Source organism: Macrotis lagotis, chromosome 7, assembly GCF_037893015.1.
Source record: "Macrotis lagotis isolate mMagLag1 chromosome 7, bilby.v1.9.chrom.fasta, whole genome shotgun sequence".
NCBI classification, from domain to species: domain Eukaryota; kingdom Metazoa; phylum Chordata; class Mammalia; order Peramelemorphia; family Peramelidae; genus Macrotis; species Macrotis lagotis.
The window spans coordinates 126,446,109-126,518,197 of record NC_133664.1 but is presented as its reverse complement, the minus strand read 5'-3'; positions in this window follow the sequence as shown (position 1 = coordinate 126,518,197).

Here is a 72,089-nt window from a genome sequence, read left to right as displayed (position 1 = left end):
AAAAGGGGGATAGGAAAGAGACTGGAGGAGGGAGGGGAGGGAATGGGGTAAATCTTGTTACACTAAGAGGTACAAAAAAACCTATGGTAATAGGGGGAAGAAGGGAGCAGATGAGAAACACCTGAATCTTCTTCTCATCAGGCTTGGCTTAAAGTCAACCTACACATACGCAGTTAACCTATAAAACATGTAATCTTTCAAGTATTAAAAGGGGAAAATGGGAGGGGGGACAGAGAAAGGGAAGGGGAGTGGGGGGGGAAGGGGGGAATAACAAAAGAAAGGGAAGGGTAAAGGGAAAAAGGGAAAGGGGAAAGAAAGGGGAGGGTGTGATATAGGAGGGCAAACTCACTGAAGCGGGTGGTATTCAGAAACAAAATACTGGGGAATATGGAGAAAGGGGAGAGAAAGGGGGGGAAAATACAAACAGAGGGAAGATAGCATGGAGGGCAATAAAGAATTAGTGAATGTGAATGGGGATGAACTCTCCCTTAAAACATAAGTGAATAGCATAGTGGATTAAAAACCAGAATCCTACAATAGGCTGCTTACAAGAAACTCATTTGAAGCAGAGAGATACATATAGAGTAAAGGTAAAAGGTTGGAGCAAAATATATTTTGCTTCAGCTGAAGTAAAAAAGCAGGGGTAGCAATCCTTATCTCAGACAAAGCAGCAGCAAAAATAGATAGTGTTAAAAGAGATAAGGAAGGAAACTTTATCCTCCTAAAATGTACCATAGACAATAAAGTCATTTCAATATTGAATATATATGCACCCAGTGCGACAGCACCCAAATTCTTAGAGGAGAAGCTGAAAGAACTACAGGAAGACACAGACAGTAAAACACTACTAGTGGGAGACCTCAACCTTCCTCTATCAGATCTAGATAAATTGAATCATAAAATAAACAAGAAAGAAGTTAAGGAGGAAAATAGATTGTTAAAAAAATTAGATATGGTAGACTTATGGAGGAAACTGAATGGGGATAGAAAGAAATATAACTTTTTTCTCTGCAGTACATGGAACTTTTACAAAAATTGACCATGTACTAGGACATAAAAACCTAATGATCAACTGCAGAAAGGCAGAAATAGTGAATACATCCTTCTCAGATCACAATGCAGTAAACGTCATATCCAATATTGGGTCAAGGAGATATAGACCCAGAACAAATATGAAACTGAAACAAATATAAAACAAATATAAAACAAACAGAAACAAATATAAAAAACGAGTGGACCAAAAAACAAAATGTAGAAAGAATTAACCCATTTTATCCTAGATAATGATAATAATGAAACAACATACCAAAACCTATGGGATTCATTCAAAGTGATTCTCAGGGGATATATTATAGCTCTAAATGCTTACCTGAATAAATTGGAGAAAGAGGAAATCAATGAACTAAGCATGTAACTAAAAAAATTAGAGAATGAACAAATCAAAAATCCCCAAATAATACTAAATTAGAAATTCTAAAAATTAAAGGAGAAAATTAATAAAATTGAAACCAAAAAAACTATTGATATAATAAATAAAACCAAAAGTTCATATTATGAAGAAAACAATAAAATTGATAAACCTCTGGTCAATTTGATTGAAAAAAGCAAGAAGAAAACCAAATTTATAGTATTATAAATGAAAAAGGTGAACTCACCACCAATGAGGAGGAAATTAAACTAATAATTCGAAATTATTTTGCCCAACTCTATGTGAAAAAAATTGATAATCTAAGTGAAATGGATGAATATTTACAAAAATATAAGTTGCCCAGGTTAAATGAAGAAGAGATTCAATACCTAAACAACCCTATCTCAGAAAAAGATATTCAACAAGCCATTATTGAACTCCCTAAAGAAAATCTCCAGGGCCTGATGGATTCACAAGTGAATTCTACCAGACATTTAAGGAACAATTGGTTCCAATTCTATATAAACTGTTTGGAAAAATAGGGAAAGATGGAACTCTGCCTAACTCTTTCTATGAAACCAATAGGTTGCTGTTACCTAAATCCAGAAGAGTTACAACAGAGGAAGAAAATTATAGACCTATTTGCCTGATGAATATAGATGGAAAAATCCTAAATAATATCTTAGCAAAACGATTACAACAAGTTATCACTAGGGTAATACATTATGATCAAGTAGGATTTATTCCAGGAATGCAGGGTTGGTTCAATATTAGTAAAACTGTTAGTATACTCAATTATATCAACAACAAACCCATCAGAAATCATATGATCATATCAAAAGATGCTGAAAAAGCTTTTGAGAAAATACAGCATCCATTCCTATTAAAAACACTAGAGAGTGTAGGAATAAATGGGCTGTTCCTTAAATAATTAGCTGTATCTATCTGAAACCATCAACAAGCATTATATTCAATGGGGAGAGGCTAGAGGCATTCCCAATAAGATCAGGGGTCAAACAAGTGTGCCCATTATCACCACTACTATTCAATATTGTATTAGAAATGCTAGCATCAGCAATTAGAGAAGAAAAAGAAATTGAAGGAATTAGAATTGGGAAGGAAGAGACAAAACTCTTACTCTTTGCAGATGACATGATGGTCTACCTAGAGAATCCTGAGATATCATCCAAAAAGCTACTGGAAACAATTAGCAATTTTAGCAGTGTTGCAGGTTATAAAATAAACCCTCATAAATACTCAACTTTTCTTTATATGTCTAGCAAGATATAGCAGGAAGAGCTAGAAAGAGAAATCCCATTCAAAGTAACCTCAGACAGTGTAAAATACTTGGGAGTCTGTTTGCCAAGAAAGACTCAGAATCTTTTTGAAAAAAATTATAAAACACTTCTCACACAAATTCAATCAGATTTAAATAACTGGGCAAATATCAACTTCTCATGGATAGGTAGAGCTAATATAAAAAAAATGACAATTCTACCAAAACTAAGCTATCTGTTTAGTGCCCTACCCATCAAAATTCCAAAAAATTATTTTAATGAGTTAGAAATAATTGTAAATAAATTCATATGGAGAAAAAAAGTCAAGAATTGTCAGAAGCTTAATGAAAAAAAGTGTAAAAGAAGGTGGCTTAGCCCTACCTGATCTAAAATTATATTATAACGCATCAGTCACCAAAACTGTTTAGTATTGGCAAAGAAATAGAGTGGTGGACCAGTGGAATAGACTAGGTGTAAAAACAGGAGATGATTACAGTAATCTGCTGTTTGATAAACCCAAAGAGTCTGGCCATTGGCATAAAAACTCCCTCTTTGATAAAAACTGCTGGGAAATTGGAAGTTAGTATGGAAGAAACTTAGATTAGACCAACACCTCACACCCTTTACCAAGATAAGATCCAAATGGTTACAGGACTTAGACATAAAAAACAATACTATAAGCAAATTAGAAGATCAAGGACTAGTCTACCTGTCATATCTACGGAAAGGGGAGCAGTTTATGACTAAGGAAGAGTTGGAGAACATCACCAAAAACCAATTAGCTGATTTCGATTACATTAAATTAAAAAGCTTTTGCACAGATAAAACCAATCTAACCAAGATCAAAAGAAATGTAGTAAATTGGGAAACAATCTTTACAACTAGTGATTCTGACAAAGTACTCATTTTTAAATATACCGATAACTGAGTCATATTTTTAAAACAAAAAGCCATTTCCCCATTGGCAAATGGTCAAAGGATATGCAAAGGCAGTTTACAGATGAGGAGATCAAAGCAATACATAGCCATATGAAAATATGCTCTAAATCATTAATTATTAGAGAAATGCAAATTTAAGCTTCTCTGAGGTACCACCTCTCACCTCTCAGATTGGCCAATATGACCAGGAAGGATAATGATCATTGTTGAAAGGGTTGTGGGAAATCTGGGATAATATTACACTCTTGGTGGAGCTGTGAACTCATCCAACCCTTCTGGAGAGCTACGGAATTGCAACAAAATTGTGCATACCCTTTGACCCAGCAATATCACTACTGGGTCTCTACCCTGAAGAGATGATGAAAAAGGGCAAAAATATTACTTGTACAAAAATATTTATAGCCATCCTGTTTGTGGTGGCAAAGAATTGGAAATCAAGTAAATGTCCTTCAATTGGGGAATGGCTTAGCAAACTGTGGTATATGTATGTCATGGAACACTATTATTCTATTAGAAACAGGAGGGATGGGATTTCAGGGAAGCCTGGAGGGATTTGCATGAACTGATGCTGAGTGAGATGAGCAGAACCAGAAAAACACTGTACACTCTAACAGCAACATGGGAGTGATGTTCAACCTTGAAGGACTAGCTCATTCCATCAGTGCAACAACCAGGAACAATTTTGGGCTGTCTGCAAAGGAGAGTGCCAGCTGTATCCAGACAAGGAGCTGTGGAGTTTGAACAAAGTTCAAGGACTATTCCCTTTAATTTAGAAAAACAGATATCTTATTGTCTGATCTTGTCACCTCTTATACTTCTCTTCTCTTCTTTAAGGATATGATTTCTTTCTCATCACACCCCATTTGGATCAAGGTACAACATGGAAAAAACGTAAAGACTGATAGAGTGCTTTCTGTGGGGGGGGGGAGCAAGATGGGGGGAAAATTGTAAAACTCAAATAATACCTTTAATAAAAATTAATTTAAAAAAACTACTCTGAATCTCATTCCTTGGCATTTTAGTATCTTCTTTCCAAGATTATTATCTGGCAAACTACTTTGGGCTAAGTCACTAATGATTAGTCAGGAGTTAATGTGTTAAACTGCATATTTTTGTTTTTAGTGTTGGGACTATAGGAAGCTTACCTGAAGATATTAATATACCTATCAGTGGACAACTTCTGCTACTTTCACAGTGACTAGCTGAATTGAAATTTGGACCTAAGTTTCTTTGCCTACAAATTTTTGGGGCTTTTAACAGTGCCATACTGCCTTTGAGCTATTTTCAGAAAAACTTGCATGTCTCTCTTCCCTCCATCTTTCTCTACCTTATACTGCACTTATATTCACATACTCATAAAATTGAGGGGAGGTATGTTTTAATCTTTGTATACCAAACACACTGCCTTACACAGAGTAACCACTTAGCAAATATTTTTCAATTGAATCCAATTGAATATAACTGCCAAAACTAGAGTGAGGAAAGTCTATATTATTTGCAAATGTTATCTGTTTGTTGAATATATCTTTAAAATAGTATTTTAATATCCATTTTATGAATTATGGTGCTGGAAAATGTCATTCCACTGAAATGACCTCATTGAATAATCAAAGAGAACTTGGTGGTAGTGGAAATTTGAAATAAAAAATGAGACTATTCCTGATCCTGGGAGAGAACTGCCATGAAGGAAGGAATTATGGTCTCTAAAATGGAAACTGAATAAGTATTCGCATTTCTAAGCCTTAACATTAGTCTAGTGCAATATTTGAAAGAGCAGAACCTTATCAAGAAGTAAATAGGATAACTTGCTTTTAGGAAATCTAGAAATAGGTAGAATGGAGTAAGACTTTCAGGAACAGGAATCATTGAGACATTTAGGAAAGATAAATTAAGCTCAGTACAAAGGCAATCTGGGATGCTTTGGAACCCAGGAAAGCAATATTTGGCTTTAAAATAAAGATAGGTTTTCTCAATGATGAGAAAAGTTTTTCTTCATCTTAAGATAAAACTTGCAATCAGTTGCTGAAAGCTCTTAATCAATAGCAACCTGAATTTAGTTTGGTTAAGAAATTTTATAAAAATTGACAAGTATTATGATTTCTGGGCTAGTAGAGTAGTTGGAGACTTATATACCCCTTAAATAGAATAGTTTGGTGAAACTGTACCAGCTGAAATGGTGGGAGTGAAAATTTTTAAAAAAGTAAGTAGAAGATTATATAAATGAACAAGCCTTCTAGTAACAGGTTGAAAAAAATATATTAGAATGAGTTGACCAAGAATCAAAAAGTGTACCTAGAGATAGAATTGATTAATGACATTTGTTATTCATTTTTGAAGAGGATCATGACGTCAGGAGGGTGATATCATGACTTGCAAGTGAATTGGATTTAATTTAATCATGGAAGGCCTATGTGACATCAAAATTCATATGCTCCAAAATTTGTCAGTTTACAGATGATAAAATGGAGTCTCAGATAGGTTGTGACTTGCAAAAGATTTCACAGGTAGCAAGTGATTGGCCTAATATTTGAATCCAGTTGTTATAACTTTGAATCCAGTGATTTTTCTCTCATCCCCACACACTGCACCCTGCCTCTTTCTAAAACATCTCAAAGCCTTGTAAGTGTGGTAAATAAGTCAAAGGCTGAGGAAATGATCAAACAAAAGAAAAATGAGAACCTGATCATAGAAAATCACTTTGTTCAATGGAAGATTCAGAAGATGACAAAATTGAATTATTAAAATGGGCTCAAGATATGAATGAGCTCAAAAAAGACTTTGAAAAGAAATTGAGGGAAGTTGAGGAAAAATTGGAAGTTGAAATGAGAGCAATGCAGATAAATAATGAAAACCAAATCTGCAGCTTGATGAAAGAAATACAAAAAATACTGAAGAAAATAATATGTTAAAAACCAGTTTAGGCCAAATGGGAAAAGCAACACATAAGGCAAATAATGAGGAGAAGGATGCCTTAAAAAGCAGAATTGGCCAGCTGGAAAAGGAGATAAAAAAGCTCTCTGAAGAAAATAACTCCTTCAAATGCAGAATGGAACTAAAGGGAGCTGATGACTTTGCCAGAAATCAGGAAGAAATAAAACTATTCCACCCCCCCCCCCAATTAGAAGAAAATGTGAAATATCTCAATGGAAAAACAAAACTGACCTTGAAAACATATCTAGGAGAGATAATTGAAAAATTATTGAGGGGCAGCTAGTGGCACAGTGGATACAGCACCAAACCTGGCATCTGGAAGTTCTGATCCAGACACTTAATAATTAACTGGCTGTGTGACCTCGGGCAAGTCACTTAACTCCATTGCCCTGAAAAAACTAAAAAAAATATTGGGCTACCTGAAATTCACAACCAGGAAAAGAACTTAGACTTTATTTTTCAAGAAATAATACAGCAAAATTAGCCTGAGATCCTAGAAGCAGAGAGTAAAATAGAAATTGAGGGAAAAAGCTGGTCACCTCCTGAAAGAGATCCCAAATGAAAAACTTCCAGGAATATTATAGCCAAACTTCCAAACTCCCAAGTCAAAGAGAAAATACTAAAAACTGCCAGAAACAATTCAACTACTGTAACTCTATAGTCTAGATTACACAGGATTTGGCAGCATCTACATTAAGGGCTTGTAGGGCTTGGAATATGATATTCCAGAAGGCAAAAGATCTTGGTTTACATTCGAGAATCAACTGCCTAGAAAAATTGAACATCCTCTTTCAGGGGAAAAGATGGAGTATTTTTAGGTTTTTTTTACAATCAACTTCCACTTAACCAATTGGGTTAAGTGGCTTGCCCAAGGCCACATAGCTAGATAATTATTAAGTGTCTGAGGCCAGATTTAAACTCAGGTACTCCTGACTCCAGGGCTGGTGCACTATTCACTGTGCCACCTAACCATCCCAAAGATGGACTTTCAATGAAATAAGGGACTTTCAAACTTTCCTATTGAAACAATCAGAACTGAGCAGAAAGTTTGATCTCCAAGTACAGGACTCAGGTGAACCATAGAGGGAGTGGACAAAAGAGAATTATGAGGAACTTAATGTTGTTGAACTGCTTGTATTTATGCATGTAAAGAAGATAGTGATAACTCATATAAACTTCCTCATTCATAAGAGCAGTTAGAAGGAGCATATATAGACAAGGCACAAGAGGGACTTGAATATAATATAATATAGTAAAAATATGGAGTCAATGGTTGAAAAAGAAAAGTACTGAGAGGAAGAGATAGGAGAGGAAGAAGGGGCTAAGATATTTCACATAGGAGTGAAGAAGAAGCTTTTACAATGCAGTGGAATGGGGGAAGGTGAGGGGGAATGAGTGAGACTTCACTCTCATCAGAAATGGCTCAGAAAGGAAATAACATACACAATTAATAGGGTATAGAAATCTACCTTACCCTAGAGAAAAATGAGAGGAAAGAAATGGGATAAGGGGGACTGTGGGGAGGGAAGGAGGAATAGGTGATAGATGAGAGGGAAGATCCTGGGAGAGGGTACTCAGATACACCACACTTTTGAACAGGGACAGGGTGAAAAGAGAGAGAGAGAGAGAGAGAGAGAGAGAGAGAGAGAGAGAGAGAGAGAGAGAGAGAGAGAATAGAATAAATGAGAGTGGGGAGAAATAGAGTGGAGAGAAATACAGCTAGTAACAGCAACTGTGGGAAAAATACTGAAGCAACTTCTTTGAGGGACTTATGATAAAGAAGGCAACTCATCCCAGAGACAGAGTTATTGGAATCTAAACACAGACTGAACTACATTTTTTTCTCTCTCACTATTCTTGAGGTTTCTCATCTTTTTTTGGGGGGAAGAGGGTTTATGTTTACTCTCACAACAAGATAATTGTAATAATATAGAACAAAAATATATACAAAAATGTACAGCCAGATTCATATCTTTTTATTGTTTTCCTTGGGTTAATTATAATATTAATTGTATTATGTTCTATCAATGATGTCTTCAAATTTTTTGCTTTTTTAACAATTATAAATTCTCTTCTCTTTAGCACATGGTTAATTTTTGACCATATAGTCAATGCCAGGTTCTAATTTAACATCAGATTTAGAAGTATAAAGGGGAATCATTTATACATATAAATAAAAAACATCATACTGCACATTAATCAATCTGAAGATTAGATCAAATTAGCAAAATTGAATCAAAGTTAAAGAATATAACAGAAAATGTAAATTCAAGGTACTGGTGTTAATTTAAAGGGACATATCATTGTCATATTTAGTATAACATAGAAGATAAGAAAAACAACTTTCACAAGGTATATTTTCTTGAAAAGAAAATTGGGACAAATGCACAACAATCTGGAGCTCAACTATGTCTCACAATAGTGGAAGAACCAAACTAAGACAAGAAAATATTCAGAAAATTAATTGTTCCATCTTCTCATTTCCCTAGAAGTGAACTGAAGATTTATTTTCTACTGCTGAATAATTGCTTTGGAATCATTTAGATATAGTTGTCATTAAGAAGTTTCTTTGTCTTAAAGATAATAATATAAAACAATAACAGTTCTATTAGATCACTATATAACTCTAATCTCCAAAAACTTCCCAAATTCAAATTATTAAACTACTTAATTTTCAGGTTAAGGAAACTGTGGCTCAGAATATTAAGTAACTTGCTCAAGATCACATAGGAAGTAAATAGCAGAGCTGTGGTTTAATCTCTGGTTTTCTGACTCCAAAACCAGTGACCTTTCTAATACATCTCACAGTCTCATTTTGAGCTATCCAGATAATCTTTAGTTAATGTAAATTGACCAGTTAAAAATGACTGCCTGAAACTTAATGTACCTCGTTGGTGATATCAGGGAATCTTTTCCCCCCCAAAAAATCTTGAATGATTGGTTAACCTAGATGGCAGAGGAGGAAAACATAAGAATACTTAGGTAGTTCTACTGTGAAGAAAAGTCTTATTTTGAATAATTATACAGTCTGAGATTTTTAGTTTGCTCTGTTTAGAAAGAATTCCAGTATTATATCTCGGATTATCTTAGCCTTTCTCTTTTTATATTCATTTCATCTAACATGGTTAATGGTTTGTGGCTTAAATCTATAAAAGAGAATGTGGATTTGCCGAATTATATGAAATCCTGTAAAGGACAAGTGACTGAAAGACTGCAGAAAACTTAAATCTTTGCTGATCCATTTGTGTGTGCTGTGAAAGCAAGTTATTTAAGAAATGAATTGTATACTCTTTGAGGGGAGTTAATAAGAATTATACAGGACTATATAAAGTAGTCTGCTAACCTCTCTCCTCCTGATTAACTGGAAAAGATTGATTCAAAATCTACATTAGCAAGAAAAAAGTAATTTCTGCATTACCCCCAGGCAGTTACACCTTGGTGAGAAATAGTCTCAAATTCTGTCTCCCCATTATGCACCCTTATTTTCAAAATTGTTAGTCCACTTTATAATCAATCATGGCCATTCAAGAAACATAAGTTAGAAATGCAGTTCATTTATTGTGTACTATTTTCATACCTGCAAATGTGTGAAACTAAAATTTTCAAATAGTTAAATTCAGTCTTATTAAGAGTGTGGGAGACACAGATATATTTTGGATAAGCTACAAAGTGCTGTGACAGCAAATGAGAATAGAAATTGTTCTACAAATTCTGTCCTAAAAATGATACTAAAAATGATGTTTTTTTAATGAGATCAACCTTTTCCTTCTCTGAAAATTTAAAACTGGCCAAGACTGCAGTCTCTAAGCACTTTGGAGAATGGAGATTAGAGAATGAAGGAATTTCCTTCTTATAAGTAACTGATGTATACTCCAATTTTGTTTTAAGAGGGGGGGAAAAAAAGGAAACAGGATTTTTAACTTAAAACAGCATGAAAAGTTCTGCAAAACTGATATCAGCTCAACTGATTCTCTAGGAGATTCAATAAAGTGTTTCAAAGGAAAATCTCCTAAGTATTTTAGGAATCTGTGCCCTGGAATTTCCACCCCAATATCACCTCAAGAAACTGATCTACCAATTAACAAAAAATCCAAAATAACTTCAAACTTTTGGACTTTAATGATTAGTCTTGGGAAAACTGGAAAGAATTATTCATGATGTAAGCAAAAATATTGAACCAAGAGGCAATTCTGAAGGAAGTTTTCTTAACAATTGCTTCCTTTGGAGGTTTTTCCATATTACATTTTCTTTTATTTGCACTGTTGGTCTAATTTTCTACTGACATATCCATTATCTTTTATAGTTGCTTCAAAATGGCAAAGAATTAGCTGCATATGATTTCTGTCATTTCTCCTCTTGGACTTGCCACCAGTTATCCCTGATTGCTTCATTTTAATAGCCCAAATAATGCAATTAGGCAGCTTTAATACAGCATTGGTGTCAGATGAGTGTGACCAATGAGAAAGGCAATGGTAATAGGATTCCAAAAATGTTATTTAGCATAAATGAAAAATGAGTTTCTTCAGAAAATAATCACTAGGATTCTCTTGGGTTTTTGAAAGCCATTTTAGGTCAGAGAATAAGAATTAAGATATTTCATTTACTGAAGATAGTACTATATCCTGAAGAGTGTCATATCCTAACCTTTCAAGGGTCTTAGATTTTCATTGACCCAAATCACAATGCTTTACTTATCTAAGATAATGGTTTTCCCAACTTTCTAAACTTAAAAATGCCATCATCTGGTGGTCAATCCTCTAGTTATTCTCAAGTTTAGTTAGAATTTTCATCAAAGAAATAAAAATGTCCTGAACTGAAAGTATTGATATTTCTTGAACCCATCTATACAGTGTTATAAATTCAAGAAAAGGGGGTGCTGTGTGTGTGTGATAGGATGTTACAAAATTTCCAGTAGCCAACAAAAACATTGCATTGCAGTTAGTGTTCCTATCTTTTTTAGCTTTACATAGTGGTACCCAGTGAGAACAGGGGAGCTACCAAGAGCATCTGAAGTTAATGATTGAGTTTTTAAAGCAAATAATCACCATTTCTGTAGCAAATTAATCAATTTATTAAGTGCCTTTTATTGTCCAGTTACTGTGCTAAAATCTGGGTATACAAAGACAAATCTACAAATGACCTCCACCCCCAAAGAGCTATTTAGTATGTCTGGGGAGATACCATGTCCATTTAGGATTAATTGCAAGTGAAGTGAAAATATAAAGTAATTCAAAGAGAGAAGCCTGGGGAATCAGATCAGGTTCTATATGGCATATGATATCTGGGCTGAATTTTACAGGAAACTAGAAATTCTAGTAGAATATAAGGGAGAATATATCAGGCATGGGGAACAGGAAATAGAAGACAATATATAAAGGGCAAGAAGGATGGTGGAATTGGGTTGTAAAGCACATAAAGGAAAGCAATGAATAATATTGCTAGAAAGGTAGATCAGTATTATGTTTTCAGAAACTTCCAAATACCAAACACAATATTTTTTATTAGAACCTGGAACTCATATAGGTCCACTGAAGACTATTAAGCAGGGGAGTGACATGTTCAGACCTGTGTTTTAGGAAATATACATTGATAACTGTTTGAGGGATAGATTGGAACAAATTAGATGAATTCTCTTTAAAAAGAGATACTTGAATAGAAAGAACTAGATACTTGTAGTTTGCCACCAAAGCACCAAAACAATTGATTACTTTTGACAGTTTCATGGAAGAAAAATAAAACAAACAATAAAAGAAAAACTAAACACATAGAACATGCTTTATTAAAAGGTAACAGATATTTATTTCTTTCCTTCCAACACTGTGGGCATAAAGTCTCTTTCTAGGGAAATATTTTCCTTGAACAAACCAACTGATTGATTTGGGAATAAAAGTTTCAGAAATTATTATAATCATCATTTATTATTATTTGAACTGATTTTTAGTGAAGCATTTTGTTGCAAAGAATAGAGATTTCATTTCAATCAATGAATAAACCTTTTTAATAGCCAATTATGTGCCTTGGAATTCACTACTCACTTGCTACACTTCTATTTGGACCATCATTTTTACCACTCACTCCTTGTAATTTAAATTCACTGCTGTATTCAGTTTTTGCCCAATTTTACTAGAGTCCATTGTCCATGCTTTTCCTGACCTGTTATATGATGTAGTGCTTATCAAATATCATTTCCACCTCCTCTTCCTCACCTAGATTCTGTCCCCAAATTCTCTTCCATCCATCCTTCCTTCCTTCCTTCCTTCCTTCCTTCCTTCCTTCCTTCCTTCCTTCCTTTCTTCCTTCCTTTCTCTTCTCTTCTCTTCTCTTCTCTTCTCTTCTCTTCTCTTCTCTTCTCTTCTCTTCTCTTCTCTTCTCTTCTCTTCTCTCTCTTCTCTCTCTCTTTTCTTTCATCTTCTTTCTTCTTGTTCTTGTTCTTGTTTTTACTTCTTCTTTTTTTACAGATCAGTTTTAATTTATATTTCTAGGGCCTAGGTCTCCTCACAATTTCCTAACCTATTCCACAATGTTCCAATTTTTTTTCCTTTCTTCCTCTATTAAAATGTAAGAGCTGTTTGCTTGACTCTTCCATCCTTTCTACCTCCATTCCTCCTCTTCTTCCTTCCTTCCTAGCTTTTTCTCCACTTTTCTTTGCTTCCTTCTGTCCTTTTGGACTGCTTTTTCCATTTGACCCAAACTTGTTTTTAAAATGTTCATCCTTTATCTAATTGCTGACTTGGCTTCATTATTTTATTTTTATTCTACCTCCTTTAACTTGATTTTCAAAATCTTTTTTGAACTCTTCCATAGCCTGAGACCAATTCATAACTTTTTTGGAGGCTTTGGATTCAGAAATTTTGACTTTATTATCTTTTGAGTGTGCATTTTGATCCTCCTTTGGACCAAAATAGTTGACTATGGTTGGATTATTTTTTCTTCTGTGGTTTGCTCATTTCCTCAACTCATGACTTTATTTTAGCTCTTTGTAAAAGTGGGACTCTGCTTCTGTGGTGGAGAATGCTCTGGCACAAGCTTTTGAGGGTCTTTGCAGCTGTTTTCCGGGGCAACCCCAGAGACCTCAGTTCCTTCAATTCTTATGAGAGTCTCTGATTGCTCTCTCAACCTGTGCTTTGGTCTGTGGATGACACAAAGATGTCTTTCTGCCCTGGAATCAAGAGGAGAGTCCTGGTTCTAAATGCAGGTACTGAGTTCTGTTATGCTTATGCTCCTTTTTCTGATACTGGGGACCCAGACTGTGACCTACATCTAAGTATGATCAAAACAGCAGGGTCCTTCCTCAAAGATAGTAAAGAAACCTCTGAGATCTCTTCCTCCTTCTCCTCCCCTTTACTATTCATAGGCTGAACCTTCTGGAAGCACTGTGACCCTTCTGGGTTGCTCCAAATGCTTGCTCCTGTTTCCCTGGGATCAAGTGTGTGCTGAGGTCTGTGCTCGATGGGACTCCAGTATCAGTCTGGTGTGGCAGAGTTTTCCAACTATCCTTCCCAATTATCTTTGGCAATTCTTGGACTAAAGGTCTAGATACTGCCACAGACTCTAGTCATTGCTCTGGTATAACTTGAGCTGTGCTGTGAACCCTTTCTAACCCTGATGTAACAGATCTTTGTCATGAATCTTTCAAGTAGTCCTGGGCTAGAAAATTGCTTCACTCAGTCTTTTTGTGGATTCTACTACTCTAGAATTTGGTTAGAATCATTATTTAAAGTATTTGGAGTGGTTTTGGGGAGAATTTGTGGGATTTCCTGCTTTTACTGGACCATCTGGGCTCCATCCCTTTTCTTTCTTTCTTTCTTTCTTTCTTTCTTTCTTTCTTTCTTTCTTTCTTTCTTTCTTTCTTTCTTTCTTTCTTTCTTTCTTTCTTTCCTCTTTGTTTCTTTGTTTCTTTGTTTCTTTGTTTCTTCCTTCCCCTCCTTCCTTCCCTCTTTCTTTCTTTCTTTCTTTCTTTCTTTCTTTTTTTCTTTCTTTCTTTCTTTCTTTCTTTCTTTCTTTCTTTCTTCCTCCTCTTCTTCTTCTTCGTCCTACTCTTCCTTATACATATGTGTGTGTGTGTGTGTGTGTCTGTGGTGTGTGTGTGTGTGTGTGTGTACCTAGTCCCTGGGAGCATTGTCCTTCTCCCCATTCTAACATTGAAGATTCTGAGGAAAGGATTTTTTCCTTTTTCTTTTTATACCCCTAAAACCTAGAACAGTGCCTTACTCACAGTCAATTACTAATGCTTTTTGTAATTGCTGTTATGTTGGTTTCCACAAAACACCATGAAGATGAGTGAAAACTATGTATTGTCATAATAACTTTGAATCACTCATTTAGCAATATAGTTGTCCTAAGTACTAACTGCATGACATCAGTTTTTAAGGTTGAAGCTGATCACTTATCTTTTCCTGTGACTTACCAAATATTCAACAAGCTACCCACAAGGAATTAGAGATCCTTGAAAACCACAGGAGAGGAGAAAATACAAGATTAATTAGATTCCCTTAAGCTGTAGAGTCTAATGGTTTAATTATTTGGAGAAAGAAACCCTTCAGTTTTTCAAAATGAATATAATGAAATATTTGGCACATATAGGGAAAAAGCTACATAATCTTTTCCTCACATGCATTAAAAGAAAGAAATAAACAAACAACAACAAAGAAATTCTTGCTAATTAAAATTCAGAAAATTATCTAAGAGAATGTTACAAGAATATCTATATAAGTAATAAGGCAAGAGAAATTTGCTGAAAAGTAAAACCCCAGAACAAAAATGAATTAAATATTTATTAAGTGTTATGTGCTAGCATTTCTCTAAATTCTTTCAAGCAACAACTAAAGTCTCACCTTCTTCAAGAAACCTCTCTAGGGGCGGCTAGGTGGCATAGTGGATAAAGCACCGGCCTTGGAGTCAGAAGTGCCTGGGTTCAAATCCGGTCTCAGACACTTAATAATTACCTAGCTGTGTGGCCTTGGGCAAGCCACTTAACCCCGTTTGCCTTGCAAAAAAAGCCTTAAAAAAAGAAGCCTCTCTAGCTCCTCTTTATTCCTGTCACCTTTCTGAGATCATCTTACCTATATTTTATTTTTACATAATTATTATTTTTATGGTCTTTTCCATTAGACTGTGAAAAAAGACTATAGACTTTCCCATTAGACTGTTCTTTGAGAGAGGAAAAAAAACCTTTTTCTTATTATAAAATCCTTTTTTTTGTAGCATGATACCTAGCCCCCAGTAGGCATATAATAAATGTTTTTAAATCATACTAGAATAATTTTGTATGCATATATATGTATAAAATCTTTCTATATAGTGCTGCTAGAACATAAAAAAATAAAAAGGAATGAAAAATGTTTTAATTTTTAAAAATTGTATAATATTTTATATTAGCTTTTGTTTCCCTGGAATTATTTTTACATGAAATTCTTTAGTGAAAATATCCTTCCCCCTTTCCCATGTAATGTGTCATCAGATCAATTAGATGGCATGATACATAGAGTCCTGGAGTCAGAGTCACAGAGACTAAGTTCAATTCTTGTCTTAGACATTTACTAGCTTTATAACAGACAGATCACTTAACCTTTTTCTCACCTGCAAAATAGAGATATTAATATGCTCTATCTCCTAGGTTACTGCAACGATCGAATGAGATAACATGGAAAAAGTGCTTCACAAACCTCAATGTAAGACATTTTAGATAACCTTTTAGGAGTGTTCCACCTTTGCCTTCCAATAGATTGCATCAATATTTCAACCAATCAAGATTGTGGTTGCCTTTCTATAGATCCCACAACATTGACTTTTCTCATCTTTTCTTAACTTTGTCAATTTGGTGGATGTAAAGGTAGATGTTAAAGTTGTTTTTTGCATTTCTTTTATTATTAATGAATAAAAGAAATCCTTTATATCCTTTAATAAAAGCAATTCTTTTTCTCATTAGTGAGTAAAACCAACTTTTTAGTAATTTACAATTTAAAAAATATTACTATCTTTTTGGGAATAGTTTTTTTGAGGTTCCTATAGATCTTGAATATCAAATTTTTATTGGGAATATCTGAGGCATATTATTTTGCATTTAACAACTTACCATCTCAGTTGCATTGACTTATTATTGCAAAAAAAATTTGAATTTTACATGACTGAAATTATGTATTTTATTTTTTGTGATCACTTTTATCCTTTGGTTAAAAGCTACTTATCAGTAGCTCTAAGGGGCATCTGATCTGGTTCTCTTTTAATTTTATTTTTATTGCTCTGAAATTTAATATATAATTTGTTTATCTTTTTCAACATTATTTTATCATGATATAAAATGTTTATTCAAACATTTTTAAAAGTAAAGAATATTTTAACTACATTTATCAAACTCTTGAGTATGTCATTTGATTGATTCCTAGGTATTTTATGCATTATAGTCCTTTTGAATGAATTTTCCATTTGTATGATTTTCTCCTAAATTTTGCTATTGAGATATATATATGTATATATATATATATATATAAATAATTGAGAATTATTTTTGTGAATCCATTTTGCATTTTGTTATTTTATGAAAGTACTCATTTCAATTATTCTCTTTGTTGCCTTTTTGAAATTTTCTAAGTAAATATGTCACCTACAAATAGAGATAATTTTCTTTCCTTTTTGGCTAATGCTCATGCCTTTACTTTCTCTTGTTTTATTATCACATCGACTTTATATAAACTCTATCAAGTAATAGAGGGAAGAACCATTCAATTTTGCTTTATTCATGTATTCATTAGAAGAATTTCTAGCATTTTCCAATTCATACAATAAAAACTTTTAGTTGCAGTATATGAATTTTAATAAAATAAAAATAGCTTTTCTATTTCTGTATTTTTGTGGATTTTAGCATAAATTACACTGTATTTTGCCAGTTATTTTCTCAATTTCTTCAATTTCTCAATTTCTTCAATTGATATAATCATTTTTTCAAGTTTTTAAAAAATTATGACTCTACATGTTATTTATTTTTCTAATATTGAACCATCTTTGCATTTCCCTGGTAACAATACTGTTTTATGTGCTGAAGTGTTGAGGTAGGATTTTATTTAAATTTTTTCATTAATACTCACTAATGATATTTTTCAAGTTTCTCTTTCTTTATTCTTTATGTAGGCATTCAGTATTTGTCTCATAAAAGGAATTTAGTATAATACTGTTTGTTTTATAGTGCATAGAACTTGAATTATATGCATATGGAATAAAGTAAAGGCATATAAATATCACATGATTTATCATATGCCAAGCCCAAAGTGGAGTGGTAGTGTTACTTTAAAGAGAGGATAATATTAGAGTCAGAAAGAACTAAATTCTAGTCCAGTCTCTCATGCATGTAACCGTGTGAACCTGAATGGACAAGTAATTTAATTTCTCATTCTTCCATGTATTCTCTGAAATTATAAGCTACAGATAATTTACCAATTAGTGTACCAGTAGAGTACCAGTAGAAGAGTGCTAGAAGAAGAGTACCAAAATGAGTAGTAGAAGGGTACACCAGATGATAATGGCAGAGTCAGAATTCTCCTTGTTCTCCATTGTTAAATTCAAAATTTCCCCTTTTTCCCAATCAACCAGCAACCTCCTATCATTTCGTGTTCATTCAATGCATATATATATATATATATATATATATATATATATATATATACATATATATATATATGTATATGTATATGTATATATGTATATATAGTAGTGAAGATTCTATAGACCTATAGGATACTCCCCTTCTTTCCTTAATGATTTCAGTGTCTGACCCATGGTCTTTCTCTTCACCTAACTTCTGACCTTATTACAAAAGACATCAAGATACATATTAATATTGCCTCAAACTAACTTCCTAGTATCTCAATTTATTTCCCATGACCTACTCCTCCATTCTACCTTAGTTTCATGTATCCTCCTTGGGATGCTTGTTTTCCTTCTAAAGAATGATGTGAAACTTTCATTTGATAGCTGTAATATTTTGTCATTGGAATATAAGAGAGAGAACTGGAAGGAAAAAACGTATTGAAAAATCAAAAGAGAAGTTTGCAAAGGAAGGCAACTTTGATTCAATTGGTAAAATCTAGTCTTTATGTGGATTTCTATTTTAATAAAGAACACTAATAATTACAAAGTGCTTATATATCTTAAAATTTATTTGATGTTGTATGATAGACAAGAAAATTGTGTGGAACAATTTAATAGAATGCCACTATGTTAGGATTTTTTTCTTGCTGTGAGTAGTAAACATGTATGTATTTCTGGTATATCATAGAAGATCTTGAAAATATGGTTTTGTGGGTTAAGCAAATAATCTGACTCACAGTCTTAAGGAGCTGGCTACAAATTAGCTCTGAAAATTCCTTTACAATCTTTTGCAACCAATTTTGATTACAATTCTTTTATCTGTCATGCTGGTACTTTTCCTCAATTTTATTCAGATTTTTCCTGCTATGCCTGCCACATATTCTCCACACAGAAGATTACAGAATTTAAAACTGGAATGGGATCTTCAAGGTCTTTTAGTTCAACCTTTTTTCACAGATGAAACTGAAGTCAAGAGTGGTGAGCCCAATGCTATAGCAGTAATAGCCAGCAAAATTGAGATTTGAGGTTGGGTCTTCTGGATACAAATTCAGTATTTTTTCCCCACTACATCAGACTTTGGAAGTACCCAGGGGTTGGCCTCCTACTCTTCCTTTATAGATTGCATCAGTTGTCACCTTTACTATAAAAGCTTCCCTAATCTTCCCAGCCTTTCTAGGATCCTTTCCTCCCTTTCTCTCTATTCCATCTCTAGTGCCTTTCTCTTTGAACTCTCTTATGTATTCATCATAACTCACCTTAATATTAATTATATACATGTCATATTTTTTGTAATAGGCTGGAAAGTCATTGAAAGGAGTTCTTCTTTCTAAAGTTCTAAGTTCACTTCTAAATCTTTGTATTCCCTGATTCTAACATAAGGCTTGATGAACACTTGTAGAACTGAATTATTCTTTGGTATGTCTTAGTCTTGCTGTCATCATTAAATATTAAATTCCACCTCATGGTAAACTCTAGTATGGGAAAATAATAGTCAGACTCGAACTCTAGGAGATATATTAAATTATTGCAAGATTGAGTAGAATACATTAGTTTGTCTCTGCCTGAAGTCCACAGAGGTGTAAAATAAAAGAACTTGGTGGATATGGGGAAAGAAAGGGTAGTCCAAGGAAAATAAAATACTTGGAATGACTATAATTTTTCCTCTATTGAATTAACTCATTTATTTTTGGAAATGTAGTCATATTCTATTTGGGGCATGGAGTTTCTTTTAATCTAATTATTTCTAAATCAACTTCTTTTTCTCCCTTGCCTTTGCCCAATATTCTTCTAAAATATATTATTCCACTTTGCATCTCCTGCCAAAAGTTTCATTTCATGGAACAAGAAACCCTACCTAGAATAAGCTCATTACTTCTAATCTTATCACTCATCACACTGCTGCCAACTCAAGCCTTGATTGAAACCAACTCCCTCAGTCTCCTCTCCCCACTTTTTTTTTCTGGAACTGAGTGAAATGCTAAACTCCTCCCAGTGCTTTCCTTTATAAAAGGCAGATTTTTCAACCTACTTCTTGGCATCTTGCTCCTCCTCTGCTTAGTTTCAATTCCACAGAATAAGATGCCTCTTAATCAAGTCCTTTCTAGTGTCCCATCCCCTTGCCTCCACTTCCCATTCTCTTTTTGTATTGTCTCCCTCTTTTAAATTGTTAAGAAGGGGGAAAGGGATTGTCTTTCTTGTTCGTAATTATGTCCCTTATGTTTATCACAGTATCTGGCAGATAATAGATATTAAAAATGCTTAATGGATTATTGAATTGAACAGTGCTCAAAATTTGTTTTATTCCTTTCAGTTCTCTCAAAGAGTTGAATTAACCTATTTGAATGCACTGAACACTTGCTTTAATACCTTTTGATAATATTTATAATTAAGGCTGCTTAGTCTATCTAGAATATAATGCAAAAGGATTTGTTTATTTTACTCCAAAAGGATACCCTATTGATGTGTGATTTTCCTTTGAATTAGACCCTAGAGTCAGATCCATGGATAGAATATGATAAAACATTTCCAAGGTTTTAAGTAGTCTGAGATCCTACAGAACTCAAGGTCATTGAATTTGTATGTCTATTTTTATAGAACAAATAGTAGGTATTGATAGAGGTAACCAGATAGAGATGGATGCATGATGTTGGATTTTACTTTCAAATTAAGTACAAATCAAAGTTAAATAAAGGTAACATCAAAAGGAAATGAATAACTTCTTCGAACAGTTTGACTAATATGTGTTTCCCAAATAAAAAAATGTTTGAGCCTTGTCATAAAAAGACTGGCCATTATAATCAGTAATAGAGCTATGTAATTTGCAAATTGATTTAGATGAATCAAGTCTGGCTCTAATGTCCAGCACACACAATGTGCTGAATGAAGGTGGGTAATGACCCATGCACAGATGCAGCAGAGGGGGAATTTAGCAAAACTGGCATCAGCTTTTATTGAATCTCACATGGTGAAATAGCATTTATTTGATATAAATAATAGGCTCAGTGAATTACCAGAAGGAACAGATGCCTGATTTTTAAAAAAATTGCAAACATATAACTGTATAGTTCTTCTCACAGCTCACTGAAGAACATCACAACCTTTAAAACATTTTCTACAAAATTATGAGTTAGCAAAAAATTATTTACTGGATTGAATTAACATGACTTTCACTTCCAAAAATATATTTCCTGTATTCCTTGTTTTGTATATTGGAACATTTAGTGATAAAGGTGCATGATTTGAAAAGTTTTTTTGAAGCTAGAATAAGATTGAGGCATACTTTCATTGGGACCCATCCTCCTCCTAAAATTTTGCATCATAAATGAAGTTTAAAAAATCTATAATACACAATTTCAGTTGTGAATGATGTTAAAAATATCCAGCCTCCTGAGAAGATATTATAGCTACTGTGTTTTGCATATTACCTAACTCTCTGCCTGCTCAATACAATGAAAACTTTTGTTAAAAACAATTTAAATTTTTTAAAGTAAAGAGCAGTTTTCATTTATGCCTTGTTGACTTCTACATGTACAACCTCACTTTTGTCTCTTCCCTCTGTTGTTCATTTATCTGTTCTACAATTCTTTGGAAAATATAAAATGCTGTACACTGCTTCCATTCAAGTCCTTTATCCTTTGTAAATTAAGAATAATCTCAGGCTATTTACCCAATGGGATGAACTGAGATTCTCAGATATGCCTCAAAAATGTTAAGAGGAATAAAGGCTGACAGATTCAAGGAAATAACTACTGGAGTCAAATAGTAGATTCTCATTTAATCAATGGATGGTGACTCACCATATTTTTTCTCTGTCTCTCTCAGACCCCTGTCCACCTAAAAAATGGTAAATTTGAGTCAGCAAAGTCAAACACCCTGTCCCATCCCCCAGTGTTTTTCCCTTCAAGAGTTAGGAATTCTATGCAAATATTGACTCCTGGACCCTGGAAGTGGGTACTATCAAAGATCTCATGGAGTGGATTATGAACTTATATAAACGTTAATAAAGCATTATCATTCTAATCATTCACCAATTTCATTTTGGTTTTGGTTTTGAAGAGAATTTTGTTCTTTTAAGTCCAGTGGAAGACTTCCCTATATTCTATTGCCATTTTTATGATAAAATTCTATGACTTACCAAATGCTATTTAGCTCATTTATAGAATTCCAATACCAATAAAAATAAGGCTAGACAAAAGTTTATCTTTTTTACAATTGATCCTTTTTTATTTTTCCAGTTACATGTTATGAAAGTTTTTCAATATTCATCCACATTCTTATGCACATTTACATTTCATAATTTCCTTTCACCCTCCCTTCCCCCCATCCCTTCAATGGTGAACAGGCTGATGAACATTGCTCCTATACATTTGTGTTTAACATGTTTACAGATTAGTCAATTTCTGTATGAAGAATTAGGACTAAGGGAAAAGAAAAAAATAGCATGAGATAGGAAAGAGAAAATAAGAGGACCTTTAAGAAAAATTGAACATAGTGTTCATTCAGATTCTGAAGGTTATTCTTCATTTTGTTATATTTTGTTTTGTTTTTCTTCCTCTAAAGGGATAGCATTGTCCATAACAGGTCTCCCAGGGTTGTCCTAGTTCTTTGAACAGCTGAGAGGAGCGATTTCCATCAAGTTTTATCAATTCATTATTAATGTGCATAATGTTCCATTGTTCTGCTCTCTTCTCTCAGCATCAGTTTCAGTAATTTGTACTATGCTGCTTTAGAGTCTGACCATTCATGGTTTCTTATAGAACAACAATAATCCTTAACATGCATATATCATAACTTGTTGAGCCATTCCCCAATTAACAGGCATCCCCTCAGTTTCCAATGCTTGTCCTGTTTGCCACCATAAAGAGCTGCAATGAAAGTTTTGGAACAGGTGGGACTTTTCCAATTTTTATGATTTTTTCTAGCTTTAGGCCTAGTATTGGTTTTTTGAATCAAATTGTATGATCAGTTTTATTGCTCTTTCAGATAGTTCCATTTTGCTCTCCAGAATGTTTGGATCAGTTCACAACTCCATCAACAATGATCCAAACATTCTGGAGAGCAAAATGGAACTATCTGAAAGAGCAATAAAACTGATCATACAATTTGATTCAAAAAACCAATACTAGGCCTAAATCCTCCTACTACCTCTTAGACATTGATTGTTTTCTCTTTTTATCCTCTTAGTCAATCTCATACGTGTATTAATTTGCATTTCTCTAATATTTTGGATAATTTTTTCATAGAATATATCTATCTGTCTATCTATCTATCTATCTATCTATCTATCTATCTATTAAACTTTAATTTCTTTTTTGGAAAAGTGACTATTCATACTCTTTGACCCTTTATCAATTGCCAATTGACTTGTAACCTTATTAATTTGATTCAGTTCTCTATATATTTTTGAAATGAAACCTTTATCAGGAAATTATTTCCCAGATCTCTGTTTTTCTTCTAATTTTGACAGCAATGGTTTTATTAGTGTAAACCCTTTTTAATTTAATAGTCAAATCATCGATTTTACAATTTTTAATGTATTCTAATTCTTGTTTGGTCATAGATTTCTCCCTTTACCATTGATCTGACAGAATATTTCTTGATCTACTAATTGGTCTATGATAACGCTCTCTATATCTACATTCTGTGCTTATTTTTGACCTTATTTTGGTATAGGGTGTGTGATGTGGGTCTATGCTTAAATTTTGCCACACTATTTTCTAGTTTTCCTAACAATTTTTGTCAAATAGTCCTTCTCTCAGAAACTAATGTCTTTAGGTTTGTCAAACAGTAGATTGCTGTAGTCATTTACTACTTGCTTCTTTTGAAACTATCCTAATCCTCTTTTCCATTTTTGTATTTCTTAATCAGTTCCACAGAGTTTTGATGATTGCCACTTTATAGTTTAGTTTTAGATCTGCTAGAATAAGACCACCTTTTTTACATTTTTTTGCATCAGTTCCCTTGATATTCATGTTGTTCCATATGAATTTTGTTACTATTTTTTTCTAGCACAGTAAAATAGTTATTTTATTGTTTGATTGGTATGGCACTGAATAGGTAATTTAGTTTGGGTAGGATTGTGATTTTATTATATTAGCTAGACCTAACCATGAGCAATTGACATTTTCCCAATTGCTTAGATCTGACTTCATTTGTTTGAAGTGTTTTGTAACTGAGTTCATATAGTTTCTGGATTTGTCTTGGGAGGTAGATTCCCAAGCATTTAATAGTGTCTAGATTTATTTTAAATGGAATTCCTCTGTCTACCTCTTGCTCTTGAGCTTTTGTTTCATATGTATATATATATATATATATATATATATATATATATATATATATATAAATGCTGATGATTTATGTGAATTTATTTTATATACTGCCATTTTGGTGAATTTATTAATTGTTTCAAGTAGTTTTTTTAGATGATTTGCTTGGGTTCTCTAAATCATGTACAAAGAGTGAAAGTTTTGTTTCCGCATTAACAATTCTAATTCCTTCACATTGTTTTTCTTATCCTATTGCCAAACCTAACATTTCTAATATAATGAATAGTAATTGTGATAATGGGCATCCATATTTCACCTCTGAACTAATTGGAAATGATCCTAGCTTATTCCCATTATAAATAATATTTGTTGATGGTTCTAGATAGATGCTGCTTTTTATTTTAAGGAAAATTCCATTTATTCTTATACTCTAGTGTTTTTAATAGGGATGGATGTATTTTGTCAAAGACTTTTTCATCAGCTATTGATAAAATCATGATTTCTGTTGGTTTTGTTATTGATACATTCAATTATGTTGATTGTTTTCCTAATATTGAATAATCCCTGCCTACCTTGATCATGATATATTATCCTAGTAATAATTTGTAGTCTCTTTGCTAAAGAATTTATTTAAGATTTTTTCATCAATGCTTTTTAGGGATATTGGTCTATAATTTTCTTTAGGTATTTTGGTTCTTTCTGGTTTATGTATAAGAACCATATTGATGTCATAAAAGGAATTTGGCAGAACTCTTACTTTTAAAAATAATTTATGTAGAAGGAATTTATTTTTCCTTAAATGTTTGGTAGAATTCATTTGTAAATTCTTCTGGACCCAGAGACTTTTCTGCTATCCACCTCCATTTTGTGAGCTAGTTCATCCCATTTACATATTCAGTTAATATTACTAATTCTTTATTTCCCTCCATGTCATATTTCTCCATTTGAACTTCTCTCTTTCCTTTCCTCTTATTCCTCCTCATCAATGTTTTGCTCCCATTCCCTTCAACTTTTCTTTTAAATTTTAACGTTCAAATTACTTTCATTTTACTTTCTTGTTCGCTTTTATCAGTCCCTTCTCCTTCTTACCCTCCCCCTCTGCAATTCCCTATAGAGTAGATTTTTAAACCCAATTGAGACTGTGTCTTATTCCCTCTCTGGGCCAAATCTATTGAATAGAATTTACTCAGTGTTTACACCCTGCCTTCTTTCTCTTTACTATAATAAATATTTGTGTCTTCACCTGGTAGTATTTATCAACCAATGCCTAGCCTTCTTCTGTTTATGTTTTTATTGTTTTCAAAGTACTATCAGTGAAAAGTTGATTGCTTGCTTGCTTGATTTATTGATAAGCTCAAAATACTATCAGTCAAAATATAATCATTCAAAGACTGATGGAATGCTTGATTGATTGCTAAGCAGTATGGCCTCATAGTTACTAAGTACTTTCTAGTCTTCTGTCTCATTAGAAATATATATCTCAAGAGTCAAGAATTACATCAAATTATAATCACTTTATGCCTTACCTCCTTTTCAAGTATCCTCCATGGACACACAATCCTCATAAGCCAAAGCATCATGCAAAGTCAAATCATTTCATGAACATTTGTATTATTCCCCACCCCATCAAGTATACTCTCTTTCACACACCCCTCCTTTAGTTCTTCAACCATGGAATTTAAACCCTCCTTAACTAAAGTATGGATTAAAATAAAATCACTTCCTAATCTCTTTATGTCCAATCCTTTTAAATAGGTTCCCACTCTACCTTTATGGTACTACAAACTTCCAAGTATCTGGTAAAGTCAAGTCACTTTGGATTTAATTAAATATAAAGCCTCTCAGTATTTTAAGCACTGGTGCTCTCTTAAGAACTTTACAATTGATTGTGAGATAAGGGAAACATTGGCACAGGACCTCCCAGCAGAGGATGACCTCATTAGAGAAAGTGCTAAGCTCTATGATAAGCAAAACAGAATTAAAGTAGCTAAAAAGGAAACTTGAGATGCATAAATTTAAGTATACATCCCAGCTTTTTATCTGAACTATATGAGCAGAACCTGTAGTAGAGTATTCTGAGCTCTCATTGCTTTGATTAGACACAATTAGACACCCTGTAATTTGTCTCAAACATAGTGATGTCATTTTGGTTTTCTTCTACAGAAGGACAAGAATCAATCATACCCATATCCTTTAAGTACTATTGTAAGATAATTGCAATTCTAGTGTTACAAGTGTTATCTACCATTATAGAGTTGTATCTAATTGAATGTTCTTGACAAACATTTGTTTTTTCCCCTTTTCATTTACCTTTTTATGCATCTCTTGAGTCTTGTTTTTGAAGATTGAATTTTCTGTTTGGTTCTGATTTTTTAAACAGAAAATTTTGGAAGCCCTCTATTTTGTTGAACATTCATTTTTACCCCTGACAGAATATGCTGAATTTTTCTGGGTGGTAAATTCTTGGTAGTAATCTAAAGTCCTTTATCCTTCGAAATATGGTCTTCCAGTCCATCAATGTCAAAGCTAATAGGTCCTGTGGAAGTCTGATTGTGTTTCCTTCGTATCTAAATTGCTTTGCTTTTTCTTGCAGTATTTTCTCCTTTATTTGAGAATTTTGGTATTTGGCTATTGTAAGCATTGGAGTTTTATTATGGGGTCTCTTTCTTAATGAGTTCTACGTATTTCTTCAATGGTTATTTTGTCTTGATCTAGTAGATTTGGCCAGTTTTCCCTGATAATTTTCTGAAAAATATTTTCCAGGATATATTTTCTGATTTAGGTTTTCTAGAAGAACAATAATTTGTAAATTATCTCTCCTGGATCTAGTTTTCTAAAAGGTACTTTAAATAGTCTTCATTTTTTTTCAGCCTTTTTACTTTGATAGAATCTTGTGTCTTATAGATTCATTGATTTCTATTTGTACAATTCTAATTTTTAGAGTTTTATTTTCTTTAGTTAGATTTTGTGTTTCCTTTTCCAGTTGGTTAATTTTACATTGTGCTGAGTTGAATTCCCTTTTCAAATGGTTGATTTGAATTTTAGATGCATTACATTTCTTTTCCAGTTGGTCAATTTTAGTTTTAAAAAAGTTACATTATTCTTTCAGTTGGTTATTTTTACTCTTAAAGGAGTTGATTTATTTTGTTAATTTTTCATATTTTTCCTTCCTTACTCTCATTTCCCTTTTTTCCATCTTTCTTCTTCCTCTCTTCTTTGGTTTTTAAATTCTTTCTTAAGATCTATGAGAATTTGGATTTGAGTTCAATTCATAGACTCTTTTGAGACTTCCCATGTAGGAAACTTTTCATTGCTTTCTTCTTCTCAGGTGGGATTTTTATCATCTCTATCTGCATAATAGTTTTCTGTGGTTACTGCTCTTTTTGGGTTTTTTGTATCATTTTGATTTTTTGAGCTCTGCTCCTGGGTTATAGGGGATAGAGACTTGAGATTTTGGGGCTGGGCTGGGGTCTGATCCCTGGTTTATCACTGATCAAGATGTTATCTGTGCAGTCCAGGCATTACCTATGTAGAGGTTTCTTTCCTCTGTTAAATCCAAGTTCTGCCTTTACTGTGGGTTGTTCTCAACCCAATACTATCTTTTGCCCCAGTGTTCCCAGGTTCAGACTTTGTGTGTGGTTGGGACCTTCCCTGCTGGCTTGTTATTTAGATACTGGAACCATGCTGTTGTCTAGTTGCAGAAACTGGACTTAACTGTAACTAAAAGCCTCCTGCTGGCTTTCCCAATCTCTCATCTAGCTAGACTTACTTCTCCTTTTCCCAGAAAACCTTCTCTGAATATCCTCCATGATGTCTACAATTGTGCCGGGTTTTTATTTACAACGCCGGCTTCTTTATGCTAGTCCGTCCTCTTACTCACCAGTCCAATGCATGATGAGTCTTCGGGGTACCTCCGGCCCCCACTCTTTGATGGGGGAAGAACCAGACAGAGCGCCTGAGGTGGATAATGAGTCTTTATTCTTCTGTGATCACATCCCGCTCCCGCCCAACCTCTCAGCAGACACTTTTATCCCCTCTGTCCTCCCTCCCATGAACTCTTACTCAATGAGGGGCCGAGTTCTGTAACATTCCCTTATAAGGTGATTATGTTTCCCCCGCTAAGCGACCGCCTCTTCCCCCCGCCCCCAACACAATTGAAAACTTGTTTTAATCTTTTCTTTTCTGGTGGACTTTTCTGGTAGACTTCATTTAATATTGTGTAGGGGAAAGCTCCCAGAGGATGTTAGTTTCATGCTGCCATCTAATCCAGTGATCTCTTCCAACAAATGCTCATCTTTATTCACAGGTAACATGTCTGCTATAACCTTGGTTGTCTCAGATCTGTTCATGATTTGGTGTCTACATTAGAAATAGCATATACTTGTAAAAATACCAGGCCAGCTAAGAGGAAAAGGTATGAAACCATGGTCACAATGTGCACATGTATGAAATGGGAGAGCATATGAAACTTTATAATTATTTTCAAATTCATGGATGATATAGGGGAGTAAATTTGAATATAGTTCTCAGTTGTACAAAAATAATCACAGACATTAGCAACCAATGAAAGGAATCACAGGTAGAAGAAAGAGTATTAACTTTGGAGGACTTGAGTCTGAATTCTGATTCTACTATGTTCTAAGTATGTTTTTCTTTCTGGATTCCAATTATGTTATTTGTAAAGTAAGGCAAGATTATATGATTTCTTCGGTTCCTTCCTAAATCTCTATGATCCAATGACACTGGATCTTTGACTAGCAAAGTTAGAGAAATTATGTTATAAATATTATATAAAAATTTTAATAAAAATATCATAATATTAATTTAATAAAGATCTAAAGCAGAGTGACAGATTGAGAGAGATCAGAAAAATACAAAAAGAAACCACATTAGATCAACTTTTCAGTTCAAGATCACAAATTCAGTAAAATGACTAGAGCAGAAGTTGTAGAAGAGAGGTAAACCAGGATCCTGGAGCCAGACTCAAGGGAAAAGAACACTTCTGATATTCTGTCTCTCTTAACTCCAGAGAGGGAATTTTGGACTTGGTTTCTAGGACAAAGAGAAGGGTCATATTGCTGTTGTTCCAATTTGTAAGAAGAGATCCCAGAGTCAAGTCTCTAGAGCAGAACAATACTACAACTATGTTACTGTGATCCAGGAAAGTCGATCCTAGACTGAGCTCAAGGAAGAGATTAGAAACTCGGCTTTTTCCATGTGACCCAGGATGGGGATTTCAGACTCAGTCCAGTGAGTATTTATAGTAGTAAGTAAGCAGTGCTGTCTTTCTGAATCCTCAGAGCTTTCTAGCTTATAGGTGTTGAAGTCAGCTCTTATCTACCATAGGGCCTGCCATGGTGAAGTCTGAAGTTAAATCATTTAGACTTAAAACCAAGATCTGGACCCTGGAAAACCCAGTCAGTTGTATTATGGTAGAAAGAGAAGTAAACTTAGACTTAGAAGACCTAAATTTATTTCTTGGCTCTAATGCCTTATGTAGTTGTATTATCATGGGCAATTCATTTAACTTTATACACCCTTTGACTCAATAATACCACTATTATGTCTGATGATGATTCTTTTGAAGATGATAAGGATAAAAGAAAATGATATATGTCCTAAAATATTTATAGCAATTCTGTTTTGCAGTAGCAACAAACTTAGAATTACATGGATGCCTTTCAAATCGGGATTGGCTGAACAAATTGAAGTATATGATCAATACTACTTTTAACCCATATTAGTCTTAGCCTCCTTATCTCTAAAAATAGATAACAATAGTTGCAATCTTTAACTCAGGGTAGTTATGAACATAATGAGGGATCTGATAAAAAGGATCCACTATAATATTCTCTACTTATGTGTTATGGTAGAAAGAGAAGCAAACTTAGACCTAGAAGATGTTCTTGGCTCCTCATGGAGACTACTTCCTGAAATGAGTGATGAAATGATATTTATCCTGATTAAAATCATGGACAAGTATTTCTGTTTTCTTAAACTTTGTGGTGAAATATATTTCCTTTTTATTGGATAATGACCTATAACTAAATGTTTATACAATTCTTGATTGGGTACAATCTCTCTCTTCCTTCGTGAAGAAGCAAGGATAAAGTAAGAAGAAAAAAGAAATACAAGTTTCTAGCAGGGACTTTTATTCACATCCTAATATTCATGTCAGTCTTCTGTCTCTTTTGTTTCTTTTTGTTGTTTTAGGTGAATAATTATCAAAGATGAATGGATCAGATTATGAACCTATGAGCTTCAAAAGACTGGAAGAGAAGCCAGCAGTTTAGATCCTGGAATTCATAGGAATGTGTGTTGGAAACTGCAGAAGTTAAGTCCAATAAGAAACCAACTCTGAGGAGAAATCAATAACTTTTGTTTAGTGAATCCTGAAAACTGGAATATTGAAGGCTGAGAGTCCTGGGTGAATAATTGATCCCCTTCTAGTAGATCCCCACTTCAAAGGATTCACTGTTTAGCTCAGATAAGACTCTACAACTAGCCAATAAACTCTTGGATCACCCTCCCAGCCATCTTTCACCTTGTTACACTGGCTTGTCAAGTCTCTAGAACATGGTTAGCTACTTCTCCCTTTAGGGCTTTAAGGTGTAAATATATTTTTTCTTGGGGGGGGGAGGTTGCATCTTTCTATTACTTTTCATTCGTGATACCTCATCAAATGTGTTCCTCCAAAATTATTTGACCAGTTCACATTTCCAGTATCAAACAATTAAAATCAAATTGCTTTTACAAAAGGACATTTATTGAGAAGATACAGCAAGAACAAAAATGTAAACCATGCTGAAACTGAGAGCTTATTCCTCCCTACTAAGTATGTCTTTGGGAAATTTTTATTCAAGCTTTAAAAAATACCTTCCAATCATCCCATCTCACCAAGTTCAATTCTGACTGTATAGCATAGCTAATGAATGAGTTGATCTCATTTATAGGTCAAGATCTCCCAACTACAGAGTTGACTCACTGGTGGCCTCAGTATAGCAGGTTGCTCTTGATAGATGACACTTACCTATGTCAGTTCTTCTGGCTATTAGCAAACTTTTCTGTGGATTTCAGTAGCTGAACTTCTGGTAGCTCATTCAATTTTTTCAAGATTCACAAGTATGTGACCTAGTCCATTTGTCTTCAATATTTGTAAAAGTATTGGGGAGTGAGGCAGCTAGGTGGCAGTGGACAAAGCACCGGCCCTGGAGTTAGGAGTACCTGGGTTCAAATCCTGTCTCAGACACTTAATAATTATGTAGCTGTGTGGCCTTGGGCAAGCCATTTAACCCCATTTGCCTTGCAAAAACCTATAAACAAAAACAAAGAAAAAGTTTAGGGGTGTATGAATTATTCAGAGAGGATACCCACCTCTTGATGTAAGGCTTGCTAATCCCCCTTAGGTACTCACCTTTTGTCCAACTCTCACCCCTGACTCCAAGACTATATGGCATGCACAGCAGTCACATTTTGGTGGCCGTTGGCTATCCTATAATAAAGTCTTAATAAAGTAGAAAAAATAAGCAACAAACATATAGACTAATAAAATGAGTTCTTCTTTCTCAGAAGCCTTGGTTAGTTAGTTTGTGATTAGGGTAATGGAAAGTGATAGCAGTAGAAACTCAGGAACAGACATTATCCTTCCAAGTTTTCAATGATCGATATAAAAATGAATTGGTGTAATGAAATTGAGCTGCTAGTGGAGCTATTGGTGGACCCCTGCTTCCCAGCTTGAGCCCATGTTATTTCTCTCCTAAAACTATTCCATGCTAAACATCTCTTTTCCCTTTCTTATATGCCATATTTTCCAGACTACTTAGCATCCTGATCACCTTCCCTGGGAATATATAGCTTGTACTAGTCCTATTTGAATATGTCACTGGAAAATAGACATAATAGTCAATTAATTTCACTTGTACAGAAAGTAGCAGCTTCCTCCCTGAGCTAAATACTATTATTTACCTCAGTAGTGCTATTCTTGATAACTAAAACATTCAGGATGTTAATGTCTATTCCTTTTAATCAATGCTTAATCTCTTCCACAAATCAAAAGATACCATATTTTTGCCTCTCCGCCTTTCTGTAATTCAATTTGAAAATTTCATTTCATATGATAAAATAAATTTTTAGTCTCAATTTTTTCTATAGCTATTTGCCAATTTAGATTTGATTTAGCTGTATTCTAAAATCATTGTTTTTAAAAGATGGTTAAATAACCCTGATAACTTACTATTAACAATGACATTCTTTGAGTAACTGCATTTTTTTGAAGTTGCCACAGATTAAGGTGTCAATTCTGTATTTTGGAAGCTCTATTTTTAAAAAAAAAATTCAACCAAATGAGAACCTGACTTGTTCAACCAAGTAATGCTAACTTGATGGAAAAATTGATTTCTAAATTACAGTGATTACATTAATTTACAATTATATATATATATACATATATATATATATATATATATGTTCCTTTTTAAGGTAAGTTAGGTGGCACAATAGATAAAATACTGAACCAGGAAGTCTCATCTTTCTGAGTTCAAGTCTGACCAGACATTTGTTAACTGTTCTACTCTGAGTAAATCACTTAACTGTCCCATTTCTTTTTCTGTAAAATGAACTGAAAAAGGAAATTCAAATCACTCTTGTATCATTGCCAAAAAAACCAAATCAACAACAAAAAACAAACAAACCCCAAACAAAACAAAAAATAAACCGAAGGCTCATGAAAAGTCAGACAAGACTGAAAATTATCCAATAACAAATATTTCTTTTCAATGTTAAGTATACTTGTGCTCAATATTTAGGATATTTGCTCCCTTTTTGGAGGTAGAAGCTGAATTTCTCAACATTTATTGATAAACAGGACCATAAATCATATAGAGGCAGGCAGGTGGTACAGAAATAGAGGTCTAGGCCTCAAGGTAGGAAGACCTGAGTTCAAGTCAAAGTGCAGACTGGACTTTGTGACCCTGTGCAAATCATTTAATCCCTGTTTTTCTCAGTTTTTCTCATCTGTAGAATGGGAATTATAATAACATCACCTATTTCCCAGAATTACTATGACAATCAAATGAAATAATAATAGTAAATCTGTTATGAAAATGACAGGCACATGTTTCAGTACCAAAAATTCTAAATTATTTATTGCTGTTGTTGTTATTATTTTATCCAGGTTCTATCAGAGTTGAAAGAATGATCCTCACTCCACTGTTGAGAAGAACTTTCTAGTTGTCAGAATATTCATGTATGCTAAATATAATACCTTTCTCCCTTTATCAGAGTGATGAATGAAGTCTGACTTTTTTCTATTCATATCTATCTTTTCAGTATTTCTTATTTATTGCTAAAGGCATCTGTCAGTACAATATAACCTCATGACAAATAAGTTACCATTAATTAGATGACTTCTTATCTTACACTAGTACCATTTCATATTAGTGTCTCCTTTGAAATACTTTAGGGAGGCTCTGATGAGATTTAAAAAACACCCATCATCTCATCAGCTATATTAACAAGACTTGTTTCCTGGAAAGATTTCCACAGGTGGCTAATCTCAATCACTTTAGTTAGATTCTTATTAACTTTAATTTCACAGGGTGAAATTTTCTGGATTCTGGGACTGTATCTTAACTATATCCTGCAGTTCCTTATGTATTGATTAAAAGTGTTACTGAATTTTAACACTTTCCATTTCATATCTTGCGTGTAGATTATGATGAACCTCACGTGTCATTCCCACAATTCTCATCAGAGATACTTTCATATTTTATCATTGAATGTGAGGACTATCTGGACTTGAGAATTCTGAAACAAAAACAGCTATCTTGAATAGTCATAGATGGGATAGATGGAGAAACACATTCAACAAGCCAGAATGACAATATTTTTACAATAATTCCTTCTCCTATGGAATGTAGAGCAAATCCAAATCAAATTTTATTGCAAGAGAAATTTGTTTTTCAATTTCCTTACTTATCAAACCATTATACTCAGTTCTATATCTTTTCTTCTCTATGTAATTATTTATTTCCTTTTCCTTTCTTCCATTGAAAAACCTTTACTCAAAAAAGGATTCTTATAAAGTCATCAGTCTCAAAGTACAAATAACTGATAACCTAACATGTTATTTTTGCCCAAGTAATTTTGTTTGGGAGACAATAAAATAGTGCAGCAGCTAAAGGGTTGGACCAGGGTTTGGAAAACCTGAATTTAAATCCAGTTTCAGACTCTCAATGATGTTTTCATTCTTGAAGAGGAGCATGACATTTAGGGAGGTGGTTCCACAACAAACACATGAATTAGATTTGAGTGAGGGGGGCCTGTACTGAGTCACCAGTCTCACTTTCCCCTCCAGAGTCATTTGGGTCCAGTAGACAGAGATGAATCCAGATGTGACCCTGAATGTGAGGCAGTCAGGGTTAAGTGACTTACCCAAGATCACACAGCTAATAAGTGTCTGAGACCTGATTTAAACTCAGGTCCTCTTGACTTCAGGGGCACTGCTCTACCCATTGTGCAATCTACCTGCCCCCTCAGATACGTACTAGCTGCAAGACCCTGAACAAGTGACTTAACTTTTTTTTTGTCTTAATCTACTGGAGAAGGACATAGTAAACCATTCTAGTGTCTTTGCCAAGAAAACCCCAAGGACAGTATTGTCCTTAGACCCAACTGAATGGAATAATTTTTATTTAATAAAGATAAAAGCCTTTAGCTGGAGTAATAAGGTGGTATGGTAAGATTTCAGACACTAGCCTAGAAGTGGAAGAGGTTTTTAAAGGGGGTGCTAATTTTTTTAATTCTAATACCATTCCTAGTATTATACCACTAGTGTAGTATTCCTCACTACTTTAGAATAAGATCAGATTTGCTCACAGAACCATAACTAGCACAGGAAGAAAAATACCTTTCATCTACTAGGAGTGCTTCATTCACTAGTCAGACACTCTTCCCCCTTTCCTCCTTCCACCCTCATGCCAAACTCTGGAGGTTAACATTTGCCACTTATTAGGACAAACTCTGAAGATTGCTCTATTATTTTTAAGGTCAAAACTCATTGAGAACCCGTCCTCAGTTTATTTAAAGTAGAGCCAAGTTCCCAACAGTCATTCTGCTTTCAATGCAAGCAGGCTGGAGGCAAAGTAGTTTTTCAAACATGTAACTCTGACTAGGCAGATGAAGTAGAAGGAATGTGTCTGGGATCTTGTTCTGGAAGACTGGTTCTAAATTCTGACCTTGACCAGTTAGTGTGTGTATTTATGAGTCTGCTTGGCTACTTATGGCCTAAAGTCATCTCTCCTCTGATTCAGTGTGAGATCTAGAATCCTCTTATTCTATGCATTTCAAAGAGGAGCAGAGTTAAGTCAAACCCTCAAGAATCAAGGGCCCATGAAGACAAGAGGTCAGAGAAGGCAAAACAGGTGGTCACTAGGTAAGATATACCGTAAGTTTTGCTTTCATTTCCAAATTCTTGAGTATCTCATAGGGTAAGGTATAATCCTTTTTCTCTAGTTCACTCTCACATAGAAGTGTAGTTTTCATAGCAGTGTCTATCCCATGTGCATGCAAGGCATGAAATGAAAATTAGGTTTTATCAATCATTTATTAATTACCTACCATATCTTAGACACTGTGCTAATTGTTGGGGATACAAAAAAAATTAACTCTTGTCCTCCAGGAACTTATCAATGCTTTCCTCTGCCAAAGCAGATTGCAAGTCCCACTGGGTCTGAGTACAAGTTAACAATTTACTATGTTTTTTAAACTGGACTAATGTTTTAATTCGTAAAGGGACCTTCCAGATAAGCTAACTCTCTACCAGTTCAGATCAGCAAGTATTCTACAACAGATCTATTTATCTATCTGTCTATCTATCTATCTATCTATCTATCTATCTATCTATCTATCTATCTGTCTGTCTATCAGTTTTGTAACACTAGGCAGGTCACTTATTAAGTGCCAAAAAATTGCCATCCGATAGCTAAACTTCTGTTAATGATTTTCCATTTGGTGAGCTAGAATGGTTCCCAAACAGCAGATGTATAATGCATTGCTGACCGTTGAAAATTAATAAAAACCTATGGGATTCTACAAAAAGAACTGGAAAGTAGCACTGAATATATATATATATATATATATATATATATATATATATATATATACATATATACATAATTATTTTAAATATTTGTATCTCCATCTATGGGGGGGGGAAGAAAAAGAAGGAAAAAAGAAAGCTACATGATAATTTTAGTATATATTTAAAAGGAAGAGCAAGTGATACATAAAAGATTTGTAGTTTCCTGTTCAAAAACAGGATGAAACAAAATCAGTGGATCTTATGTTCATTGGGAACAACTTTCTTTTTGTTGTTCTTTTTAAAATTTATTTAGTATTTTATCTTTTCTCAGGTACATGTTAAAAAAACAACTTTTAACTTTATTTTTAAAACTTTGAGTTATAAATTCTCTCCCTTTTTCCCATCTTCCTTCCCTCCATTGAGAAAGCAAGCAATTTATATAGGTTATAAATGTGTAATCAGGCAAGACATTTCCATAATTTCTATGTTGTGAAAGAAAGCAGAGACTTTACACCTCAAAAAAAGAAGAAACATCAGGGAAAAATAACGTTTAAAAAGTATATTTTTATCTACATTCAGACACCATCAGCTCTTTGTCTGGGGATGGATAGCATTCTTCATTATAGGTCCTTCAGAGTTGTCTTGGGTTACTGTACTGCTGAGAAAAGTCAAGTCATTCATAGCTGATAATCTTACAATATTGTTGTTACTTCATATGTGGTACCGATTCATTTTGTGTCAATTTTTGGTAGAGATCTTTGCAGATTTTTCTGAGAATATTCTTTTCATCATTTCTTATAGCAGGACAACATTCCATCCCAATCACATACCACAATTTGTTCAGCTATTCCCTAACCAATGGACATTCCTCCAATTTCCAATGCCTTGCTACCAGAAAAGAACTGCTATATAGGTTCTCATCTCTTATTAGATACAGACCTAGCAGTAGCATTGCTAAGTCAAAGGGTATGCATGATTTTAAAGCCCTTTGAACATAGTTCCAAAGAATGGTTTAATCAGTTCACAGCTCAACCAACAAGGGCACAACTTTCAGAAACCCATGGTGACCCCATGTGATAGTTATTTAGTAGAGAAAGAAGTACATTAAGTTATTAATAAATATTAGTAACAATGCTTCATCCAGTTTCTCATGTATTTCTTCCCTATAGATACAATAGTACTGAAGTTTCTGACTGAAAAATATAGTGCTATCCACAATAGAAGTTCAAGCTTTCTTAATTTAAGACAATTGGAATAAAGTTTATAGCTGTGAAAGGAAACTTCTTCACATGAGTTAGAGACAAATTCATGGGGAAAAGGAGGCCAAGGCTTGAAATATATAGTAGCCCATAAAAATGGCTTCTCTTGATACCAACTGTAACTGTACTTCATTATAGAAAATATAGAAACTGATTAATTTTTCAGTGAGCTGGCAGCACAATCTTTATTTCCTGTTTAAAAGAAGTTTAATGGCATTCTAGAATTCATGAAAATTTCATGAGAAAGTACTTATGAAAATTAAATTACTAGAACACAATGGATGAATTCTGCAATATTCCCCAGAGATCATCAGATCCCAAAGTTGCCAATGATGGTTGTGACAACCCAAAAGACCAGTGGAGAATTCAATAATAAAAAAGTACATTAACTCAAAACAACAGAAAGAGCTACTATAAATATCTTTCTAAATATAGGTTCTTTTCCTTTTTTGTTTTTCTTCTATTTTGGGACACAGACCTAGAAGTGGCATCATTTTGCAACTCTACCAACAGGGGCACAACTTTCAAAAATTCATGTGAGTAAACAAAGGCTAAATATTTTTTCGAATCACCCATATTCACTTGAAACTCTCTAAAATACAAAATTATACATGAAAGATAAATATTTGTATAATTTACGAATCCCAGAATACAGAGGGTCAACAAAAACCCTAAATGTTCATTGAGTCTTAGTTCAGTCTTTGTCCCTCTTTATCTCCCATGCTATCAGTAGAACTAGCAGATTCAAAAATGCCAACACAGGTTTAAAAGAAAATCCATCCCTACATCCTTGTCCTGTGTGGGGTAGTGTGGAGATGACAGTTCTAATCTGTGGATGTTTAGTTGTGTTGACAGACTTAGCCCAGTCCTTTAGGAAGACAAATTTGACAAGGGTCAAACCCCCATAGTACCAGTATAACAAAGCTCTGGTTGCCAGTGCTTGTGCAAAATACATTACAAATCTCTAAACAGCCAGTACTACACCAGAGAATTGAAGGACAGATAGAGTAAGAAATGTTGTATATGGGGAGGGCTATGTTGAATTACACTAAACCTGAGGTAAAGGACACAGCATCCAAATGGGTCTGTTCTGGCCAGCCAAAATTCACTTGGGGTCAGAGAAAAAGATTGGTAAAGCATAAATTAAAAAGACTGGTAATGCACAAATTGCTTAGTGCAGGAAGAAGTTAAGACACTTTGAAATCTACCCACTCACCCCTCACCCACCCCAAGAGAAAATGATCAAAGGGAACAAAGTCAGAAAATGAATGAGAAAAATCAGGGAAAACAAGACAAAACAAAACTGAAATTATCAAGGATCTCAGGAAGAAGAAAACATAGCAAATATAGACCCTATCATTTCTATAATATAGGGAGAAAATACAGTCAAAAGAATGACACATTGCTTAAGAAAACATTCCAGTAACTCTCTGCATCAGTGCTCCTGACTTGCAAAAATGATTTCACTGACTGAAGGGAAAAATCCCGTGTCTGCTTGACATGGGATTTAGTAAATCTGAATGAAAAGAATTACAGCTAGAAGAGAATTATTTATCTCACTTCTACTATATTCTCACCTAGATGGAAAGGGCACTGCTATTTTGAAGCATAATCTCATTCATCCTCAACTTTTTGCTGTCCCTCACTCCATTTTGAATCAGTTGATAAAATCTTGCTCATTCTACCATTCTGGCAGCTCATGTCTCTCTTTTCCTTCCACTTGTGTGGCCAATACTCTGTTCAAGGTTACATCATCTCTTTCCTGAACTACTGAAGTAACCTGTTAATTGATCTCCCTACCTCTCTGTTCTCTTACTCTCCAATCCATCCTCCATACTGCTGCCAAACTGATTCCTTTAATGCTTTGATTAAGTAATTCATTCACTCAGGAGGCTTCAGTGGTTCTCTGTGACTTAGAATGAAATAGAAACGTTTCTATTTGGTTTTTAAAGACCTTTACAGTCTTTCTGTAGCTTATCTTTATAGCCTGATTTCCCATTATTCTCCTCCTCCTATCGTGTTTCAACCAAACTGTTCCATTTCTTTACTTCCAAGTCTTGGAATTCCTCACTCCCAATGAGGGTCAATTCAAGTGTTATTGGCCATAGGTTCTGACTCTGTCAGAATATCCTGGAAATTTGTTCCTATCTCCTGAAAATTACTTTAACTGTTCCCATTTATCTTTTGCATTTGCTTATCTGATTATATATTTCTAGTTCTTTGAGAACAGGAAATGTTTTCAATTTTTGCTTTGTGCTAACAGTATCAGAGCATTGTATTGATCATATTCTTAAGTGATTCACAGTTGTTTTCTTCCATAATGCTTTAGAATTTTTTTGCATTTAAAGTATTTACTCCACACCTGTCAAAATGCCCAGCACATAGAAGGCACTTAATAAATACTTATTAACTTAAGTTGACCTCATATTAAATGAAGGCTGAAGTTTTGATATTTATTTGACATTTTGATAATTTATCTGGTAAAATACCAGAGGTACTAAATGTCACCTTAGTGAATCCCTTTCAGCAAAACATAGTCTTCCCTGAAGTCTGCCAAGAAAATGTATGCAAAAAATGTCTAGATTTGCAACTTGGCTGTTTCTGTTGGTAATTCCTTTTTCTCCCCTGAAGCTAACCCTACATGCAGCTTAGTAAATGACCTCCTAATAATGAGGACATTATTTTGAGGTTTGAAAGCTTTGCTGGCTATTGTTCTTTCACTGCCTTTTCACTCACGTCTAATTTACATCCACATGTGTTTTTATGCCAACACGGAGGTTGCCTGAATAGATACTGCTTGGGTAAAAAGAGGACACAAGAGGACAACTGTTATACTGGGAAGACAATGATTAGGTAGAAACAATGGGTGATAAAAGGACATTGGATTTTAAAACAAAAAGAATGTTTTTGACTCACTGAATTTGCAGACTCTCAGTAAAGGACAGCAGTCAATCTTACAAGGAAAGAAAAGCATGGTGATTATAGGGTGTTGGTTTGTTTACTTGTATGTAGTTTTTCCAAGTTCCAGATAAAAACAATATTCTAACAGAAAGGTTTTCATTTCAGCTGAATCTGTATCTTAAAAGCGTGATTGTAACAGGTTTGTAGGAAACATGCAGAGATGTGTCAAAGTTTAAGCTGGCATATCTCTCTGTGTTGCACTAATTTAAATGTAACTCTCTTATAGTTCTCTAATATCATAAATTATCTGTCTGTTGCAAACAGGATTCCCACTGATCTCGGAACAATCTCTACACTGACAATCCATTAGCTCCGGAATTAATAGCCTGATATTGTTCTTATCTTTCTTCCTTGATATTTACCCCACCAGGACCACCTGTCTTTCTAAGTATTTTACCTCTGAGGATGGTCACATAATCTTATAATTGTTGATATTTCCAGTTAACCCAATGCCCTTTTGACTCCAGTAAGGACTCTATTCTTTAGTCAGTTTTCAAATGAAGAAATTAAAACTATATATAAGCATATGAAAAAATGCTCCAAATCACTTTTGATTAGAGAAATGCAAATTAAAATAACAATGAGCTTTCATCTCACACCTAATAGATTAGCTCAGATGTGAAAAAGGGAAGATAATGTTGGAGAGGTTGTGGGAAGACTGGAACATTGATGCATTGCTAGTGGAGTTGCAAACAGACCCAACCTTTCTGGGAGAGCAATAAGGAACTATGTCCAAAGAGCAATAAAACTGTTCATACCCTTTGACCCAGCAATTCCAATTCTAGGACTATATCCAAAAGAAATTGTAAAAAATGGAAGTAGTCCTGCATGCTCCAAAATATTCATAGCAGCCCTCTTTGTAGTGGCAAAGAATTGGAAATTGAGGGGATGCCCATCCATTGGGGAATGACTAAACAAGTTATGGTACGTGAATATTATGGAATATTATTCTTCTATAAGAAATAATAAATGATCGGACTCTAGAGAAGCATGGAATGACTTAAAGGTTCTGATGCAGAGTGAAGGAATTAGAACCAAGAGATCAATGTACACATTAACAACAACATTGTGAAATAATCAAACTTGATAGAAACAAACTCTCTCATCAGTCCAGAGAGCTAAGACAATTGTATTGGACTGGCTAAGGACTATATGATCCCCGTCCAAAGGAAGAAAAGCAAAACACAGAAAAAAAATATCCCTTCAGAATCTGATGAACACTTTATAAAAATTATCTCTTATGTATCTCTTTCCCTTAATCCTAATTCCTCATGCCAAAAACTACTAATTTGTAAATATGTTTAACAAAATATGTATGTAAAATACTAACCTGACTGAGGCGAGGGGGGTGGGAAAGGAGGGTGGATGAAATGGATGAAAATGGATGAAAATAAATTAAAAAAAGGAAAAAAAGACTATTTTTCCCTTTGGTATAACTTACTTGCAATTGTCTCTTTCTAAGGGTTCAAAAGGAAGGGAAAGGAGAGAGAAAATAAGGAAGGAAGAAAGGAAGAAATGAAGGAAGGAGGAGGGAAGGAAGGAAGGGAGGGAAGAAGAAAGGAAAAAAGGAAGAATTAAAGGAAGGAAGAGAGAGGATGAAGGAAGAAAGAAAGAAGGAAGGGAGAAATAAGGAAGGAACAAAAAGAGGAAGAAAGAAAGAAAACAAGGTTAAAAGGAAGAAAAGAAGGAAGAAAAAGGAAAGTAAAAAGGAAGAAAGGAGAAAAGAAAGGATGGAAAAAGAAAGAAGGAAAGATAGAAGGAAGAAAGGAATTAAGGAGAGCAGAAAGAAAGAAAGGAAGAAAAGAAGGATGGAAGGAAGGAAGCAAGCAAGCAAGTTTTTTGGGGTGCTTACTATGAGGCATTCTTCTAAGCAATAGTCAAAGCATTATTTACTGTCTGAGATAACCACTAATCACATTTCTCAGTAGGATTCTCATACTTTAGCCAGTGGGTACTAAGAATGTTTCCCCTTAGATAAAAATGCTAACCAATCTCTTTACCTCATTTCAAATACAAAATTTATTAAAGGCATACTTTACATAAGATACACTAAAACAGATGGATGTCAGATGTATTGAGGGACAGATTTCATATATATATATGTATATATATATATATACATATATATATATGTATAGAAATTCCTTCACAGAAATATAAAGGCATATGTATCTTCTCTTCTTCACACACAAAAACATACTTAACCTCAATTATATACTCTCATAGAAACTCATAAGGATATAAAATAGGTACTTGATAACAGGTGTAAGAACACATATAAACATTAGTGGGACTAAATATTTATTCATTTATCATCTACCTATCTATTTTTCAGGAGATGTAAATCAGTCAGATGGTCATAGTATGCAATTCTATAATGTTTTACACATAAATCAACTTAGACTGTCTAGATTCAATACCATTATGCATTTATTCTTTGAACTTTGGTAGTTAACACAGGTAGTATGTGTCAGAGAGATAGGATCTAAACCTAGACTTTCTGACTAGTTGGGGCATTTGTATTTTTTCCACTAGAGAAGAAATTCTTGGACTGGCACAGGACTGACCAGAGCAAAATCATTTGCCAAGAATGTTTTCATTAATCAGGAGCTAAAGTCAGAGGTTTGAAGAAGATGAGATTCTATTAGCCCCTATCATAAATTATGCTGATGGTGGTGTTATTCCCATGACCTGTCCAGTAGCTTCCTGGGAAACCAAGTCTTTGGGTTTTATGGGCAGTATGGTTGCAGAGCTGTATAGATCAATTAAATTGCCTTACTGATGATTAGAACATCAAGAGATAGTTGAATTATACCATATTGCCAAAAATCTGCACATATGCCATGCTGATGACTAGATCATCAAGAAACAGATTAGCTATGCTGTTGCAAATCTTTCATCAAAAATCACCATACTGGTGTTATGCCCTGGTGAGTTACAGCATCACAGTGAGAAATCATATCCCACAGCATCCAGAAATCATCAGAAGTTCTATTTTATATCAAATTAAATCAAAGGGTGAAATAGTTTTAAAGGTCTTCACAGAACACTCCTCTCACCATAATAAATATAATTTACAACCCATGTCTTCATTTCATTACATATGATGACATGGGTTGCACATTATACCATATATGATGACATGGTTCTCTTTGATTATGAAGGACAACTACGCTATCTACCTACCCAATGTGCCATGTTTATTATATGTGTGTCACATTATTTATATCACTTTAAAGAATGAGAATCTATTTATTTATACTAAATGAACTTGATTTACAACAGCTATTCAATGATTGTTGAAATCAAATCACTTGGATATTCAATATGCCTTTCAACTTACTTATGTGATTGAAGATGTGCAATATTTTTCTATAATTGTTGTCTCTGTTTATGTTCTTTTGGCTCATATTTCATCTTCACTGAATGCTAATTACAACTAATTGGCATTTTGTTTCATAGAGAAAAAGGTGGATCCATTCTGTTCCTTCTAATTACATAAAAGTGGATTCTGCCCAGCTTCTCTAACCTCCAGTATGGACAGATCACTTTGAGGAGAAATCTATATGGAAAATATTTAAAGTAACTTGGGCAGTAGTAAGGGTCAGAAAGGCAGAGTCATAAACAAACAGACAGACACGGAGAGACACAAACATAGAGTCATAGAGACAGAGACAGGGAGAGATTGAGAGAGAGAGAGAGAGAGAGAGAGAGAGAGAGAGAGAGAGAGAGAGAAAGAGACAGAGACCACTACTGATCCAGAAAGACCTAGATTCAGTTCCTAGCAATGAAATATACTAGTTGTGTCAACTTGGATGAGTATTTAATATTTCTGTAGAGAGAGTATTGACCTGAATTAGTAAAAGCTCCCCACAATTAACTGCCTCACTCACAAGAAACTCTGTACACCAATGCAATCATAGCTCCAATTTCCATTCCTAGCAATGAGTGTCCATAGGATGTGAGGCACCTATGAATGCAATAAGATAATACATGCCATTGTATGTATCTACAGTCATTGAAAGCATCATAGATACCAAAGGCATTAATGTTTCAATGTTATACTAGGGAATTTGAAAGAAATAATTTCTATGGGGAATTTTTAAAAATTAATTTGATTTTCACTTGTCTGTATTATTTGATCTTGGCCTTCCCTTGAAAGCAGTAGGTCAGCTTAAATTACTTCTTAAGATTCCATCTATCTAATCAATCATTTATTGAGTCATTTTGCTAACTATTATATTTGGTGCTGTGGAGAATATATAAAACAATAAAACATTTTTCCTGTCCCTCAAGGAATTTTCAATCTGGTTGGGAAGACCAGACTAATAATTGAAAAAAAAAGAATAGAAAAAAAATCACAATTATATTTCAAAACAATGGCAATGATTGTAAGTGCTATAGGTCTAAGAAAATAGAAAAGTCTTCATGGAGAAGATAGATCAAGAACCAAGCCTAACAATACTTTTCTTCATTAATATGACTGTTGGGGATAAAGTTATTGGTGTTGGAACACACTAGAACTAGAAATTTAGGAACTAATGAGGTTTATTGAATTTTCTAGCAAGAAATCACCACTCTCATGCACAGGGAGTCTCCAAAGGAACAAAAGGACAAAGCTTATCTAAATTTTGACATAGACAGGTAGTAAATTGATTATGATATATATACTTCTGGATTGGACAGGGATTATTGCTGGGGTCTAAAAGGGTAGGGATGTGGATGTGATATCTCTTGATTGGAAAAGACCTGTGGCTAGAGTTAGTTACAGGAAAGGATTTTTTTCCCTTCAAATTAAGTATCTAACTCCCTAACAGATATAACTATTTTGTTGGCTTTCCTGCTCTCCTGCCTAACTGGGCTATACTTCTTCTTTACCTTCACTGAAGCTTCTCCACAATGTCTAGAGTTTAGAGCTTATTTTGAGCTTTTCTGGTGGTGGTTAGGATCTGTAATTTTCATGTTTGTGTAAAGCTTTCATTTAAAGTTATGTAGGGAAAAGCTCCAGAGGCATGTTAGCTTTGTGCCACCATCTTGGCTCTGCCCCAGAAATGTTTCCACTCTTAAAAATTCGAAGTTGGTTATCAATTCAAATCTTTCCCTCAAGGTTTCTGTCCTCTGGCCAAATATTTGCTTAAGCAATTCTCATATAGAATGACATTAAGAACTCTTACCACTTTGTTTCCATTTTCTTTTTTTTACCTTGTACACTATCCTGTTTCTCTATATCCTTCCTAAGATCTAGCATTTAGAACGAAATACAGTACTCCAGATAATCCATGACCAAGAACTTAGTATTAGACTCTAGGCTTGTTAATGCAGTCTAAGATTCATTAGGATTTTTTTTAACCATCATGTCATGTATTTAACTCATATTGATCCTGCAGTTCACTTAAATCCCCAGATCTTTTTTCAGATGCATAGTGATCATGAGCTATCCATGCCTACTTATTTGGTACTCAATTATTTTTTGCACAATTTTACATTTTTTCTATTAATTTCATCTTATTCTATTTGACACAATGTTCTAACAGGTCAGGATCTTTTTGTATCATATCTCTTTCATAAGATCACATGAAATAATATTTGTGAAGGTATAGTATGACTCTTGAAACATATGTGTATATATACATATTTGTATAGGTATATAATATAGATAGATATCTATATCTATATCTATATATATATAATGTGTGTATTCACATACAAACATTTATTTCTTCACTTTCATATAATGCTAACCTTTTCTTCCAGCTTTGTGGATAAGTACAGATTCCTGGAGGTCAATTTAGTAGATATCTCATTCAAATTTGCTATTAAACCATTAATAACTCTTCTTTAGGTCCAGGCAGTCAGTTAACAACAAGGATTCATTAAGTGTCTACTATAAGTACTTATAGTGATGAGGATACAGAAAAAGATTAAAATTAAACTAAACTTTACCAGTCTCCTGATCTCATGGAGGTCAGACTCTAAAGAAGGAAACAACATACATATAACTATGTGCAAAAAAGATTTGTACAGGATGACTTGGAAATGATCTCAGAAGGACAGTACTAAGATTAAGTGGACCAGAAAAAGCTTCTTGCAAAAGTCTCATATTAGCCACCTCGAAAGAAGTAAGGGAAGTCAAGAGACTGAGATGAGGAAGGAGAAAGTTCCAAGAATAGGGAACAGTCAGTAGAAAAATGTGAAAAGGTTAGGAGACTGATGAAGAGCTAGGAAGCCAGTGTCCAAGAGTACTTGGTAGGAAATAAGATGTAGAAAGACAGGAAAAGCAGAAAGAGTAAAGTTATGAAAGACTTCAAACCATTCAAATAATTACAAACCTATTATACACAAACACACATATTTTTACAACCATGTTTCCCATAATAACATGAATTTGCTTATCTAATATCGAGTTAAAATTCCATCTACCATATGACATTATTTACCAGTCAATAATTCTTATAAAAGAGGAAATTAGTTTAGACTTGCACAGTCTGATTAAAAATTTGCTGGCTCCATATGATCAGTTCTCCCTTTTTTGATATTCAGATAATCATTAACCACCTTTCCTTTAATAAAGCAGTCTAGAATTTTGCTAACAATTATATATATATTTTAATTTTTATTAAAGATATTATTTGAGCTTTACAATTTTCCCCCAATCTTGTTTCCCTCCTCCCACCCCCACCCCACAGATAGCACTCCCTCAGTCTTTACTTTGTTTCCATGTTGTACCTTGATCCAAATTGGGTGTGATGAGAGAGAAATCATATCCTTAAAGAGAACAGAATTCTCAGAGGTAACAAGATCAGACAATAAGATATCTGGTTTTTTTCCAAATTAAAGGGAATAGTCCTTGTACTTTGTTCAAACACCACAGCTCCTTATCTGGATCCAGATGGTACTCTCCTTTGCAGACAGCCCAAAATTGTTCAATTGTTGCACTGATGGAATGAGCAAGTCTTTCAAGGTTGAGCATCACTTCCATGTTGCTGTTAGGGTGTACAGTGTGTTTCTGGTTCTGCTCATCTCACTCAGCATCAGTTCATGCAAATCCCTCCAGGTTTCCCTGAAATCCCATCCCTCCTGGTTTCTAATAGAACAATAGTGTTCCATGACATACATATACCACAGTTTGCTAAACCATTCCCCAATTGAAGGACATTTACTGGATTTCCAATTCTTTGCCACCACAAACAGGGCTGCTATAAATATTTTTGTACAAGTAATGTTTTTACCCTTTTTCCTCATCTCTTCAGGGTATAGACCCAGTAGTGGTATTGCTGGATCAAAGGGTATGCACATTTTTGTTGCCCTTTGGGCATAGTTCCAAATAGCTCTCCAGAAGGGTTGGATGAGTTCACAGCTCCACCAACAGTGTAATATTGTCCCAGATTTCCCACATCCCTTCCAACAATGATCATTACCCTTCCTGGTCATACTGGCCAATCTGAGAGGTGTGAGGTGGTACCTCATTGAAGCTTTAATTTGCATTTCTCTAATAATTAATGATTTATAACATTTTTTTCATATGGCTATGGATTGCTTTGATCTCCTCATGTGTAAATTGCCTTTGCATATCCTTTGACCATTTGCCAAATGGGGAATGTCTTTTTGTTTTAAAAATATGACTCAGTTCTCTGTATATTTTAAAAATGAGTCCTTTGTCAGAATCATTACTTGTAAAGATTGTTTCCCAATTTACTACTTTTCTTTTGATCTTGATTACATTGGTTTTATCTGTGCAAAATCTTTTTAATTTAATGTAATCGGACTCATCTAAATGGTTTTTAGTGATGTTCTCCAACTCTTCCTTAGTCATAAACTGTTCCGCTTTCCATAAATCTGACAGGTAGACTAGTCCTTGATCTTCTAATTTGCTTATAGTATTGGTTTTTATGTCTATGTCCTGTAACCATTTGGCTCTTATCTTGGTAAAGGGTATGAGGTGTTGGTCTAATCTAAGTTTCTTCCATACTAACTTCCAATTATCCCAGCAGTTTTTATCAAAGAGGGAGTTTTTATCCCAATGGCCAGACTCTTTGGGTTTATCAAACAGCAGATTACTATAATCCTCTCCTGCTTTTACACCTAGTCTATTCTACTAGTCCTCCACTCTATTTCTTAGCCAATACGAAACAGTTTTGATGACTGATGCTTTATAATATAATTTTAGATCAGGTAGTGCTAAGCCACTTTCGTTTGCATTTTTTTTCATTAAGCTCCTGGCAATTCTTGACTTTTTATTTCTCCATATGAATTTACTTACAATTTTTTCTAACTCATTAAAGCAATTTTTTTGGAATTTTGATTGGTAGGGCACTAAACAGATAGTTTAGTTTTGGTAGAATTGTCATTTTTTATTATATTAGCTCTTCCTATCCATGAGCAGTTGATATTTGCCCAGTTATTTAAATCTGATTTAATTTGTGTGAGAAGTGATTTATAATTGTTTTCAAAAAGATTCTGAGTCTGTCTTGGAAAATAGACTCCCAAATATTGTACACTGTCTGAGGTTACTTTGAATGGGATTTCTCTTTCTAGCTCTTCCTGCTGTTTCTTGCTAGACATATATAGAAAAGTTGAGGATTTATGAGGGTTTGTTTTATAACCTGCAACTTTGCTAAAATTGCTGATTGTTTCCAGTAGTTTTTTAGATGATTTCTTGGGATTCTCTAGATAGACCATCATGTCATCTGCAAAGAGTGAGAGTTTTGTCTCTTCCTTCCCAATTCTAATTCCTTCAATTTCTTTTTCTTCTCTAATTGCTGATGCGAACATTTCTAATACAATATTGAATAGTAGTGGTGATAATAGGCACCCTTGTTTCACCCCTGATCTTATTGGGAATGTCTCTAGCCTCTCCCCATTGAATATAATGCTTGTTGATGGTTTCAGATAGATACTGCTAATTATTTTAAGGAACAGTCCATTTATTCCTACACTCTCTAGTGTTTTTAATAGGAATGGATGCTGTATTTTCTCAAAAGCTTTTTCAGTATCTATTGATATGATTATATGATTTCTGATAGGTTTGTTGTTGATATAATTGAGTATACTAACTGTTTTCCTAACATTGAACCAACCCTGCATTCCTGGAATAAATCCTACTTGATCATAATGTATTATCCCTAGTGATGACTTGTTGTAGTTGTTTTGCTAAGATTTTATTTAGGATTTTTGCATCGATATACATCAGGGAAATAGGTCTATAATTTTCTTTCTCAGTTTTAACTCTTCCTGGTTTAGGTAACAGTACCATATTGGTTTCATAGAAAGAGTTAGGCAGAGTTCCATCTTTCCCTATTTTTCCAAAGAGTTTATATAGGATTGGAACCATTTGTTCCTTAAATGTTTGGTAGAATTCACTTGTGAATCCATCAGGCCCTGTAGATTTTTTTTTAGGGAGTTCAATAATGGCTTGTTGAATTTCTTTTTCTGAGATAGGGTTGTTTAGGTATTTAATCTCTTCTTCATTTAACCTGGGCAAATTATAGTTTTGTAAATATTCATCCATTTCTCTTAGATTATCAAATTTATTGGCATAGAGTTGGGCAAAATAATTTTGAATTATTACTTTAATTTCCTCCTCATTGGTGGTGAGTTCACCTTTTTCATTTATAATACTATAAATTTGGTTTTTTTCTTTCTTTTTTTTAAATCAAATTGACCAGAGGTTTATCAATTTTATTGTTTTTTTCATAATACCAACTTTTGGTTAATTTATTAGTTCAATAGTTTTTTGCTTTCAATTTTATTAATTTCTTCTTTAATTTTTACAAGTACTAATTTGGTATTTGATTGGGAATTTTTGATTTGTTCTTTCTTTAATTTTTTTAGTTGTATGTTTAGTTCATTGATTTCCTCTTTCTCCAATTTATTCATATAAGCATTTAGAGCTATAATATATCCCCTGAGATTTGCTTTGGATGAATCCCATAGGTTTTGGTATGTTGTTTCATTATTATCATTATCTAGGATAAAATGATTAATTCTTTCTATAATTTGTTTTTTGATCCACTCATTTTTTAAAATGAGGTTATTCATTTTCCAATTTGTTCTGGGTCTATATTTCCTTGGCCCAGTATTGCATTTGACTTTTATTGCATTGTGATCTAAGAAAGATGTATTCACTGTTTCTGCCTTTGTTCAGTTGATCATTAGGTTTTTATGTCCTAGTACATGGTCAATTTTTGTAAAAGTTCCATGTACTGCAGAGATAAAGGTATATTCCTTTCTATCACCATACTGTTTCCTCCATAAGTCTACTGTATCTAATTTTTCTAACAATGTATTTACCTCCCTAATTTCTTTCTTGTTTGTTTTATGATTTGATTTATCTAGATCTGATAGCAGGAGGTTGAGGTCTCCCACTAGTAGAGTTTTGCTCTCTATGTCTTCCTGTAATTCCTTCAGCTTCTCCTCTAAGAATATGGGTGCTATTCTGCTGGGTGCATATATATTCAATATTGAAATGACTTTATTGTCTATGGTACCTTTTAGGAGGATAAAGTTTCCTTCCTTATCTCTTTTAACACTATTTTGCTGCTGCTTTGTCTGAGATAAGGATTGCTACCCCTGCTTTTTTTCACTTCAGCTGAGCAAAATATATTTTGCTCCAACTTTTTACCTTTACTCTATATGTATCTCTCTGCTTCAAATGAGTTTCTTGTAAGCAACATATTGTAGGATTCTGTTTTTTAATCCACTCTGCTATTTGCTTACATTTTAAGGGAGAGTTCATCCCATTCACATTCAAGGGTATAATTACTAATTCTTTATTGCCCTCTGTGCTATCTTCCCTCTGTTTGTATTTTCCCCCTTTCCCCCCTTTTATCCATATTTTCCAGGATTTTGTTTTTGAATACCACCCCCTTCAGTGTGTTTGCCCTCCTATATCACACACTCCACTTTCTTTCCCCTTTCTCTTTTTCCCTTTTCCCTTCCATTCCTTTTGTTATTTACCCTTATTTCCCCCACTCCCCTTCCCTTTCTCCATCCCCCCCTCCCCTTTTCCCCTTTTAATACTTGAAAGGTTAGATGTTTTATAAGTTAACTGAGTATGTGTAGGTTGACTTTAAGCCAAGTCTGATAAGAAGAAGATTCAGGTGTTTCGCCTCTGCTCCCCCCTTCCCCTCTATTACCATAGGTTTTTTGTACCTCTTAGTGTAATGAGATTTGTCCCATTAAATCCCCTCCCTCCTCCCGTCTCTTTCCTGTCCCCCTTTTTAGGGAGGTAGTGTATTTTTTAAGATCATTCTGTCTAGGTCATAGAAAATTCTGAGTGTCTGACCCTTCTAGTTCAGTATGTTCTATTGAATAGAGTCAAAATTCCTGAGTGTTATTAGAGTCTTTCTCCCAAGTGGGGTTAAAGCCAGTTACATCCCATTAGATAGCAGTCTCATGGATAGGTCGTGGATGCCCATCATTTCTGGCTAGGTATATTCTCTCTGTTAGAGTTACATTTCTCAGGATTTTTGAGAGTCTCTCCCTGCCCATGCTGGGATATAGCCAGTTTCAACTTACTGGATTGCATTTTTTTCCTTTTACTGCCACCCCCCCTTTTTTTTACCTTTTCATGTGTCTCTTGAACCTCCTGTTTGATGTCCAAATTTTCTGCTAAGCTCTGGTCTTTTCATGAGAAAGTTTTGGAATTCTTCCATTTCCTTAAATGTCCATATTTTTCCCTGGAAGAAAAGGCTCAGCTTTGCAGGAAAGTACATTCTTGGCTGCATTCCAAGCTCCCGTAGTCTTTGAAATATCTCATTCCATGCCCTTCGATCCCTTAAAGTTGATGCAGCCAGGTCCTGCATGATCCTTACTGTGGCTCCTTGATATTTAAATTGTTTCTTTCTGGCTGCTTGCAGGATTTTCTCTTTTATCTGATAGTTCTGCAGTTTAGCTATAACATTCCTTGATGTTTTCATTTTAGGATTTTTTTCTGGTGGGGATCGATGTACTCTTCCAATAACTACTTTGCCCTCTGATTCTATGATATCAGGGCAGTTTTCCATCACTAGATCCTGTAATATTAAGTCCTGGCTTTTTTTTCTCTTCAATGTTTTCAGGAAGTCCTATAATTTTCAGGTTGCACCTCCTCCATCTATTCTCGAGGTCAGTGGTTTTGTTGATGAGGTATTTTACATTCGCTTCTATTTTTTCAATTTTTTTTTATTTTGTTTAACTGACTCTTGCTGTTTCATGGAGTCATTAGTTTCTGTAGACTCCTTTCTTTTTTTGGGGGAGGAGTTTTCTTCATTAACTTTTTGCAACTCCTTTTCCAATTGGTCAATTCTACTTTTGAAAGAGCTTTCCATTTGACCAATTGAGGTTTTGAGAGAATTAATTTCTTTTTGCATTTGCTCATTTGAGGATCTGAGAGATTTATTCTCCTTTTGTGTTTGTCCAATTGTACTTTCTAATGTTTTGTTTTCTTTTTGCAATGTATTAATTGTCTCTCCCAAAATTTTAAGCTCCTTTCTTAGTTCTTCAAGGAAGTCTTTCTGTGCTGGAGACCAGACTGTATTTTCCTCAGAGGTTCAAGGTCTCTCTGAGTTGGGGTCTTTCCCTTCCAGGAATTTTTCTATGGATCCACCTTTCTGCTGACCTTTCTTCATTATGCTAAGACCTTGTGTTGGGGGGGGGGCTGGTTCACCTGGGGTTGGGATCGCCAAAGGCTTTACTGAGTGCATTTTCTCTGGCTGGCCAGTAGGAGGTGCTGGTTGCCCTCTCTGGAGTGTCTGTGACCTTGGTTGAGAGGCCTTCTCCCTTTCCTTGAGGGAAGGAATTGGAGCTATTGAATTCTTTTGCCTTCGATCAATGGTGGACTTTACCCTGGCCTGAGGTCATTTCTCACCTCTGCTGGTTCTTTTGCTCACACACCTGGGCCTGAGGCAGAAGTAGTTTGCAATTGTTTGTTTTGCTGGAGCTGTCAGTGCAATGGAGGCATGGACTCAGAGTTTCTCAGACCTGAGGAGCCCAGGGATGGTGTCCGCAGCTCTCCTGCACCAGAACTCTCCCTGCAGCCCCTTCCCCAAGCTCCAGGGGGACAGCACCAACACTAGTGCCTCTGCTTCCCCACGGACCCAAGCCCCTTTCGTCCAGCCCCACTGCTAATCCAGCCAGTCCGGCTGTCGGGAAGTCAGACTTCCAGTTCCAATTCAGCTGTTAATCTGGCTGATCTGGGGCTGATCCTCCCTCGGAGCCCAGACTCACCCACCGGTACTCAGCCAAGGCTGCTGCAGGAGACAAATCCTGAGGTAGATTTTCCTCTCCTGGCTTTTCTTTCTGGGTTTCCTGGTTCAGATTTCTTTTAAGAGGTTTGTTTCATGTGATAGATGGGGAAGAGATCAGGAGACTTTAGAACTGTGCCTGTCTTCTCTCTGCCATCTTGGCCAGAAGTCCCAATTATATTTTTTTGAATTATATTTTGCAAATTCAATTATCCTTCCCTCCTTCTCAACTTATCCCTCTTTTTGTGAAAACCAAGACAATTTTCTTTTCCTTTTCATATCTTCCAATGATCATTGAGGTAGTCCCATAATCATATCTGCAAATTCTTTCATTAACAGAGACAGTAGTTAATTTGGGGCCTGGAGATGCAAACTAAATAAAGGTAGCAATATATCCTTATTTTGGGGTATATATACAACATATACTTTTGTGGGGTATTAACTTCTTATTGACTAATTTTATAATTTTTTTCTTCTTCAAATATTTTCTAGAAGAACCAAAAGAACTTTTCAACTCTGTTTTCGACCATCAATTTTTAGTATTATTCCTTACATCCTAAATAACTTTCATACCTTTTAAAAGAATCCACTTACCTCCCCAATATCTAAAATAAACAATTAAAACCCAACAATAAAATGGGTTTTCTTTGTCAAGATCAACTCATTTTGAGCTTTGGAACTCTTGGCCTGGCACATTGTGGAAAATTTATAATGCTTATTGATTGCCAAATTAACCATGCTTTTGTACTTATCCTCATTTTACCTGCCTTTGCCTACATCTTCTGGATATATTACTAAAATCTAAATTAGTGGATAAGTTGCTTCTATATTCACATAAATCAATTTTGTCACATCTTTCTTTATTGAAATTGTTTCCTTTAGTGCCTTAAGAATTTCTTTGTTGAGTGTTTTCATTCTAGGTTAGGGCTTATTCTATCTAATCTACTTTTAAAGGATTATGTCTAACCTTTTTTGGTTCCTTTGCAATTTCCTTTCCTGAAAACAGTATGCAAGAAGGACAATGCAAGGGATAGTTTCAGAGAAACCTGGGAAGAGTTTATAAGAATTGACAGAGGGTGAAGTGAACAATTTATGTATAATGCAGGAGAACAATTCAAATAACCTGACATTCTTTACTTCTGTTTTGAGATGGAGTCATGTTTTCTTCTTAAATTTGCTATCACTTCCAGCCAAGAAACTACCTTTTATTTGTTGGTAAGAAACAGATCAAACAAAAACAAAATAGGCATTCATCTCGATAAAATTCATATATATATATATATATATATATATATATATATATATATATATAATATTATTACTTTTGAATCTGTTTTTTAGCATTCCTATAATCACTATTAATCAAAGTGAATAGAAACCTAACACTCATATCAGTCAGTTTTACATTTTGGTTGAGGAGATTAAAGCTATAGGTTAAAAATAAGATTCAGGGATCATCTCTTTATTTAATTGAACCCCAATTCCCTAGCTAATGAATAATTCAGAATTGAATCTAATGTTCTTATGTGAAAACTCTATTGATTTAAACCCATATAAATATCTAATAAAATTATACATTTTGATATGTAGGTATTAATAAACCCTTTGAGGGAACATTATGTAAAAATTTTAAATCATTTGATTTGTGGAATATATTAGACATTTAGGCAATTCTTTCCCCATGTAATATCCATAACTTCACAGTAACTTTATTCTCACTGACAATAAAAACTATTTCATGCAGCTATTCTACTGTTGAGGGATATGAAATTTGATATAAGAAATAATAATTATTTCAATATTGTAAGGATCCTTGACCAACATGAATCACAGCACCTTCACATTATGGTATATTATTGTTCAATGACATTCTATGGTCATTTTTTTCATTGACTGTTTCTATGCCTGGAACTCTCTCTAATATTCATTTCTACTTAGTTTTCCTGGTTTCCTTCAAGATTCAGTTAAAGTTCTGCTTTCTTAAGAAGAAATCTTTCCCCAAACTCCTAAACATAGTGCTTCTTCTCTTTTGATTATTTAAAATTTATCCTGTCAGAATCTTGTTTATACATATTTTTTGCATTTTAATCCCCCTCAACCACATTAGACTGTGAACTTAAAAATAGAGAATATTTATTTTTTCCATTTTTTTTGTAACCATGGCACTAAGATCATAACAGGTACTTAAAAATATTAGCTGACTACCTGACTACTGATGAAATAGAAATAATAAAAATTGAGAAATGCAGTACTTTTATTAGAGCAAAATTTTGGAGGATTTAAATTTATATCTAATTACACATCAGTACACCAATATGGTAGATAAATGGGATGAAAATAAGAAAAAATAAATTGGAGTATTAGTTTATAAAGCAAATAATGCTTTTCATATACTAAAAATATGAAGTGCATAGTAAGAAGAAACAAGTGAAATGGTTTATTTTGTTTATTAGTCGAAATTAAGTGATAGATATATATTTCAGAACTTTTCTAGAGATATATTTTTATAGATAGAGCAGTTATATTTTTGATAATGCACTCGAAAACTGTAGATTTATTCCTTCAGTCTCTTTTCATATATTTTTTTAAAAAAGTGAGTAGAAATGTTTTTTCTTTATTGTTATAAGTTGAAGGAAATAACATCCATTCTTGCTGTGTAGTTATTTTCAGTTCTTTTTCTCCACACTCTCCCCTATTCTCATCCAGTTCCCTGGTTCTCTGCTGCAGTAGCTATATACTACTCTTTTATTCATTTCTATATTCACTTTCCAAAACAAGAACATTGCCACTACTATTTCTTAGAGGAACTGAAGAATGTTAACCAAAAAAAAAGAGGGAAAGATGGGTTCAGTTTCATGAGAAGACATTCAATCCTGGCTTAAAGTCTTCTAAATATTTCCCCTTCCAAACTGAATTGCTTTCTAGCCCTTTAGAGATGGCAGTTCTAATCACCTACTGACTAGTATGTTTTTCTGAATGTTGGTTTGTTTTTCCTTTTTAAGTTGCTGCTCTAGAATTTGCTTAGAGGTATTATTTAAGTTTTTGGAAGGAGCTGGGGGAGAGAGCTCAGGTAAGTTCCTGTCTTAAGAGCCATTTTGGATGGTATTTAAATGGTATTTCAGAAGAATGGGAGAAATTGAAACAAAAAAGAAATATCCAAGGTATATATATCAGACAGACAGACAGACAGACAGACAGACAGACAGACACACACACACACACAAACACTGAAAAGGAAACAGCAGAAAGATTCATAATGTAGTGCAAAAATTGAAAGTCAAAATGCTGCAAAGACACATTTGATCTAACATCTTTCAGTTCTAGAATGTAAACTTCTTTATTACAACGTGAGCAAAAAAGCTGAGGGTCGGTCCTATTTTTACCTTTAGTCATCATATCATCAACATTTAGGACAGTACTGCAAGTCTACATGACCATGCAGTCTTCTTTCCAAAGAACCAGTCTGTGTGTCTGAAGGACATTTTTCTCTCAACTGCATCTCTAATTCTCTTCATCTTTCTCTTTAAATTCTCTACTCTAAAGGTCTAGTTTCAGAACCTAGTGCAAATGACCCTGCATGATTTAATTGATCATCCTTAAGGTATTGTCCATGCTATGTCAAGGAAATGTAAATATTGGAATATGGGTCTCATCCATGTTAAAACTTTGTTAATGGAATGATAACCTTGTCAAGGGATTCTTACAGAATGTCCTTAGGATATTTTATACCTATAAAAATTACTAAGGTAAATCATATATATTTCAACTGTGTGATGTGAGCACATCTATTTAAGGTTAATATATGAAAGAGTAGTTACAAAATGACTACATTGTATTTATTTGTATATATATTCGATGATGAGCTGAATGCAGAAGAACTATGAAATAAGAACTATGCCCTCAAATATACAAAAATTAGCATATGAAACAATAACGAAGCATCATTTCTTCTTGTTGTTGCAGATGTTGATCCAAGGGGACCAATGCTGTCACAAGGGTGATGTTTGGACTCGTGAGTGATTGGATATATGTGAGTCAGAACTGTGCAAAGTAATCAGCCTCATTCTCTTCTAGTGGAGGCAAGTGACAGGACATGTCAAGATGATTGGTGATGACCCCAGAAAGCATCTAAATGGCAAAGTAAAGATCTCAGTAGACTGAAGGAGCTAATAGTAAACTGGATCTGAGTCATAAATAATGACTTGTTTTTAGTTGGATGAATAAATTCAAGGATGAAGGACATTCGGAGCAAGGGAAGAAATAGGAGGTAAAGCATGGAAGTAAGAATGAACAAGAAATATTAAATGAAAAATGAATAAAAATGTCTAGCTGGTAATGATAGAAATCTCTCTCTCTCTCTCATGAACTTGTGATTTCAATGATGTTGGGAATTCTAGTTAAAGAAAATTTCTCTGTCAATGAAGATCATCACCTGCTGTGCAGTTTATAACTTTAGAGAATTATCTGAGATATTGCGCTATTCAATACCTTGTATATATGACCAGGATGTCTCAAAAGCAATATTGAAACATGGGATTTCCTGAATTTGAGACTAACCCTATAACTGCTATATCATACTATATTCCTTCTGCATCATTTGTTCTTCCTCTTGATTTTCTCCCTACTCCTCATTTTCTTCTTCCCTCTTCTCCTTGTCTTCTTCCTTCTTATCCTCATCTTACTCCTCCTCCTTTGATAAAGTGCTAGAAAGAATAAAGCATTAACCTTTCAATCCAGATGAACACATTCTGACTGTAATTCTAGACAAGTTGTTTAACTTTTTCTTGAACTCAAGAATATTCAACATTAGTTGAAGATATTTGTATGGCTATGGTTTCCTCTGTTGATGAAATCAAGATCCAAACCCTTGTCTTCCCTCCCCCCTCCCCCCAACCATCTATACCTTTCTACCCTTATATAACATAGAGGGCTCTCTAGAGTCTTATTCTCTCTACTTTTCATAAGATACCACATACACACACAAGATAACACATCTTAATGACTATCTCTGGAAAATAATAACTATATGATTGTGGGCAAGATTTTAAAAAAAACACTGTGCACCTCTACTTTCTCAACTGTCAAAGGAAACATAATACATCGTTCCCCCTATAAGAGTTATAAAGAAAATTCTTTACACAACTTAAAGATCTATATAAATGTGAGCTATTCTTATCTTTCTACTAAAGTTTGTTGGAAGAAATTAGGTTGGACAATAAGATCACTGCATTTCTATGGAGAGGGTCTGAGTTTGAATCATAAGTCTGTCCTTTTATTGACTTTTTGATTCTCCTCTTTGGGTCTCATTTTAGTCATCTGTAAAATGAGGGGACAAGAATAAAATGATCTCTAAGGTCTGTTTAAAAATCTCAAATTTATATGGGTCAAGATGACCTCTAAGACCTTTCTTGGTCTCATAGTCTATCATGATATAAGAGAGACTAGATGTCTCTACTGTGCATGGACATGGCAGTGTATATTTTATGGCAGTACTAAGACTACTGTGCATGGACATGACAGTGTATATTTTATCATCCAGTTAAATCAGCCATTGAATGTGTTCAAAGGATTATCTACAATTAAGATGACTTAAGAATACACTATCAAATTGATAGTGTTATATGTTCCTGGACTAGATTTATGTTTGAAGTTTAATCATATGTTAGCATTGCTTGTAATGTTCTATATTTTGTAATTACTTTGATGTCAACTTTATATTCAACATGCAATATATATTACGTCTTACAGACAGTTCTAGCCTGCAAAAGCAATTGTTTTCCTTTCCCTAAAATGGCTATGTTTTTCCTGTTGAGTGTTGCTATTAGTTTCACATTAAGGAATACAGATGGTAAAAGTTTTTAAGTTTTCACATTGATTTGAACCCCATATTTTTTCATTATAAAGCTCATTTGCTAGTTATAGCTTAATTTGATGGGGTTAATTATGTGATAAACATATCTGACTCTCTGGATATCAAATTATTGATTTTTAAATTCTTTTGGTCATTTGGCTCAGACCCAACCCAATCATTAGTGAGACTAGAGTCCATGATATAAGTGGCAGAGCTGAAGGAGCTAGGAATGTTTAGCTAAGGAAATTTTGGGCATTAGGGATATATCTATCTTCAAATATTTGAAGGACTTTTATGTGGAAGAGGTGATTGCCCTGGTCATCTTGACCCTGAAGGAAGAATAGATGAATGGAAGTTGCAGATAGGAAGATTAAACTCAATGTAAGGGGGGGGAAAGCAAACTTTCCAACAGAACTGTCCAAAAGTGGTACAGACAAGTGGATGCTAGTTGGTTACTCATCATGCATTTTGTAGAGGGCATTTCCAAGTACTAGATCAGACCTGTCAAATGACCAACTTGGGCCCTCAGCTCACAACTTGCAAGTGAAATCCAATAAGTAATTGGTAAATATAATTGGGAAATATTTAAAGAATATAATTACAAAAAATAATTTAAAAATGAATGAAAGTAAAATATAACATAGATAATGTGTTTGTTTTTTTTTTTCAAGTCATTTTGCCTTGGTCAGGAATCCATTTCTTTGTGGCTGACACTACTGGTATATAGTCTCAGGCTCCTAACTTAGAGACCCTATAATTTCATTCTTTTACACCATTACCTTCCTAACTGTAACACACCACCATGGGAACCACAAAGAACAGATGACCAAAGGGATTTAATAGGCAACAACCTGCTGGATCCACAATTATGGATCACCAAAGATTGGAAATAACTGAAATCGATTGAACAACAACAACAAGTAATATTCATAGTTTAGTGTTTTAAATTTAGAGTAGTCTAAAATCCAGCTTCAAGAATTCTACCTATGTCATATACACATATTTAGGTATATATGTGTGTCTGTCTGTGTGAGTGTGCCTGTTTAGGCATATCTATATATCTCAATCTATATCTTACTACCCTAGTTTTATAGGGACTTGATTGCATGACCCAGAACAAGATATATTGAGTATTATAGGTATAGTGAATTTTTCAAAATAAATTCCAAATTCCTCAGCCTAGCATTCTAAGGCTCTGAAAATTTATTTCTGATCTTTTCAATTTTATTTTCTGTTATTTGATGATGTAAACCCTCATTATATTTGTAGGCTGGCTGGTCCATTTATTGATTTCTAACCTCACTTTGTACCTTATTGCTTCTTATCCCTTTGATTAAGCCCTTCACTCTTACTACAATGAAGAGTGACTTTTCCCCTTCCTCACTCATCCAAATCTTACCCATTTATGATATAAGTGAAAACACATTATAATTGTAAAGTGTGACTTAAATGGAAGAAGATTTTAATCATAATAGAGCAGTCATCCTTTCCCAGGGCTGAACTGTCCATAATTTTGTCTAGGATTTGTAATTTTTCCCAGTTTGTGAAGATAAGAAGCTGATGGGAAATTGAGGAGGGTGACAGTAGAGGTGTTCACCTATAGTTATGGTGGTTTTTTGGGGTTTTGCAAGGTAGTGGGGTAAAGTGACTTGCCCAAGGTTACATAGCTAGAAAATTATTAAGTGTCTGAGGCTGGATTTGAACTCAGATCCTCCTGATTTCAGGGCCAGTGTCTTATCCACTGCACCACTTAGCTGACCCAGATATGGTGTTTTATGTGGAGGGTGGTACTCTAGAAGAGAGAGGAGGGAAAGGAGAGGTGCAGGTCATCTATATGGAACAGCTGCACCATTCCAGCAGCAGCTGGTACCTGTAATATCTTCAATTCTTTTATATAAGATTATAAGTGACCTTCATGTAAATGGACCAGATAGGAGGTATTTGTGATTTTAACTGTGAGTTTTATTCTAGTACCTCACATCCTGTAGCAGGAATAGCTAGAGAAACTTGTACTGTTTAGCTAAGGGAGTAATGAGAGGGTCACATCCTGCCCCAGCCTTGCCCTCTTTTGAGTGTTTCTTAAGTTTAAACTGCTAAAATATTTTCCAGATTTAATAATATTTCTCAATATTGTTTTGTGACTGTCACTATGGTGCTGGTTGTTTCTGTGTTTGGGGTGTTAGGATGCAATAAAAACTATTAAAGAGAGAGGTGCCTTAGCTAGCTCTCTGAGGGAGCATAAGCATATCATTTTATAGCTACCCTTCTAAGGGCAGAATCAGACATTGGGAACATGAGTCTTATTATATAAATCTATCTCATAGATTGGGCAGCACAGTGGATAAGAGTGCTGGCCTGGAATCAGGAAGAACTGAGCTCAAATTCAGCCTCAGAAACTTATAAGCTTGACCCCAGTCAAGTACTTTGGCCTTGTTTGCTTCAGTTACTTCATCTGTAAAAGTGTGTTGGAGAAGGACATGACAAACCATTCAAGTATCTTTGCCAAGAAAACCTTGAATGGGATCATGAAGAGTCAAACATGAGTTAAACAACTGAAATAAATAATATTGCAGCAACATATTTGAAATACTACAAGATGGTGAAAAACCCAATGTTTCAGCTTGGGGAGAGATTGTTTAACTTCAGAAACTAAAGCAGAAAAGGAGAAGGTTTCCTAACAATGTGAACTCCACTGAGAGAGAGAGCCTCAGGAAAGATGAGAGGGATATGAATATGAAGAATGTCATAAGTCAGATAGATTGAACTTTCTCAGGAGGGCTTATGAAAAATACAGGGATGCTTAGGAGAAGCAAAAAGGGAAGGCAAGGTAACCTCAGAAACAGAAAGTTCAAGCCTTTATTTCTAGAAAGGAATAAGAGGAGATAATAGCAGTAAAAACAATAAAAAAGAAATATTGCATTAGAGGGAAAGAAAAGATATTTTTTTCTTCAACCCTCTTCCCTTCTCAGAACAGACACTCAGTAGGATATCTGCCAAAGTATCTAATGATGACAGAGAAAACAAACTATGGAAGCCTTATGTCAAGGCTAAATGACAACACAGGAAACCCAACACTCAATCATTTAACTTGATAAATGAGCTGTGAAACTAAAATTCACATATTTCACTTTTCATATCTTCAAGGAAAAGAAGTTTTGAAGTGAAGTAATTATTGCATTGCAAAACTTCAGTCTTATAGTCTTGATCATTCAATTGGAATAAGGTTATTTTTGTTATAATTATTATTGCTATCTGGAATTACGTCTAATGAGTCATTAAACTGCTTATTTATACTCTTTGACCCAGCATTACCATTACCAGATCTATTTCCAAATATGATTAAGGAAAAAAGAAAAGAACTTCTGTTCTAAGATATTTATAGTAACTATGTTTGTAGGGGCAAAGAACTAGAAATTGGGGATGTACATCAATTGGAAAGTACTTGAGTAAATTATGACATGTAATTATGATGGAATACTGCTATGTTACAGGACATGATTGGCTAGATGATCTTAGAAAAACATGGACATGAAATAGTGAACAGTGAAATGAGAAGAGCCAAGAGACCATTGTTTAAAGTAACAGCAGTATTTTCTTAAGAACCACTTTGATCAAATACATCATTTTGACTATTATAAAGACTCAAATTAATTACAAAAGACATATGAAGATGATATCTGCATCCTGAGAAAGAATTGATAATTAGATTTATAGAATGATTTTACATATACATATTTCTGTTTAATGGTAATCATCTCTTGGATAGGGGGAAGAAAAGGAGGAAAATAATATCTTTATTAAACATTTAAGAGAATAGCTTGTTATATATAATAGATTTACAGTTTTGTGCACAAAAAAGGAAAAAAAAGTGTTATTTATGGTTAATGTTGCTGACTAAGACATCAGAAGATTTCTTTCTGTTGATTTTTGGCCCTAGAACTGAATAGAGATTCTTATCATTGAGTATCCAGAACCAGAGCTGCATTAGAGATTTCCTTGGACACAGCAGTGCATAAATAGGAAAATGTTTTAACCAAACTTGGAATATTGTCATGGCCAACAGCCAGAGGGACTTTCATTTGTCCTAGCTTCTGGCTCAAGAACCTCTTATTCTACTTTAAAAACAAAATTTAGGGAGTTCAGAATCAGCTCCCATGAGCAAGAGAATCCCTGGAAATCATGCCATGGTAAGTCAACCAGTTTCCTGCAGAGTCTGCCAGTACTGAAGTAGACAATGAGTTTCACAAAAATTTATCATTTTAGATTAGGAAATCAGTTGGTCAGCTTGCCAGTGGTCTGTCAAAAAACACAACAAGAGACCAAAAAAGTGGAAATGAACTTTTATTAAAGGACAGAGTGTCCTCTGGAAGTGTCACAAAAAGATGCCCTAGTTGGCAGAGATGCCTTGTGTTAGCCCTTCGCATAACTCTCATGTTTGTACCTGTCACAAATCTGAGAATAAGATTTAAAATAAAATATCTAATCATTCAAAATAAGGAGGCAGGACAATTGAGATGTCGAGAGGGAGATAGACTCAGTGTAGTGGCTGGCCATACCACAGTCAATCATGAGCCAAAGTCATATTCATCGCTTGATATGGCATTAGCTGTTTATGGTGCATTTGATTCCATAGTTGTGGAATAGCACTGTCATTCAGTCATTCAGTTGTTTATAATGTATTAACTGATTTACTATAATGAGTGGGATACCAGGAGAAAAGCCTAATACAATCATAGAATTTCAGTGTTCATCTTGTCCAGCCCATTACAGAAAAGAATCCCCATTGTAATGTGGAGAACAGCAAGTGGCCCAGATTAGGATTCCACATACACTGTCTCTCAAGGCAGCACATTCCACTCTGGAATAGAGCTCATAGTTTGGGGGATTTTCTTTTCTTTAAATTAAATTTGCCTCTCTTTGTCATGTAGAAAAATACAGATTGATCTTTCCTGTGACTACTTTTTCAAATGGCTGCATTAAAATTATATTATATATAATACATGTACAAACATAAATGTATATATATATACATACAGATAGACACATATACACAGGTGTGTATGCATTTACCTAATATTTGTCCTTCATATTCAAAGAAGAACATAAAATCAGAGAGATGTTGTCATGACAAGCACATGAATTGGATTTGAGTGAGGGGGTGCTGTGCTAAGTCACCAGCCTCACTTTCTCCTCATTACCTATCTGGATCTAGTAACCAAAGATGAATCAGGATGACTGGAGATGATTCTGGATATGAAGCAATCAGGGTTAAGAGACTTGCCCAAGGTCACACAGCTAGTAAATGTCAAGTGTCTGAGGCCAGATTTGAACTGCTGACTTCAGGGCCAGTACTCTATCTTCTGTGTTGTATGTGTGTTTTATAAATACATACACACACATATATGTATATCTATATTTATATATATATGTGCATGTTTAGATAGATAGATAGATAGATAGATAGATAGATAGCTATGTGTGTGTATTCCAGTGATGTCATTGTTATAGAGAAGAAATCTGCTGAGGAAACATCCTCTATCTGTGCATAACAATAAATATCCAACAATTTTCATTTTATATTAGAAGTAAAACTTGAGGGGCGGCTAGGTGGCATAGTAGATAAAAGCACCGGCCTTGGAGTCAGGAGTACCTGGGTTCAAATCCGGTCTCAGACACTTAATAATTACCTAGCTGTGTGGCCTTGGGCAAGCCACTTAACCCCATTTGCCTTGCTAAAACTTAAAAAAAAAGAAGTAAAACTTGTACAAAGGACTTCATGAATATAAGCTATCCCAGTATCTACTCTGTACTACTTCATCTATATGCTTACATGTAAATGCAGTATATACAAAAATGTGTACTGTATATATATATATATATATATATATATATATATTCATATATATAATTTATAGAAATACATACATATATATATATATATATCCATATAGGCAATCATATAAAGGGCAGTGTGTATATTAAGATCATGTGAAATGGTAGCTGTAATCAAAAACATAACCTTATTCAATAGTGGATAGACCACTGGCCTGGGAAATCAGGAGGGCAGGAGTTTGAATCCAACCTCAGACACTTGACTCTTTCTAGCTGTGTGAGCTTGGTCAAGTCACTTTAACCCTGACAGCCTTGCATCCAAGGCCATCTCTAGTTATCCTGACTCATATCTGGCCACTGGATCCAGATAGTTCTGGAGGAGAAAGTGAGGCTGGTGACTTAACACAGCTCCCCTCACTGAGATCCAATTCACATTCTTGTCATAACATCACCTCCCTGATGTCATGGTCATCAAGATCAAAGGACAAATATCATCAGGTGTGCAATGTATAAAATTCTGGGCTTGAAGTCAGGAAGACTCATCTTCCTGAGTTCAAATCTAGTTTTGGATGCTATGCTTACTACTATGTGATCCTGGGAAAGTCGCTAAACCCTTTTTGTCTCAGTTTCCTTATCCATAAAATGAATTAGAGAAGGAAATGACAATCATTCCAGTATCTTTGCCAAGAAAACTCTAAATGGGATCATAAAGAGTCTTTCATGGTGGAAATGACTGAATAAGTTCACACATGAATACATTACAGAACATTATCTATAACTGTTCATATTTAGCCAACGTAAATTGTTTCTTTATAGAGCTTCACCCTAGAATGCTACTTACTACCTCTTTTTTGCTTAGTTATAGGTTCAAACCTCATGTGTTGATCCATACTATTATCGTTTCAATCAACTGATGACAACTGTCAGTCACTCAAGCATTTATTGAATTCCTTCTTGGTATTAGTCACTGGGTTATATCCCACTCTCTGGTTTGCATAATCAAAAATTTTTTTCAAACTCTTATATTTTCTTAGACTATCTGTCCTAGGTCATATTCAATAGTATACCATATCACTACCTTCCAAACAGTGCAGGCACATTGGACTTCTCTCTGTACTCTAAATTTACTGTTATTTAGTCATTTTTTCAGTGGCATCCTACTCTTCATGACACCTTTTGGTGTTTTCTTAGCAAAGATTCTAGAGTAGTTTTCTATTTCTTTCTCTAGAATCATTTTACAGTTGAGGAAACTGAAGCAAACAGTACTAAGTTGTTTGCCCAGAGGCACATATCTATTAAGTTTCCGAGGCCAGATTTTTAACTCAGAATTTTCTAACAGCAGTTCAGTACTCTATCTACTGCTCCTCTTGGTGTTCTATATTTCATAGCTTTTGTGTCTCTGATTATAATGTTTGTTATACATAAAATATACTCCCTAGTCCTCTTTTCCTCTTGAATTCTAATTCATACCTTAAAGCTTAACTTCCAGATGAAGTTTCCTTTAATTTCAGGTTGACAAATACCTTCTCCTTAGGACTTCATTTAGCACTTGTTCTACATGTGTATAATGCATTCATAATGGAATATTACATATTATAGCTGTCTGAAGATGTATTATATTTACAGGAGAATGGGAGTTTTATCTGGCCTCAGACCCTTGATACTTACTAGCTGTGTGACCTTGGATACCACCTAACCCTGATTCATATCTGGTCACTGGATCTAGATGGCTCTTGGGGAGAAAGTGAGGCTAGTTCCTTAGCACAGTCCTCCTCCCCTCACTCAAATTCAATTCATGTACTTGTCATGATATCCCCTCCATGATGTCATTCTTTTCTTTGAGAACAAAGGACAAACATCATCATCATCATGATCATCATCATTGTCATCAACAACATCATCATCATATGCCCTCTTAGGATGTCTCTGAACTCTTTAAATTTCCCTATACAAAAGTCCTGGTACAAGCTAGATGGGGAGAAGGAATTTGAACTATGGACTATGAGAAGAGGACAAATTAGAAAGAAGAGGCAAAAAGTGGGAGGAAGTTTTGTGTTCACTTAAGGTGGAAGGTTCTATAGTCTCCTCTGATACCAAGCCCTGGTTTTCTTGTAATTCTCCTACAACTGGGACCCAAAACTATCAGTTTTCTGAGATTATAACTGGTTCCATACTCAGTCAAAGAACTTCTATGACTTTCTTTTGTATGTGGTACAATAAAATCATGTTTATTGAAATCATGCAAAAACACAGACAATATAATAATAATAATAATAATAGTAAAATAAGAAACACAGGGAATCATATCTAAAAAACAAAAAAAGAAGCTAAAGAGATAGAGGCAAATCTGAATCTGTATCAGGGGTTTTCAATATACAAGAATGTAACAGAGAAGGAAAATTGGAAGAAAGAACAATTAAGCAATATTTTATCGAAGTTATTTATTCCCTTGCCTTATCCCTACTGCTCAACTACAATTATCCCTTGCACATCACAACTTTCCCTATTGTGGTTTGATAAATGGTAGGTTAGCATAAGAAATTAATTGGGAGGGGGCAGCGTGGTGGCACTCTGCATAGAGCACTGGCCCTGGAGGCAGGAGGACCTGAGGAGCCTCAGACACTTAATAATTGCCTAGCTTTGTGACATTGGGAAAGTCACTTAACCCCATTGCATTAAATAAAATAAAATTTTTTAAAAAAGAAATTAATTGGGAATTTTAGGGACGTTTCAGGAAGCATTGACAGTGTACAAAGGGCAGCAGATGACATAGGGCCTATGACCAGATACTTAATAAACATTTTTACCAAAAGTTACTATAAACATCCCATGAAAGAAAAAAAGAGGAAAAAAAGGAATGGAATTCTCCAGTTTTGGAGGGAGGGACAGAATGAAGTGGTGCCATACCATTAAACCCCCCAAATGTGGAAGGGATAGGTGTGCACGGGACTTGAAGGAAGGAATATGTGTTTTCATCTTTGTATTCCCAATGTCTAGTATTGTGTCTTCCCTAGGCAAGATTTTTTAAAAAAATAAATGTTTCTCAAATTGAATTGAATTCAGCAAGAGAATATACTGAGGCAGTAAAAAATAAAGTAAGATGTATCTGTGTGTTTGAAATCTGAACTTTGTGGAGAAGAGTTAAAAAAATTAGATTAGACTGAAGTTGAATTTCTACTACAGGAAAACAACTGAAGGAAACATCTGGTTTTGTTAACATTAGCAGTAATCTACTATTTACAGATGAAATACATCTCATTCAGTTAACAAGTAGTACCTTACATAGCATAAGAAAAGGCAGGGCAACCTCACCATGCTCAGATGCTAGTGGGGACATAAGGGTCTGGTATAAGCTAGATGGGGAGAAGGAACTTGAATGATGGACTGTGAGAAGAGGACAAATTAGAAAGAAGAGGCAAAAAGTGGAAGAAAGTTTTAAGATTGTAAAGATATTAAGACAGCTTCCATGTAGGTTTGAACAAGAATCTTCTAATTAAAGATCAAAGCTGAGTAGGTGAGAAGATTTTATTTTAGGAAATTTTGTTTTAAAGGTGGGAAATTCTTCTAGTCAAAAATTTAAAAAATACACACAAAATGACATTGCTCAAGCGTAGACTCAAAAGGTAAACATTTGCCAAGACATTCAGTTACATGAATGAGTCAGAGGGGTAACAGAGAACTAAGTTAATTGGGTTAAAATATTTTGGAAAATTTCTTGTATTTTCTTTGAAGTTTCCTTTTTAATTTTGATACTTTTTCTTTTAAAAAATCAACCTAGATAACTTCTTTTATTAAATTTTTGAAAAGTGTTATCAATTCAAGTTTTTTCTTAGAATTATATAAAGTATTTTATTATACATATATAAATAAAATACAATTATATTAAAACCACTTTTTTGATTCACAGAATGTTATCATTATAATGCATTGGTACTAGTTAAAAAGTACAGATGTCAATCACAGAACAGATATCATATACAGTAAACAGAAGCAAATGAACATAGTACTATTGTGTACAATAAATCTAAAAACTTCAGGTACTGGACCAAGGGCTTACAATTTTACAAAAAAAAACTGCTGAGAAGACAAGAATAAAATTTGGCAGTAATTAGGTATTGATCAACTTTTATTTGAAGATAAGATCTAAATTGATACATGATTTATGTAAATATGACATCATAAAAAATAGAGTAACAAGGATAAAATTACTGTTCAGACCTATGGATAAAGGAAAAGTTCATTACTAAGAATATTATTAAGAGTCACAGAAAACAAAAAGATAACTTTTGATTATGTAAAACTTAAAAGATTTTGCCCAAAGAAATTTAATGAAAAAAATTACAAGCAAATCAGTTAAATGGGAAAAATCTTTGTCACAAGTTTTTCTAATTAATAAAAGGTAGCACAATTGGGCAATGTCTAAACAAATCCTGGTGTAGATCATTTTATATAAAACCAGGATGTGTATTAACTTCAAATTGAAATGAATAGAACTAAGAGAACTAACAAGTGACATTTTAATGAAAAAAAAACCTTTGAAAGACTTTAAACTCTAATAAATACAATAATAAAAATGTGAGAAGAGGACTGAGAGGAAATATGCCTTCAGACTTTCAATAGAGACGTAGACAGATGCACAGAAATATACTTATTTTATCTGTTGTTGTTGCTCAGTATTTTTCATGACCCCAATTGGAGATTTCTTAGCAAAAGATATTAGAATGATTTGTATTTCTTTCTCTTGTTCATTTTGCAGTTGGGGACCTAAGACAAATATGGTTAAGTGACTTGTCCAGTTATGAAATATCTAAGTTTAGATTTGAATTCAGAAAGGTGAGTCTTCCTGATTCCAGGATTGATGATACGTTAATTGTACCAATGGCTGCCCGTTTCCATTTGTCTTTTTAGCCTTAGACAGTGGACCTCATTGAACACTGGAATGGCTGTTTTAGACTAGATTTGCTTTTTTCTTTTTGAAATTCCCTTTCTCTAAATGGATTTATTTCCTTGAGGAAGAAGTATTGGTCTTCAGGCATCATTAGCTTACTTTAGAGAGATATTTCTGTAGTTCAATATTTGCTTAAAGCTGATTGTAGAAATGAAGGGATTGATAATGAAGATGATAATTCATTTCTTTTAATCAGAACTACAATATTTGCATTTTTAATCTACCTTTATTGGGAGTTAAGGAATTCATATTGAAAGAATCATACCCTGGATATGTCCCACTCAATCAAATTCTTCATCATTTTTTTCTTGAATAAACAATATCTTCTTGAAAGCCAAGGAAGTCTTGAACAGTGGAAGGAAGGAGAGAGGACTCTGATGACACAGGAAGTTCAAGTAACTTAGAATAATTTGAGTTCCCTCAGAGGCAATGGAATCCTTTATGAACATGTGTAAAATAACACTTTGGGTCATAAAGTATGTTTTCATGCATCTAGCAATGGAAGCCTTATGAAGGAGAAGTAGTAGTCAAATAAACAAGTAATAAGAAAATATGAATAGTAGAGATGGGGAGATATTTAAGCCTGAGAGACCTAATGTTGGCAGATTATGAACACTTTGCTTCTGCTTCTAAATTTTATTCTATTTATTGATGTTTAAAGCAGAAATTTATCTTCTGCTTTAGATAATTGGTTTTCTATTCCTGGTTACTCATTGCTTCCTTCTTTGATTGACTTCTAGCTCAGTTGTGATATTAACTTTTAATATTGGTGATATTATAAGTGGTTTTAATTTTAAGTGATTATTGTGGTTTTTTATGATTGTTATATATCTCTCTAAATAAAATTATTTTTATTGTTATCTTTGTCATGCTTAATTTTCTGTTAGCCTCATTGTTTTGATCTATGCAGATCCTGAGTTTGCATCTGGAGTTATCATGTATCTGGCCCCAGATATATTGCACAGAATGATCAGAATTTGATGGGTTTAATTAACTGAGTTAAAGAGGTAGCTGGGGAAGATATGGTGGCTAGGCCCTAGTCCTGACATCATATTTTCTTTGTTTTTCTGCTGGGAAGTCATAGGGTCTCTAACACTTCATAATTACTGTATCACACCCTGTAAAGAGTTGGGCTTAGACTTCAGTGTTGTTCTGAAAAGCACTCCACATCTAACAATGGTTGCTGTAGCCAAAATCCTGCCTTATATGATTGGAAGAACTATCTCCTGCTATGTTAAGAGGATAGAAAGAGAATTCTATATGGGCTAATCAGGAATCAATAGCAATGAGTCTCTGATGGTAGCTTTGGAAAATGAATGATGACAATACTCATTGCTTGAGTATACTATTTATGTTACTGTTAAACTTTAAGTAAAAGTCTTTGACTTTACCATGATGTCATAGGATTGATTCTGTCTCATTTAGAGGAGACTCAGAAGAAGTAGGGACTGGTCAGTTAGAGTTTGAAATAGATGAAAGTTCTTGAGTACCATGAACCAGAGAAGTGCATATTTTGGGTCCTAGGACTACAC